This window comes from Pinus tabuliformis, chromosome 3_2 (assembly GCF_031772625.1).
Source record: "Pinus tabuliformis cultivar Carrire ecotype Pingquan chromosome 3_2, CPIR1, whole genome shotgun sequence".
Lineage (NCBI taxonomy): Eukaryota > Viridiplantae > Streptophyta > Pinopsida > Pinales > Pinaceae > Pinus > Pinus tabuliformis.
Genome location: NC_142302.1, coordinates 1,066,233,593 through 1,066,305,681, shown reverse-complemented (window position 1 = coordinate 1,066,305,681; position 72,089 = coordinate 1,066,233,593). Strand labels below are relative to the sequence as shown.

Here is a 72,089-nt window from a genome sequence, read left to right as displayed (position 1 = left end):
ATTTGTTTATCTTCATAGCTTCTAAAAAGGTAATATTGTCCCTTCATGGCATCTCAGAAAGAATCCCAAGTGGGTGCCGCTGAAAACAATGAGGGTTCACTATCATCCTTTTATTCATAGCAGGTTTCCCACTAATCCTTAACATGTGGGGCGGCTTTGAGAACTGAAAAAGTAATATTTTCCCGATTGGAAAAGTTATGAACTAAAAAATATCCTTCCAACAGATTTAAACATTTATCTATGACATCTCCATCTATCAGGCCCTCAAGTATGAGAATATTGAAGTTAACTTGTACCTTAAAAGGAGTGGCACATCTAGACTGGATGGTAGATGAAGATGCGTCGCATGTGGGTAGTCGTCGAAAGAGCTGGGAAAAGTTATCCATCATCATGTTCATCTGTCGCTTGAGAGCTTCCTCGAGAAACATTTTGAAAGGATATCATGTCCCTTGTCTTTCTTTTCTTCTTTCATGGGAGTTGTTCAGGGTTTGCGAGGCTGATCTTGCAACGATTCAACCAAATCGAGCCCTAACTCCTTATACCCTGACCTCATTAGGGACATGAAAAGAAAAATAGAGAATGAGCAGACTGCTCTGATACCACTGCTCCAAACTTAAACAAGAACACAACAAATTACAAATATAGTCATAAATATAGAGATATAGCAAAAAAACACTTCATTTCATTAATAGAAAAATATTGAACTATGCTTAAAAACAAAATGGAAATAATATAGCTCGGACAATGGTAGCTTATATCTGAGAAGAGATGTGGAGGCTACATGCCAACTGAATTGTGTTACAATGAGGTTCAAGGGCCTAATTATTATTGAAAAACATGATAAATTCCTAAACAACCAAAACCCTAAATATCAAAAACCCTAACCCCAGGAGATGTAACACCAAGATTTTGTGGGATTCGTTGAGGTTAGTTAGGTAGCCAACTTCCCGAGACATAACTTGGTCATATTATCTCTATTTGGCATGTATGATACCTTGTTGGGAAGATCTCTTTGAGTACTACAAGTTTTTTAGCAGACCCCCACCTATAGCTACAGGCCTGCAACGGACCTCAAAAAAATGTCATTTAAGGGGTCAAAACTTCTTCTGAAGTTTAGGACCCAAAAAACTGCTAAAAATAATAAATGCTGAAATAAACAAGGAAACAAATGAAACTGATTGGAGCATCTAGGTGGAATAGGTGGGTGGCTACCAATATCCAGCTGGATCTTCCATCATTTTTTCTAGCATGTATAAGAATAGACATGTGAAAATGGTAGTCCACAATGAAGAGAAAAAAAACAAAACATACTCAAGAATTTTTCAGTGGCTAGACATGTCATGGAATTTTAGGATTTTCATTAGAGTTTAATACTTTATATCTTTGGCAACAAACTTTGAATATGGTAGTAATAACAAAATATGGAATGTTATTTTTCGTATTTCCCTTCAATTGCATATAGTTTTTTGGGTCAACGTTATCACATTTAATTTTTGACGAGCCACATGTTGGACACAAATTTAATGAAGCACACATAATTCATTGTGGTAGTCATTTTTACACCCACATGGATCTCCAACCAATTTCTCTTTCATTATCTTGAACGTCATAACTTTTCCATCCACGTCATCCACCACACCCCCACTATCTAAACCGACCAAAGTGAAGGTGTGCATTGTTAAAATTCAGTTTGAAGGTTCATATATTACTTGTCATGTCTATATGGACATCACTAATGACCGCACTTCATCCCTGAACAGGGCCATTATACGGTTCAAGTGGCCCTCTATCACTGGTATGCTAGTTACAAACCTTTTGTTTTCAATTAAAAAACAATCGACCAAAGGCCACATTTTTAACATTTTTTGATAAGAAAATAATCATACACACTTGAAATTAGCCCAAAGCACTATTTCATTATTCCAATTTGCTATGAATTCTATTCACTTACTTTCTTGCATATTTAAAATGAAGATTTTGTGAGCACTCAAATAACATGATGCCAGGATAGAGAGATGAACAGATATTTATTTTTTATTACTAAAATAAATACAACGTCTCCATAGACTTGAGTAAAAATCTATGACAATTTAAACCGTCCTTTGTCCCCACCCTGGAATTCTTGACAAGACCTTACAAATATATGAAACCAGTGGTGCAACAGAAAGAAACGCTCGACGAGAGGAAATTGGTACACAAAAACCTACCTATGCAACAAGAAATCTAAAAAATATAAAATGATGGAATACCTCTTTCCTATCATAACATAGGAAAATACATGACAAATATAACTGTATGAGGTTGGTAACTTCATAGCAACATTACTTTGACAGATCATCATGATCACTTATATTTTTCATCATATTCCCCGTCTTTTCCATTCATCGGCCAAGAACTCAGGGAGACCACCTTGTGATCATCTCCCTGAGGGAGATTTGTATGTTCCCATCGGCATAATAGATCAATATTTTGGTAGAATGCGCAAATGATTAAGTGAGAGGAAATATTCGTCACTTAAATTTCAATTTTCACATCCCACCTATACATTTCTTCTTTTGAAATAGGAATTGCAAATGTCAGAAGACCATTTATAAGTGTGTGACGTTAGTTGAACCTATTCTCTGAAATAGATTCGCTTGCTACCAGTAAAACCTAATTCATTTTACCTTTCCTACCACTATTCTCGAATATATTAATGAAGCCTAGCCGGGCTCTAATCCATTCATGCCCTCCTACCCATATGATCGAGTCGTTGTAAGATTATGGGTAGACTTTCTAAACAAGAAAGTAAACATAACCTCATGCGGTTGCTTTCAGTTTTTCCAGGATGCATTTTATTCGTGAAGGTCTTGAATCTTACCTCACATTATGCAAAAATGATCTGATAAAGTTGAAGTGGCGAGTTGGGTTGTTGTTCGCACATTCCAATCCCTTCAATCCACCACGCAGGAGCACGAGAGTCGTCCAGAACTCAGAATTAGCCAAAACAAACCCACCAAATTATCAAGGCATACATTCCATCTCATTCAACAACCTTCAACGCGAATATGGATAATGGAATGGAATAGGTAAGATTCAAGAATGCAAATTGCATCAACATCTCTCGTTAGATTTAGTTTAGCGTAGAATCTGGAGTGAAAGAAAACTTCAAAACTGCGGTCCACATTTATTTACACTGAGCTAGAGAGTAGAAGGACGGTATATATGCATTAAATTTGCATATTAGTCGTATTACCATTTGGATTAGTTTTACATATCGTTCGCATGGGTTGATCTGGGCATCAAGAGTTACTCCCATTAATGTTAAGTAGTAAGTACTACAGTGGTAGGCAGTGAGACGCCAGAGAATTTAAATCGCCTCGAGTTCAAATGTCTTGTGTACCAATTTTGAGTATGAATGCCATGAAATATAGGTATTATAATTTTTTAAGATTTAATTGTGAAGTGGACATCATTTTGACAAGTTGAAGATGTAGAAAGAACGTCAAATTTGACGTTGAAAACTTTTTAACTGTCGTCAAATAAATTTGGAAACCAAAATTACGCCCTGTGGGACGTCAAATTCCAAGCTTGGCCAGGCCAATCTGTTAAAAAAGTGCAGGCCACGATGCCCGTGGTACATTCAATGCATCAGCCGTACAGTTAAAAAAGTGCAGGCCACGATGCCCGTGGTACATTCAATGCATCAGCCGTACACGGTACCCTTCAGAAATCAACTAATTGTATCTTGAACTCCAATTGCATCTCGACCTCCAAGGTTTATGAGTTCAATGTATTTTCAAGTTAAAGAAAAAACCTATCACTTTAGGCTCGAGCAAGTTTTTCAGCACACTCATTTTGGAGCAACACATTATCTATATGTTCTCGACACACAACTACATATACAAAACATATTCCATTTGATAAATAGAATATCTTAGCTTGAGCTGAATGTTAAAATCACACTTTCCAAAAATTCTCTCCGACAACCCATGATATATGTGTGCTCGACACATACACAACGACACATTTAAAAATATAATTGCACCATTTGAGTGATGTAATATCTCCACCAAATTATCATTATGTTTTTTTTTTCATTTTAATTTAATTTAATTTTCAAAATTTATATATATGTGTTCCAGACATTAAAAAAAATTGCACTATTTGAGTGATAGAATATCTTCGTCAAATTGTCGCTACGTTATTTATTTATTTATTTATTTAATTAATAATAAATTTTGTTTTTTTCTTAAATTTGATCAAAATGAATCAAATCAAGGAGTTGTTTATCAAATTATGGTGCAATTAAAATAATTTAATTACAAAATTTTAAATAATTTTGAAATCTAACAAAATGTAAGCAAAATCGGACAATTAATTTTTGTTCTATCCATTAAATTTTCAAATATTTCAAAATCTATAATTAATTGAAATAAAAATGACTCTACAACTCACCATGTAAGGTAAGAAACCTAACCAAAATAGGTGTTGTCCACAAAGACCACAATTTTTCTTTGTGAAATTTTTGGTCGGAATTTAGTGAAAAAATTCAAGAAATCCATTCCTAGTAGTTTTTGAATTGTTTTTTGATGGTGGAATTGGATTAAGCAGCATCAAAAGCCCCTGGAGCACCCAAGAGCTTGAAACTTGATAGCTCTAACCTATATTTCCAAAAAAAATTACCAGATCTTTTCAAATACGACCATAATTTCCATTGTTTTCAGGCCTCCTTGCACAAAATATACCAAACATGCCCCATTTAAACAATATAATATGCTAACTTCAGTTGGCCACAAAAAAAAATCTTTATATTCCTAGCCTCTCGGTAAATTTGTACCGTAAAATTGTCAACAATGTCAATGTACTCATAGCTTCTCTCAAATTTTGTGCTCCGACAATGTCAATATATGCATAGCTTCTCTATGTAAAAATTTCCCCATATACACAGGGTTTCTAGAAATTGTCGTTTAATAGTTACTGTCTTTGGACACTAATTAATAAATTTTAACTTCTAATTACAATTACAATTAAATGAAAATATTGTGTCCAACTTCATAGATGAGGTGTTTTTTGCTTGGACATAGGCACTTGTGTTATGGCTTGCTTCAAAGATGGATCTCCTCTTAGGGACAGGTTACAATGTACAAATACTGAACAAGGAAGTTTTAATTAGTGCAGATACTTATCACTCTAACATAAAAGTCCAAGACCATACAATGCAAGCATATATTCATTTCTAAATATATTTTATTAATATTGTGCATGGTGGTGTAATTTATTTTATTTGTATAATACATCTACACACATTTTTGAAGTCAAATAAGGTTTTAAGTATTAGGGGGTTTACGAAGTGCATTATATTAGATATCATCTTGGGATTCAACTACGTTAAGTATGTCATTCATGTATGACCATTTCCATGAGAGGTAGTTGTAACTGACTAATTTCTCATGATTTTTGAATAGTTCACTTAGCACTCATTACATCGGGTGATGCTCACAGGGGTGAAGAAGTGGAATTGAAACTACTGAAATGAATCACATACCGTCAATCACCACTTCTAGGGCTTGCACCTGGTAACCAGGACTTCCCGGGAGGTCATGCATCCCAGATCGCCTTCGGCTCAAGCGTGCTTAACTGTGGAGTTTTCCCCTGCAATCAAGCACTTATCTTGCTACCCCATTTGCAAAACCTTAGCAAGGATTGTGCCTCATGAACCATTCATGTAGAGATCGCTTCACTCTTTTTTAATTTAAGTATTAGTGGGTTTACACAGTGCATTGTATTAGATATCATTTTGGGATTCAACTGCGCTAAGTAAGTCATTCACGTATGACCATTTCTATGAGAGGTAGTCGTAACTGACTAATTTCTCATGTTTTTTGAATAGTTCACTTAGCACTCATTGCATTGGGTGATGCTCACAGTAGGAAAAGAAGAAGAAGATCAAGCAGATCTATGGTGTTTTTTGCTTGGACATAGGCACTTGTGTTATGGCTTGCTTCAAAAATGGATCTCCTCTTAGGGATGGGTTACAATGTACAAATAGTGAACAAGGAAGTTTTAATTAGTGCAAATACTTATCACTCTAACATAAAAGTCCAAGACCATATGATGCAGGTATATATTCATTTCTAAATATCTTTTATTAATATTGTGCATGGTGGTGTAATTTATTTTATTTGTATAATACATCTATACATATTTTTGAAGTCAGATAAGGTTTAAGTATTAGGGGGTTTACGCAGTGCATTATATTAGATATGATTTTGGGATTCAACTGCGTTAAGTAAGTCATTCATGTATGACCATTTCCACGAGAGGTCGTCGTAACTGACTAATTTCTCATGATTTTTGAATAGTTCACTTAGCACTCATTGCATCGGGTGATGCTCACAGGGGTGAAGAAGTGGAATTGAAACTAGTGAAATGAATCACATAGCATCAATCATCACTTCTGGGACTTGCACCCAGTAACCAAGACTTCCCGGGAGGTCACCTATCCCAGATCGCCTTCGGCTCAAGTGCCCTTAATTGTGGAGTTTTCCCCACAGTCAAGCCCACTTAGCTTGCTACCCCATTTGCAAAACCTTAGCAAGTATTGTGCCTCATGAACCATTCATGTAGAGATCGCTTCACTCTTTTTGAATTTAAGTATTAGGGGGTTTACACAGTGCATTATATTAGATATCATTTTGGGATTCAATTGCGCTAAGTAAGTCATTCACGTATGACCATTTCCATGAGAGGTAGTTGTAACTGACTAATTTCTCATGTTTTTTGAATAGGTCACTTAGCACTCATTGCATTGGGTGATGCTGACAGTAGGAAAAGAAGAAGAAGATCGAGCAGATCTAAAAGGCGAAGGGTCAATCTAGTCATTGCAAAGGTGGTAGTCATTAGAGAGCCACATGTTGGAGGCTCCATCCATAGCAACATACAAGGACAAGAGCATCTAAGCATGAACTAGGTGAAACAGTTTTTCAACTAGTGAACATGCCATAGGGAAGATGATCCATTCACTTTGATCAGTGAGATATGGTTCTTCTAGGTGTGGTAGAATGTCATGGCCTTATTTTTTCATATGTTTCATTTTAAATTGTAAAAGTGATCATGTGTTTTCCATCACTTGTTGCAACAAAAATGATGGTTGGCCTTATTTTGTGTTTCTTTTTGAACTCTGAAAGTGATGTTGTGTTTCCATCACTTGTTGAAGCAACAATAGTGTTTGGCCTTGTTTGTGTAAATCATGTGTTGCAATGATGATGTGTTTTCCATCACTTGTTGAAGCAACAATGATGTTTGGCCTTGTCTTGATAGCTGGAGTATTGTTTCCTTTTTAATGTAAACTTGACCACAGAGTATATGTTATAAACTCATGGAAAGTATGGGATGCTTGGCCCATTTTGTTCATAGAGCTAAACATGTAGTTTGCAGATATTGTACTATAGGTTTGTAGGGGATTCAGTTGTTAGTGCATCGCTTATGGCTCTGAAGGACAAAGGTGAAGGATAAGGAAGGGTGACTTATTAGGACACTTGTGGTGCTGATAGAGTATAGAGTAATTGCAGATTAATTAATGCTTTTGGAGGAACAAAATATTTTCCTAGTGGGGAGGATTGATCCAGGAGGATTGATCTAGGTGGATCTCTCTAAAGTACCAGTGGCATGGTAAAAGGATAAAAACTCAAAGTGGTAAAATATGGGTAGGTTTAGCACCAGATCGAAGTGATCATCATCCTGAATCCAATGGTATGAACAACACTCAAATCCGAGTCTAGATGAAAAAGTTAGAGCAAGTCAAAGTTTCAGTTTGACTTTTCCAGGTGGAAAGAAGAAGATGACATGGCAAAGCTTCAGCGAATGAGGGTGCACCATGTGGTAGTTCCACTAGGCCCCACATATCACTTATCAGCGAAAAGGATGAGCGCTTAAGGAAGAATCAACCCCTCGCGTTCCTGGCTACGATTGTGATATCACATATCACAGGCCAAAGGAAGAACATAAAGGTCAAACAATCGCGACAAGACTTTTTTAAGATGTGATATCACATATCGCGATCGCAGATCAGAGGAGGTTCTGAATTGGCCCTGAAAGAACTTTGTTGCAATGCAATATCGCATATCGCGATCGCATATTGGGAGAGGTTTTGGATTGACCCTAACAGGACTTCGTTACGATGTGATACATATCGCAATCACATAAAAGGGTTTGTGTTTACGAAGTGTTCCGTCTATAATCGTTGATTGCGATTTGCGACAGGACTGCCCAAATGTGATATTTATAAATTGTATTAAATAAACCTGATCGGTCCATGTTATGAAGACTTGCGTCTATCCACTGATGGAAGCCTCCAATTGCGAGTTGCAATGGACTCCCAGATGTGGGATTTTTATGAACTGCATTTGATAAAGTCGTCGGGACTATGTATCGCTAATTGTGCAGAGTTTTGTTTTTTAGACTTGCCTTGTCTATCGATTGAATGAACACCGATTCTTTGTTAAAGCCGTCAGTTTAAGACCTAAAACAAAAACAAGCTATTGGACTGCTCTCCGATGGGTTTTTCTATGTTGAGGATGTAAAACACCGAGAGTTGTTCACCGATAAGTATTGCCACCGAGTTATATGCATGGTTAAAATGGGTTTTCACCATTTTTGCAAGTTTGGTTGCCTTGTATCATACATGTCTGAGATCCTTGGTCTCATGACAATCCCGCTTGATAAACTTGCCATTTGTTTTAAAAACTACCCAGTTATGAAGGATTCAGCCACACCAGCATATAAGTATGACTATTTAGGTCTGAGGAAAGGGGGGAGAGCAGAGAGCAGCGCAAGTTTGCATAGTAGAGCAGTGGCACCTACTCCTCGCAGGTGGCCGGGACCTTATCTCAGAGATCAGAAGGTTCTGAGAAGGCTACAAAAGGCATGATTATCTGAATGGGGTGTTCGAATAGGCATTTTTGCACTATTTTTCGCTAGGAAGGTAGTGGTGTTGTATGTTTCTAGAGATGGGCTCTCTATTTTCTAGCTATCTTCCAGATTGGATGTATAAGGATGGTTATGTAGAAATCTTGTTGTACTTCTCCCTTTTCATGCCACTTAATAAAAGAAGGCATCCCCACTATTGAGCAGGGCTCAAAGATGTAGTCCAAATTGGACAACTTCGTAATCAAATCTCTATGTCATGATCTTTTTTGATCATGTCTCTTTGTCTTCATTTTTCATGCTTATGTTTTTATGGTTTTTAAGCATTGTAACTCATGTTAACTCCGATGCATCCATAAGCATAAAAATCATGGATCATTGGTGGTATCCAGCACCATCAACAAGGCCTTTTTTGGTGAGGGGCACCAAAAACAAGGTTACCAGCTTAATGAGAACTAAAACCTAAAAACGAGAACTCTAGCCAAAAAAACCCAAAAAACATGAAAAAAGAGCCCGAAAACGAAAAGTGTTGATGTTGGAACAAAATTTTTGTTTCCTTTTTTCGGGGTAAATTTTCAATTTTCTTAAAAATGGAAGTAAAAACCATTTTGTTTTGCACAAAAAACATGAAAAAAGCCCCCTGAAATGAAAAGTGTTGACGCAACTTGATGTTAAAATTTCATTTCTCTTGGGTTGCAACTTATTGCATCAACACTTTTCTTTTGGGTTAAAATTTCATTTTGTTAACAATAACATTAAAAACTAAAATCTTTGTGCAATAAACACAAAAAAACACACCAAGATATGGCATCAAATTTTTTTGGCTAAAGTTCCAACATGTTTTAGAATTGGCATTAAAAATAAAATATCATGAATCCAAAATTCATTAAAATTCCAATAGTTTCAACAATACGGTGAAGACAAAATATCACGACTCCAAAAAAGCTAAAAATTCCAACAATTTTCAACCATGGAATTAAAGATAAATATCATGACTCCAAAAAAGCTAAAAATTCCAACAATTTTCAACCATGGCATTAAAGATAAAATATCACGACTCTGAAAAACTTAAAATTTCAACATTTTTCAGCCATGGAATTAAAATAAATATCATGGCTATAACAAACCTTAGGTTTTCAACATATTTCAAGATCAAATATCATGACTAAATTAAACCTTAATAATAAATACCAAAATCAAAAGGTATTTCTACCAAATGCTAAAAATATAGTTCTTTTAAAATATTAGCCTAAGAAAACTTGGCACATTGCAACAAAAAATTAAAAGTCAACCATCAAACTGACACATAGTGGGGCCATGCTTGATCCATTGTAATGAAAACTTAAAAATCAACCATCAAATCAAGACATAGTGGAGGTGAATTTGATTCCTTGTAACGAAAACTAAAAAATCAGCTATCAAATTGACACATATTGGAGTCAGGTTGCTAGTCGAACATCAACACAACTTCTATAGCAAGACATAAATTAATAAAAAAAAACCAAAAAGAAAAAATGTCATAACCCAAAAATAATAATAAGTCAAAAATAGTCCACGAGGTCTTGGAAAGTAGGTGATCGGGTGCTCTGTTAATTAACTCCTTGATGTGAAGTTATCAATTCAATTCCCCGCCCTCATTAGGGTGATATATTGCACATGATGAAGATGTAGTTCCACAAAGGTTATAAAATAAAAACATTGAAAAAGAAAAGTTAAAAATGAAAAATGACACATATAGATAACCAAAATAAAAAATGAATAAATAAATAACATAATTTAATAACAAAGATGCATTAGATGGTAGATGTGGATAAAGGATCAATCAAGGAGGGTGATGAGGAGGGGTTGGAGGAGTTGAGGGTGTGGGAGGGGTGGCTACAGTTCTAGCTACCGCCTCCCTGGTTTGTGCCTTTGTTGGTTCTTCTTTGTCTTTCCGAGTTGTCGTGGCTCTTCCACTTGTTCTTGCTGCTGACCATCTATGTGTCGGCTTGGCTTTTTCTGGGTAGTTTTTTTATTGATTCATGTAGTTTTTTAGCTAGAGTCATCTCTCCTTCTTGCAACTACTTTCCTCATCGCTTTGACGAGTTGTCTGTTGGCTTATGTCTGCCTTGACGCTCGCTTGGGATTAGGGCATTGCCACATTTTTCTTTGGATTCCTGTTGTCAGTTTCTCCTGCCTCTGTGAATGGCCTATTCCATCCACTTTCTTGGGGCTTATGTTTTTGCTAAAGTGGTTGTTGGCTCTCATTTGGGCTCATGGCCCTACTCTGTCATCATGATTTCCATGATGGTCTCCATGTGTGGGCTTATGCACTCCGCAGTACTGTTTTTTAGTGGCTTCTCCTAGCGTTGATGTTGTTAAGGGTCTCCATCATTAGCTAATGCTGGGTGCATTAGGGTCACCTTTGGTGTGGCTCTCTTGTTGTCTTTGTCTTAGACTTGGTAGTTGAGGGAGCAAGGTTGAAGTGGCTCTCCTACTGCTTTTGACTTTAGCCCCGTGCCTCTTTTATCTTTTTTTGTGGTTCATCCCATTGTTGAGGTGTTTTTGTCACAACTTCTTTAGGTTTATCTTCGCTATTTGGGCAGCCTGTGCCTAGGATTTGTTTAAAGTTTGAGCCAAGTTTTTTGTTGGCTTCTTGGTTTTCTATTTTGCCCTGTGGCCTTTTTTGGAGTGGGCCTTCTAGCTAATGTATGTAATGTCCTTAAGCATCTGCACAATGTAATTTTGTCCTTGAATAAAATATCATTTTTTTTCTTGGAAAAAAAATAAGCATAATTAAAAAAATAGCTCATTAACAATGAAAATTTAAACATAAAAAAATAAGAAAAAAATCATTGAAAAAAGACCAAATAAATAAAAAGATATATATATATATATAGATAAAATAGTAATTAAAATAAATTTATATTAAAATATAAATTTAAAAAGTACATACATATAAAAGAATAAAAAAAAATCATTAATATATATATATATATATATATATATATATTAGGGTAGCGAGAATGACGTGCTAATTCTACCACATTGTCGGCGTGACTAGGGTGTTGGGTCGATTATGAGAATTGACTTGTCGCCCAAACATGGTGCCAAAGGGTTGTCGCTAGGGTAGCTGGAGCGGCCCATGTTGTAGGGGGGCTCGATTCTAGGAATCAACCCCTTGGCCTGACATGGTGCCAAAGGGCCACCACTAGGGTAGTTGGAGTGACACACCATTCCTTTGGCCCTGTCAACAACCCTTTAGGGGGCAACCAAGGCAGGGACCCATGTATCTATTTTTTTATATTTCCTTTTAAATTTTTAAATATTTTTTTAATTCTTTTGATGTATATTTTCACGTTTTTCAAAATACTTATTTATTTATTTTCATTTCATTTTTAAATTAATAATTTTTTTTTATTAAATTTTTTTTTCTAAATTTATATTTTGATTAAAGAAATTGTTATTTTGTATTCAGGCTTCTGTGATCCATAATGAATTAGACAAAGTATTTCGGTAGAAATCACATAAGAGAAATTTTTGGTCGACTCGTTTCAAACCAACAAGTGTGGTTCATCATCAAGACTAGATGAAGAGGCAAACCATGGCAAAGGCTTAAATAGAGAGCAATGTAGAGACATAATTTCAAGTAACGACTATATTTGAATAATAATATTTAAATTATGATATGAATTTTATTAATATATTAAAAACAAATATTATTAAGTAATGACTATATTTTTTTTTGTAAAGTTAGGCATTCCTCATTCCATATTACAAAAACAGATTTACAGTAGACTAAAGTTTAGGTAGCAAGTCTGCCCAGAGGAAACCAGACCGCCACCTATCGGCCTTGTAACCATACCAAAATTTGAAAATGTTTTTCTCTTTCATCCTATCATAACCTTGCTTTTGACTAATTTTTACTAATCTAGCTACAGGAGCAGTTCTTAACATCCAGTCGGAGTCTTGTTTTAACAACATTCTTAAACAAAATTTAAAGACTCATCTTAGTTAATCCTCGTCTGACAAGTTGACCGGGGCGGGCGTTGAGGCACTGGTCCTGGTTTCACCGTCTTCTGCTCAATGGTCCATTTTTAGTTCCAGCAGTATTTGCTCCATGTTCTTCAACATCAGGTGGTTTCTCGCTACCTGGACTTGGACGACAGCGAGCTCTTTCAAGAGGGAATTCTTTAGATTCTCTGATCCCTCTATTATCTGGATTTTGAACTGTTCCTCTGCCTGCTTGCATTCCTATTCCTCTTCTTCGCGGACTGCCTGATTCATCTCCATAGCCTGAGCAACCACATGTTTCATTATCCAGTACTGCTGAAGCTTTTTATTGAATAGAGAGTTTCTACTTCTAGTGTTTCCTGGGTCCGGGATCAGATCGAGATTTACTTGTTCTCACTAATGGCCCTCAGCTCCCTCTCCCATCCATGGATTTGAGTGCGGGTCTCCAGGTAATTTCCTGCCATATACGCGTTGATCATGTACATGCTCTTGTCTGAGTCCAGCTTCTTGCCCATTTTCCTTGGTTTGCTACTGGGGCCTTCTTCCCAAGCCTTGGCTGGTTTTTCTTTTTTCGGCACCATCTTGCTGTAGTCTTGGGATATTGATTTTATGGGGGTTTTACTACCTATCATAACAAAAAACCACAAGTCAGTTCCTTTTAAATGTAATTCAGCTGAAATCCACACACTTACTGCCCAAGCTTTAGCAAGTCGGTCCTGGGGGAGGTTCCGGCTTGCAGTCCGGGGCCATAACACAACTTTTCCTGCTAGGTGGCTCATGTCACTCCACCCTCTCTCTACAGTCCTGAAGATCCCATGCAGACCAGCATGGCTGGGCACTGCTGATCTATCCATCTGGTAGGGGGGGCAACCGGGTATAGCACCACGGGAGATATCCAGGAAACTGACATGGGTAGGGCGTCAGTGCCAGTCTTGAAGCACGACAAGGCTAAAAAAGGTAACTCTCCCTTCCCACCTCTCTACTCGGGGCATGGGCTGAGCCTCCCGATAGGAGCCCAAATTTTCTCCAGCCAAGTCCCCCCCAGCTCTGGAGGGAGAGAGGTGAATTAATTTATTGCCGGGGTGGCCTCTGTCTATCCTACTACTGATATACTGCTGACTGAGACGGGGCATTTTAGGACAGGAATTGATAATTCGAATGCTATCAGGAGGACAGGGACGAGAGAGAACATACCACCTTTCCTTGCTTGAGCCGGGGACGAAGTCTGGAGGCTGAGTCGCGCTGTCACCTTTCCTCCTTCTTTCATGTTTCTTGCCAAACTGCATGAGCGTTCCATCTGCCACCTTTCGCTGTTGTTTGTTATCCTTCTGTTGTCCTTGCAACTAGATCTCCAGTTGGCCATTTAATTCACCGGCTATCATCCCTATGTCCCTACCTCGGGATGTGGAAAAACTTGTCCGTCCTTCTTTATGCTTCATTATTCCAATTTTCTCCCGGCTGCTCATGTCATATCCTTTCTGTACCCCTTATTCAACTTGTCGTCCTTTCTCTGCCATTTATCTCGACTTCCCATACGAGCTCCAGATCTTTCCTTGATGACGTCTCGGTTCTTGCTTCTTCCCCATCACCTCGGCCAGTCCTATCGTGTCCCGTCATTTGTCTAGCGTCATCATTCCTATTACTCCTGTCCTTTCCCACAAATGTGCTGTCCATCGCCACCCTCTGCAATCTTTCCCCACATTTGCTTCATGCTACCTGATCCTGACAGTTCACCTTGGGCATGCCATTATCACCCTTATCGACGTCAAGCAGCTGTTGAAGACAATCACGCTCCTCTGGGAGTAGTTGAACCAGGCCTTCGCTATTGATCCCCTTACCTCTATTTCGACTGCCCCAGTTCGCGAGCCAGTCAGCCGGTTTATTTCTCGATCGCCTGACATGTGACGGGATTAGATATTCGATTATGGGTAGTAGTTTCCCTATTTCTCTAACGAGCCACGCCATTCTCCAGATCTTACTGATTTTGTCTACTTGTTTTTGCTATTGTAGTTTCATTACCATTTCGACCACTAGCTTCGAGTCTCCCTCGATTTGGAGACACTTGAATTTTGCCTGTATCGCAATTTCTAGGCCTCGTTTTAGAGCATGCTGCTCCGGTTCGTTGTTGGTGGCCTCCCCGCAGTCCATCGCAAAGGTTCTCAGGGTTTTACCACTGTCATCTCTGAAGATTCCCCCAATACTTGCCTCACCCGGGTTATGTTTAGTGGCACCATCGAAATTAAGTTTTATGAACCCCTGCAGGGGGTGGCGATATCGGTTGCTTGCTGCCACCTCTCTGTCCTAGGCTTTACTTTTGACACCACCACTTACCATATTGTGGTTTACCCCTAGTCTTTTTGGAATTTCCTCCTCTGTTTGCGACTCCTACCAGTTTTCATCCTTATAGCTTTCCATTAAGATTGTTTCTCTCAGCTTCTTGGTGGTTTGTTGCCATATGTCTGCTGGAGTTCTGTTTTCTGTCTTGAATATTACTCCATTCCGAGCCTTCCAGATGTTCCAGAGCAAGAAGCCAGTGGAAAGCAACCATGCACGATTAACCACCGGGTTTTGGTAAGGCTTCCTTGGCAAATTTTCTATGGTGTTTACGATGTTCTGATAATTTTTGTGGCAGCGCTCAAACAATTTGAAGTGGTTTTCCCACAAGGTATTGCTTAGTATGCATCGGTTCAGCAAATGTTCCATGGTCTCCTCCTGTGAATTCCAGAGCGCATAGTGGGAAGGACCGTGGCGCCCCTTTCTCTACATTTGGTCCCAGGTAAGCGCTCTGCCATGTAGCATAGTCCAAACAAAGAATGAAACTTTCGGCCAGTGTTTGATTTTCCATAGATTTCTCCATTTTTTTGTCTCCACCTGTTGATTCTGTTTAGCTTTTTGGTAATAGGCTTCTGCTATTGAGAAATTGCCCTGAATTCGGTTGCCCCATCTTAGAATGTCAGACCCTGTTTTCCTTGCCACTTTATGGGATGCCATCTCTTTGTAGTACTCCTGCCATTGGTCTGATTCGGGGGCCCTTTCCCAGTCTTCTTTCTGTTTCCATTTGCGCCAGTATCCTCCTTCACCTGGTTTCCAGAATTTGCCGACAGTTGCCTCCTCAGCCTGGGTCATGAAAGCGTGGATGGCTTGAAGGTTTTCTTTATGGATAAGCCTTTCACGTTGCTGCCATGATTCTTCCCAGAATCTGGCTTTATCTCCTTATCTTATCTCCCAAAAACCATATTCTTTTATCAGGCCTTTATTGCCTCTCGCCAGGTTCCAGATTGTGGAACCTCTAGCCTCCGTCTGGCTTCTCAGTCTTCCTGCAAGCTCCCCTGCCACCTCATATTTCCTTTCCCAGATCACCTTCCAGAAATCATGTCCTCCCTAAGTCCACCTCCACCAAAGCTTCGCACCAATTACTTGGTTAAGAACAAAGGGGTCGCGTAGTCATAAACCTCCATCTTTGGAGAGCCTGCTTAGCCATTCCCATGAAATTAAGGCCCACTTTCTGGTCTTGCTGGTTCCCTGCTAGAGAAATTTCTTAAATAGGGCAATTATCTTTTGGCTTGTAGACTTTGGGATAGCTTGGCACGAGATTTGGTAGATTGGGATAGCCTGTAGAACAGCTTTCAGTAGAATTAACCGACTTGGGGCATTCAGCGAGCGAAAGGTCCAGTTTTCCATCTTGTTCCTGATATTTTTAATTAAGGGTTCCCAATCAGCTGTCCTGAATTGGTGCTCATGCAGTATAATACCTAGGTATTTTGACGGGAAGGTTCCAATGCTAAAGCCTATAGTGCGCGCCAAGAACCTTTGGGCGGCCAGCGGGTGTTAAAGAAGAACACTTCAGATTTATCCTTATTAATCTCTGTCCTGGAAGCTTTGCTAAATTATGATAAAGTTTTAATGACTCTTTGGGCCTCCTTCAGTGTGACTTGACCATATAACATCACGTCATCTACGAATTGCTGGCACGTAATCAGGAGATCATTCCCACAGATTCATAATCCCTTTAACTGATCCCTGGAGACTTGGGCCTTGATCAACCTACCCAGACCTTCTGCAGCCCGGATGAAGAGGAAAGGGGACATGGGATCTCCCTGCCTTAGCCCTCGCAAGGGGTTGAAGGCTTCGGTGGGGGTGCCTACCATAGATAGGATCCATTTTATCCATCTTTTTTCAAAACCATGTGCTTTGAGAATGCCTTCCAAGTACCCCCAGCTAATTCGATCGAACGCCTTAGCCAAGTCTAATTTGATAAGCATACTTGGGTTGCGGGAATTTTTCAGGGAGTGTATCACTTCCTAGGCCACAATAATTCCATCTATAATCTTCAACCCTTTGACGAAACTTGTTTGCTCCGGTGCAATGAGATCTAGCAGGATTGGCTTGAGTTTGTTTACCATTACTGTTGCTAGAATTTTGTAAACTACATTACAAAGGGATATAGGCCTGAATCCCTGCGGTTTGTCTGAGCTGCCATTCTTCGGGATCAAGGCCAAGAAGGTGGCATTCAGTCCCTGGTGCATACGCTTAGAACACCTAGATTCCTCCACTGGGTCAAGTAAGTAATTTCCAATAAAACTCCAGGCAGCCTGGTAAAACTCAATTGGAAAGCCGTCGGGACCCGGGGCCTTATTTTTCGGCATTTTGTTGACCACTTCCTCAAGCTCTTCCTTGGTGATTACCTTGAGCAGAGCCAGATTTTGTTCTCTGGAGACTTTCTTAGGGATATGTTGGCAGACCTTGTCTATTTCTGTGGTTCTGTTGGCTTTTCGCTCTGTGAGGATGTCTTTGAAATGTTCCACCAAGAGTCGTTCCATTTCTTTCTGTTGTGTTACTCTGTTTCCCTGGCTGTCTTTCAAGGAGAAGATTCTGTTGTGATGGTAGTGGTTCAACATTGCTTTAGGGAAGAATTTGGAATTCTTTTCCCCCTCTTTTAACCTTTGGACATGAGATTTCTGTTTCCACAGAGTTTCTTCCTATTTTCGTCTTTCCTCCAGTTGATTGATTACCCTGCCTTCCTCCTCGGCCAGATCCTCGTTTTGTCCATCCATGATTATTTGTTGCTGGATTCGTTCCAATATGGACTGAAGTTTTCCTTGCTCCTGCTGGATATTACCGAATTCTTCCCTATTCCATTTCTTGATTTTTCTCTTTATTTCTTTGAGTCTGAGCTAGAACGAGTGTATTTTGCTGCGGCCTTCCGTTCCCCTCTTGCTTTCCTGCCACCAGCTCCTTAGTTTGTCTAGGAAGTCTGGAGCTCTAAGCCAAAAGGACTCAAATCGGAAGGGCCTCTTTTTATTTAGATCGTTCAAGGCTATTTCAAGCTTAATGGGCCAATGATCAGATCCTGTTGAGGGGAGGATAGAGGCTTCATAGAAGATATCCAACCCGATTATGTGCTCTGAGACCAGAAATCTATCCAATCTTGACGCAATTTGTTTGAACCCACCTCTTCTATTGTTCCAGGTGTATTTCCCGTTTATAGTTGGGATATCAACCACCCTTAATTCTGCTTGGAAGTCTCTGAATCTTTCCATCTCCGGGTCTTCTCTACTTATTCCACCTTTTTTCTCTTCTCTGGAGGTTATCAAGTTGAAGTCACTTGCCAAAATCCATTTCTGCTCCTAGTGCATACTTCTTAGCTTTTCCAGTTGGTTAAGGAACAAGCCTCTATCAGCATGGGTATGGGGTCCATAGACAGCCGAGACTGCCACCCATTTGCTTTGCCCAATGAGCCTGAATCTTCCTATCAGGGTTCTTGACGTTCCTATCCACCAATCTGTTAGGACCTCTGTTGGATTCCAAATAATTGTTATCCCTCCTGCACTTCCTTTGGCGTCTATGGTTACCTGTTCGTATCTTGGTTTTATTTTATTGAGAATTTCCTCCATCCTTTGTCCTGATATTTTAGTTTCTTGGATAAGCATGATTTGTGGTTTATCCTTCCTCAGTCTTGCTGCCAAATGTCTCTATTTACCTTTGCTGTTTAAGCCTCTAATATTCCAAGATGTTAAAATCATTGGTTAACTTGGGATAGATTGTGAAACACCGCTGACAGTGGGACCACTCTCCCTGTATTGACCAGCATTTCTCCCATGATTTGTATGGAGTCTTTGAGATTTTTCCTACCTCTTTTTTTCTTTCCCCCCTTTCCTTGTCCTTGCTGATCAGTTTTGTTTTCCTTCTGGCTCTCTTGGGGTTCTTCTGGTGTGGCTTTTCCTTTTTCTAGTTTGGCTTTATACTGCTGAAAGGTATCCGCATACAGCCTCTTTTGATCTTCCGGAATAAATCTCTCATCTAAGTGTCTCCATTCGTGCAATAGCTTTCTTAAGACTTCTTCCTCTTGACTTAGATCTTCCCTGCTTGTCTCCAAGTCTGTCTCCATCTGTTCGGCTTCTTCGTTCTGTTCCTTGCTTTTCTCCATTGGCTCACTCGGGGCTTTCCTTTTTGAGTGGGTTCTTTCACTGCTCTCACTATTGTCTGACCCCTTATCCTCTTGGTTTTCCATGGTTTGGTCCTCCTCTTCACCCTCTTCCTGTAGTAATGCAAAGTTGTTTGATTTCTCTGGGGATGATTGTTTTTCCTTCCTGTTTTCCTGTGGGGGTTCCTTATTTGTTTTTCGTTTGCTTTTCACCTCTTGGTACCCTTCCTGGTCTGTTGGCTCTTTCTTTTGTAGGGGGCCCCTCCTTTCTTCTTCTTCCCTTGTAATCGGGCATTCCTTAGCCAGATGGCCATGGACATGGCACCTACGGCATCGAAATGGGATGTGCTCGTAGTCTAAGTTTTGCTGCCAAACTTCTTCATGATATTCTAGTTCCACAGAGTCTGGGATGGGGTTTGCTAGATTCATGTAAACACATATCCTAGTGTACGAGGTGTACCTCCCTTTCTTCATGGTTTCTGCTATTTTCACAAAACTTCCTATTGAGTTTCCTATTCCCTCCAAAATTTCCGGGTCCCAGAAGTCTATAGATAACCCAAATAAACGAACCCAGATAGGCGCTACTAGAAATGTTTCTTTATCCGAGTTGTAGAATTCCTCCCAGAAACGCATAAACAGACCAGCATTATAATAAAAATATGAGCCATTTTCAAATACCTTTTCCTTATCTTGCAGGTTTGAGAAAATTAACGTGAAGAAGCCTTTCACTTCTAGCTTGAGCTCGATGTGGCCTTGGGGCTGCCATTTTTGCTGAATCCACTTGGTAAGATCTCTTTCTGACACCCAGACTCCTACGAACTTGCAGATAAGGGCATGATCCCTCATATAGCATCTGTACCTCTCCAGTTTATTCACTGGAATCACGAACCTGGGTCTCTCTGTTGCGCATGGCAAGCATCTTCCCCTACGGCCTCCTTGCCAGGTTGCTCCCAGCATCGGTCCTGCATTCTAATGTTCCTTTGTCGTCTGGTTGTTCTGGTCGTCTCCTGTCACCGTATCCCAATAGGAGGGGATCTCTCCCCTCCTGACATCTTTTGTCATGCCTTTTGTCTCTTAGCTCTCTGCTGATCCCTGCTGGTCCGTTCTGTTTTCTGCCCTTGGCTCTCTCTGCGTTCCTCCTGAGGGTTTTACCGCCTTGCCGCCATAAGGGTTTTAGTTGCAGAGCCACAACCTCAAGAACGCCATTGTCAAATTAAATAACATTATTCAAAAACTAACTTTCTCATTAAGTAACGACTATATTAAACAACTAGTTTTTGAAAAATAATATTTAAATAATGATATTAATTTATTAAAAATATTAATAAGTAAGTGTTATATTAAACGACTAGTTTTTGAAAAATAATGATATTATTTTATTAATTTATTAAAAATATCACTAATGGCTATATTAAACAGTTAGTGTTTGAAAAATAATATTAAAATTATGATATTAGTTTATTAGTTTATTAAAAACAAATATTAATAAGTAACCACTATATTAAACAACTAGTTTTTGAAAAATAATATTAAAAAAAAGTCAAACTCTAAACAAGGAGGGAAGTCAAAAATTATAAAAGGAGTCAAGACCCTACTCATCGTAAATTGAGGAAGGCCCTAGAGATTCTAAAGTGACCCAATAATTTGAATAGATATGATGGTTGGAATATTAGTAGAAGTTGGGTCCCTGTCCTATCCTCCTAGTTTCTTAGGCTTCTATTTGGGATTTATCTTCTTTGTTTGTTTATCTATGTAGGTATTAGCGTCCTTTTTATAGTATTTGTTGTTGATTTATTCTTCATTAGAGTTTATTTTCTTGATCCTCCATGGTTTTTTTATGTATTTTATCATCTTATTCATGCTTAACTCTTTTTTAGTATTTTTGTTATTTGTTTAATGAACCTCAGGCCCATATTTTATTGTTGACCATGTTTGATTTAATGATTACTTTTCTTATATATATATATATATATATTTCTTTTGACTTGTGTATATTTTTATTTTATTTTATTTATTTTTCCCTCAATTATTTTTAATTTGGTTTATTTTATTTCAATTAATTATTTTATTTATTAAATGATCTTGTCTTGATTAGGGTCTTGACTCCTTTTATAATTTTTGGCTTCCCTCCTTGTTTAGAGTTTGACTTTTTTCATTTTTATTTATTAATTATTATTTTTTAAAAACTAGTTGTTTAATATAGTGGTTACTTATTAATATTTGTTTTTAATAAACAAATAAACAAATATCATAATTTAAATATTAATTTTCAAAAACTAGTAATATTTGGTTTTAATTAATCAATTTAAATATTATTTTTCAAAAACTAGCCATTACTTATTAATATTTTTAATAAACTAATATCATTATTTAAATATTATTTTTCAAAAACTAGCCGTTTAATAATATTTGTTTTTAATATATTAATAAATTGATATCATAATTTAAATATTATTGTTCAAATATAGTCGTTACTTGAAATTATGTCTTTAGATTACTCTCTATTTAAGCCTTTGCCATCGTCCGTGTCTTCATCTGGTTCTGATGATGAACCACACTTGTTGGTTCAAAACACACTGGCCAAAACTTTCTCTCATGTGATTTATACAAAAAAACCTTTGCTTAAATTATTATTTTAATATTTCTAAACAATTATTATTTTATAATTATGATTGTTAATTTTTAATTTATATTATAATATTACTTTTTCAAAAAATATATATATATATTTAAATTCAAGTTTGTTTTTATTTTCCTTCTTGTATTCAATTAAATTATGTTTTGTTTGTTGTGTTTTTTTTCCCTAATTTATTTAATACTTTTTTCTAATTTGTTTTGTTTTTGAATTTTTAATTTCTCAACATTTTTTTTAATTGTTTGATGTTTTTCTACTTCTAATAAAGACAAAAAGTCTCTTTACTTTTTTATATATTGATTTTAACTAGATTCTATTGTTTTATTTATTATTTCTTGGTTAATTTAATGTTTTTTTCAATCTTTTTAAAATGCTTTTAACTATTTCTTTAAAAAAAATATTCAATTTACTTTTATTTTAAACAAAATATTTTCAATTTTTTTTTAAATTTTAATTTTTTTTTAACATTTAATTTTTTAATTTTGTTATTTTTACTTAAACTTTTATGCGAATCATTATTTTTGGAAAAAACATCAAATATTATCAATTTTGGACATAAACTTCATAAAATTTGCTATTGTTTCAATTTTTTATGTTCATTTTTTCCATAAAAATCATTTATTTGATGTGTTACTTTTAGCGAAAAATCCCAAGATATGTACTTTTCTAATTACATCTCTATGAAAAATGTGTAGTTTTTAATCAATAATTTCAACTTTACAAATTTTCTTGATACCCTAAGTAGCTGGATTCGTTATATAGGGGCCACGTGTCTGAATCCAGCTTGTCAGACAAGATTCTTCGAATCCCACATGTGTCCTGAAAATCGACAATGTGTCCCGATTTTTGACTACCTGTCCTATTTTCCAAGCCTCGTTTAGTGGAAAAGGGACCCCACGGTTAGAAAAGGCCGCATTTGCTCATTACAGTCACGTTGTTTATCATTTGGCAACCATTGTTTGAGTTTTTTGTGAGTGGAGAAAGGTTTGGAGCAAGGAGCTAAGGGAGTAAAGCGTTTGGCAAGGAGATTCAAGCACCACGTAAGTGCATTTCAACTCCATTTTTTTGCATTTCTTATTCTATTACAACAGTTTGTATATGATTTTTTGTTTACAAATTTGTGCATGTTTTATTCATTTCTTTTACAGTATTCATGGCTCAATCAAAGGCAGCAGTTAGGGGGCAAAGGAAGGGCAAGAATATCTCTATTAGATATGCCCCTCCTCCCCCAATATCATCAGAGTCTGCCGCAAGTAATGTTGAGGGAAGAGTACCACCTAAAGACAACACTAATAAATATCCATTGTGGAAATATGTCACAAGAGAGGATGGGACAAACACCAAGGGAAAGGGAGGAGGCAATGTGCAATGGAGATGCAACTTTTGTCACATTTCTTTCGAAAGCACATATTACCATGTGAAAACACATTTGTTGGCTTTACCAGGTTGCGGGATTGGAGCTTGTAAAGTTGTTTCTTTACAAAAGAGAAAAGAATTAGAAAAGGAGTCCATTGTTGGTATGGAAAATATGGCTTCAAAATCAAGAAAACCCAAGAATGAAGACCCCCTTCCATTTTTGAGGAAAGCCACCACCAAATTTCCATTTGAGAGTTCTACTTCTACTGGGGGACAAGCAGCAAAAAGAAGAGCACTTGGTCCAATGGACAAGATTTTCGAAAAAGAGAGACGGGAAGAGCTTGATCTCACCATTGCCTTCTTCTTCTATCAAAACTTCATATAATTTAATGTTGCATGCTCACCTCTACTTATTGAGATGTGCCGAGCTCTAACTCAAGGGGCTCCAGCAAGGTCTGTTCCTCTTGGGTCAGAGAAGCTGAGAACCACATTGTTGACGAAGGAAAAAAAAGAGGTGCAAAAATGCTTCAGCCTATTGTAGCATCATGGCCAACATCTGGGGTTAGCATTGTTTCTGATGGGTGGACAGATCCAGCACGACACCCAATCATCAAATTCATGGTGTCTTCCTTGAGTGGTCCATTTTTCATGAAAGCAGTGGATACACTTGGAGAATACAAGGATGCACAATTTATTGGTGAGTTATTTATTAAAGTTATTGAAGATGTAGGTGTTGATTCTTGTGTGCAAATCATTACAGATAATGCACCTGTTTGCAAGCCTACTGGCATGATTGTGGAAGCTAAATATCCACAAGTGTTTTGGACACCTTGCATTGTCCATTCATTGAACTTAGCACTAAAATCCATTGCTTCTGATGTGCTTTGGATTGGAAGCATTATTGAGGATGCAAGACATATCCGTAACTTTGTGCAAAATCATACAAATGCCCTCACTATCTACAAGGAGTACACCAATCTATCATTGTTGAAGATTGTTGATACATGGTTTGCCTCTTCATTCATGATGTTGAAGAGGTTGAGGGGGGTCAAGACCACTCTTGGGTCCATGGTTATTTCTCAGTTTTGGTCTTTTTGGAGAAAGACAGATCATGTAGCATCTAAAAGAGTGAAGGACACATTGCTAGATGATGCTTGGTGGGAGAGGGTAGATCTAATTATTTGGATGATGGACCCCATCATTTCTTTGCTTCGATTTGCAGATACATACAAACCCATCCTAGGAGAGGTTTATGAGGGATGGGATTCCATGATTGATTCTGTGAGGAGCATTGTTCTACAGAGTGAGTGCCCCGAGTATGAGACATCACTAGAGGCCTTCTGTGATACTATATGGAATATTCTTGTTAGTAGATGGGGCAAGAATTGTACACCTTTACATTGTTTGGCTCACTCATTGAACCACAAATACTACAACCATGAGTGGCTAAATGGTGTACCTTCCCACAGATTCCCCCCTCACATGGATTGTGAAATCTCACAGGGGAGGAAAGAGGCATTCAGGCGGATTTTTCAGGATACTGCATTGCTTGATGAGGTGGAGGATGCCTTTGTAGAGTTTTCCACTGGCAGTGGTCAGTTTGGAGGTTATGATGTGATTAGAGACAAGGGGGCTAAGAAGTGCTATTCTTGGTGGGTAAATCATGGGGCAACAAGCCCTCCTCTTCAGTAGTGAGCCATGAGGCTCCTCTCTCAGGTGACTTCATCCTCTTGTTGCGAGAGGAATTGGAGCACATATGGGAATTTGTATAGTGTGAAGAAGAGCAGGCTTGAGCAGTCCAGGGCAGAGACAATGGTGTATGTGCACACCAACCTTCTTCTTATTTACAGGCAGAGGGAAGAGTGGTTGAGAGGAAAGACAAAGACATGGGATGTCTTTCCTGATGATATGGGTCTGGACAATAGTGTTGAGTTGGCATTGGCCAACATGGATCTCAATGTCCAGTGCTAAAGCCTGTTAGATTTGATGACTTAGAGGGGTCATCTTCCACACCAGCAGATGTAAAGGCAACTATGGATATAGGGGAGGAGGAGGATGCAGAGGAGAGCAGTGGGGACCATGATGATGAGGACATTGATGCTGATTCTGATGCTGGTGATGAGGATTGATGCCTTGAGGCTTGTACACCTGTAGTTGTTTTATATTTTCTATTTCTATTTTCCTTTGGCATTGCACCAGGACTACCTATGTAAAATATTTTTATTTGATGACTTAATGACAAAACTACAGTTGTCAGTGTGTTTATATTACTATCTTGTAGTTGTAAGTTGTCTTTCAGTTATGAATTATGAATCACGATTTATTATTTATGTGACCACTGACATGTATTTGAATTGTATATGTACTATGCATGCTATAGATGAAGATCTATGTTTGAAATCAATAAATTTGTATCATTAATTAAAATTTGTGTAAGAAATATCTAATTTTTAATATATATATATATATATTAAAATAATATATAATGAATCCTACGTGTCTTGTTCCGGTGGGTCAACATGTCTGAATCCTGAATCCTACGAATCCTGAATCCATGTCAGGTGACTTAGTTGATACCACTTTTGAATCTAACAATTACTCCTATGACTATCATTTACCGTGTAGGTCTATAATGCTAATATACTTCTAGATTTATGCTCCATATGTACCCTTAATTGGTAATCCAAAGAAATGAGTATTTTGATCACTTCTCAAGAATACACTCCCTCCTCATCAAACCAAGAGTTGTCATAAAAAAGGCACTGCCCCTTTCCTTCTATTCAAAACACATCCATCATGCCATTCCATATTCCCATCAGAGCACTAAATCTTACCAATATGGAACCGATAAAGTGTTTGGCTTTGACCTCTTCGATATAGAAGGTGGAGAAATACACATTACTTGTTTCAACAATGTTGCCGATTATTTTTTTGACAAAATCCAAGTTTGAAATGTCTACATTGACTCAAAAAGAAATGTGAAAATAGATAAAGAAATACAACCACTTAAAAAATGATTGGGAAATTTTTTTAAATGCAACATCTACCATAGAGCATGTTTCCAATGAAAGAACACACAACCTAATTGTTCATTTCAATATAAAATCAATCAATGATTTTATAACAACAAATATCAAATCAATTGTTGATTCTCTTAGTATTGTTATTGAGAGTTCCATTCCATGCACTATACGTAGAAAGTACGGCTCTGAAGTTACTAAACAAACAATACACCTTCAAGACATGTCTAGATATAACATAGATGTGATCTTATGGGGAGGAAATTTTGATGTTGTATCACAAGAAATTTCCTCCTTATGTGCTGCAGGAAATAACCCTATCATTGCAATCAAGTTTCCTTGTGTCGGAGTATTTAATGGAAAAAAGTTCGCACTACAACAAGATCCATTATTCTTGTAGATCCTGACATTGAAGAGGCCCACAAGTTAAAGTAATGGTTTACAAAATAAGTTTCCACTACAACTTCTACATCCTGTTGGCAGGCACAAGGAAATCTTGCACAAACTAGACTGATTCAATATGCATGGAGTACATATATTGATTGCATGCAGGGACTCGAGATGTGGTACGAGTTGGTTCCTGCAATTGTGAGGACTTTGTCGCAACCGATATGGCTATGGGATCCAGAGATTTAGTTGGATGATTGGTCACTCTATTCTGTAACGAGCGAAATCACGTAAGAGAGTGACTCAACTCACTCTTGGTTTAAAATATGGGGGAGCACCAAGGCCTTTGTCACATGGCAAGATTGATTTTCCTTGTTACTGCTCTACACCGATATTGGCAGTAAATGGATAGACATTGATATCATGGAGATGCTAAAGTAGGATGAGCTTGGCCTTCACATATTTTTCACCATCAGGTTCCAGGAGAGGAGGATATTGTCTATGCATGATGAGAAGTATGTCATAGTTAGAGTGGCACAACCTCAACATGGTAGCACCCTTCTGAGGCTGGCATGGGATTTGGGCATCGTAGGATTTCATGGTTCAACTACTCTTAAGGATGATTTGGTTCCTACAGAGGGAGATCATTTATATCTTCCATTGGGTTTTAGTGGTTTGATGTTGGCATGGGGGACTTCACCAGCATGGAAGGATGGTCAACAGGAGGATATTAGGGGAAGTTCATGTGGGAGAGACTTCATACCCATTTGGATTGTGTTTTGTCTTCAAGAATTTACTCTTGGAGTGCATGAGGTGGGATACTCAGTAGGTTAGCTTCATGGGGAGTTGGACATAGTACTACATTATAATGATTCTCTACTTATTAATAGTATGTAGATGGATTTTGGTACCTATATCTGGTTGGATAGCGAGTGTATCAAGGTGTGATTCACATTGATTAGGATGGTTTGGGATCCTTGTATCGAGGGATTCCTTCATGTCAGGACAATGTTTAGATTGGGGATGACTCAACAGTACATTTGGGGCCCTAGTATTATTGATGGTTACAGTGGTGATCAGTAGTCAGAGAGGGCACTTGTTTAGACATTGCTTGAGGACAAGTATTTTTTGTCAGGGAGGACTGTAATGTCCCCAATTAATAATTTTTCTAAGGGAAATTCTCAATTTTGAAATTTTGGCGAATAATAAATATTTTTAAATAATAAATTTAGGAGAAATAAGTTGTGGAGGTATTAAATAAATTTTGGAGAAAAGGAAATGGTTGGAACTTAGGAAAAAAAATTAAAGTGAAGATAAGTTGTGGAGATTACCAAAAAGGGAAATCGAGTCATTGGAAAAATCAAAACATGGTATCAAAGCATATTTTGAGAGCAATCAAGCCATGGTATTAGGAAGGTAAAGGAACAATAAAAGGAAATCTAGAGCCTCATTTTGATGATTATACTTTGGCATTTCATTTCAAAATTGGAGAGATTTCTTGCACTTCTTAGCCAAGCCAACAAGTGTTGTTTAGCTCAAGGAATTTCCAAGTGGAATTCCACCCTCATTTCCAAGAACTTCGAGTGTCTGCCTGGTGAGTTAATTTGGGGAGTCCAATTCAGGATTTCCAAAAAGCTTTATTGTAGGTATTCACTCAATTTGCCACTCCTTGGGCATAGAGACAGTTCGAGTTGCTAATTGGAGGATCAACTACTGTGGGTTGTATTTCTAGCTATTTTGTAGGGATTGAGCAGTGGTTTGCTTCTTGGCATTAGAGCTGATTTTGGCTGGAAGTTTGAGGAATAAAATTTGGAGGGATTTGGAGGAGTTTCCCTTCAGGGAAAGTGTGCATTCTTACAACAATTTAATTTTTTTAGCTCACTGGTAGATTATGAAGGGCTACAGGTGGATTTTGAGATTTCAGTGACTAGTGGATTCAACCCAAGAATTTTGTGGGTTTTTATGGGTTTTGTGAGAGGAGTTTGTTGTTAAAATTTCAAAATTTGCGATATTCGGGTTTGGAATCCTCATTCTTATAGTAGAGTGAATTGTTGGTTTAACTCGTATTTTCAGACTATTTTGGGCATTTTGGATTGGCCGAAATTAACTTAAATTATTTATGGGGTTTATTGGTCGGGGTGTGAGGAGAGTCTCTCTAATTTTTCAGAATTGTTGGAGTAGATTTGAGGCCTCAATTATCAGTTTGCCTCTAGCAGCAGGAACACAAATTTATCGGCAGTGGGAGTTACCAGTTTGAAAAATTTCAAAATTCACATGTGCAACTTATTGATTTCTAGTTCTATTTTGGAGGCTTGATTTATTATTGCAGTGGATCTTATGTGGCCATCACTGTAGCTATTTTTATTGGGAGATTTATGTGTAATTGTTATATTAAGTAAATAAGTTGTTCAATCCTCTTCAGCATTGAACACTAACACACGAGAGTTTTTTACTGTCTCTTAATGCAATCATCATAAGCAAAAAGACCCAGGATGTTCATATGAGGTAGTTGCACATGACACAATGCATCAGGAGATAGGCTTTGTAGCCATGGCATATGGTGAGGGTGCGATTTGGTAGGTGAACGCATTGGCATGGTTTGATTAGCAGCAAAGGTAGCACGTACTCCACCCTTCATCCGACATTTAGTGGGATGCATGACACCTGTTGAGAGAGACATTGTAAGATGTCTCAAGAGAACATACAATGGTTGGTGGAACCATATTAGAGTTGGATGTTTAGACTCCAAGAAATTTTGGGTAGTACCTACAAGAGAGAGGATAACATATCTCATAGTGTGTAATGGCAGGCATAGGGTAATATTGCACACACTACACTGATTCCATATGTATGGAGTGCATATATTGATTGCATGCAGGAACGCGAGACGTGGTATGAGTTGGTTCCAACAGTTGTTAGGAATTCGATGTAGCCGATATGGCTATGGGATGTAAGGACTTAGTTGGATGATTGGTCACTCTATTTTGTGACGAGCAGGATCAGCGAAGAGAATGACTCAACTCACTCTTGGTTTGAAATGTGGGGAGAAATAAGGCCTTTTTCACATGGCAAGGCCAATTTTCCTTGTTACTTCTATGAGCCGATATTGGCAGTAGATGGATAGACATTGATATCATGGAGATGCCAAAGCATGATGATCTTGGCCTTCACATATTTTTCACCATCAAGTTCGAGGAGAAGAGGATCAAGTCTATGCATGATGACAAGTATGTCACACTTAGAGTGGTGCAACTCAGCATGGTGGCACCGTCTTGAGACTAGCATGAGATTTGGGCATCATAAGGTTTCATGGTTCATGTTGAAAATAGCAACAAGAAATACTAAAAATAGAAATATTAAAAAATAGAATTACTATAAATAGCATTTCAGGATATACTCCAACTCTGTTTGAAATAGCAAAAGATAGAAATGTTAAAAATAGCATTGCTATAAATAGCATTTCGTGATATATTCCAAATTTGATTTGTCCTTGAATCAAAATTGAGAATTAAAATTCGAATTTAGTATCACTAGCTGTTTGAAAAATAAGTAATTAATTCATCTTGAGTTAATTAGTTGGAGAAATTCAAACATGAAGTCTTTGTGCAGACATGCAACAATAATCCCTTTGATTGAGAAAGTTATCCCTTAATTAAGGAGATAAGGATGAGTTGTAATTAGTTAGCTTAGTTAACTGAGTTAAGTCTAGTTAGATTAGTTCCAAACAGTTTGTGGAACTGATTGTGAGTTCAATCAGTTAATGCATGTAAGCATGTAACTAGTTTTCTCCGGATAATTGAATATTCTCTCATAAATAACTCATGCATGTCAATTCAAATAGAGACCGAGTTGAGATTAAATACAGGGACGTACTATTAGTTGGAGGATTTTTCCTATAAAGGAAATTCATCCATGCAGAAGGAATTAATCTCCTTCAGGATTGCACAGTTATTTCAGAGGTGAGAGTAGTGTGTGAGGTGAGAATCACACAGGTGGCAACTAGAGGACCTAGGAGAATCCGCACAAGGAAATAGGAGGCTTGGAGGACTGAAGGAAGGCATATGTGTTGTCTATTCTGTCTATGAGCAGCAGTGAGGAACTGTACTGAGAGCTGGATAGCTTGTTAGCTAAAGCTTTGTGTAATCCTGAGATATTTTCACTTGTATGATAATAAAGATAGAAGGTTTTTTAGTTGAGGCTTTCCCCAGAGTATTCTTTTGTGTTTTATGTGTATGATTTATTCTTCTCTATTATATGTGTTCTAATTGATCTTACTCAAATTGATTAAGCTTCCGCAAAATTTGATAGTAGAAGTAGATCAAATATTTTCCTTTAGTACATTGCATTATCAGGCGATCTACAATGAGAATTTCTACATGGTATCAGAGCTAGCTAATCTATAGGGAAATTTCTACATGGTATCAGAGCAAATGTGATCAAAGCAGAGAACAGTATACAAAGAAGGGAGAAGTTCAAAGTTTGAAGTTCTTGATTATAAAAATCAAATTCTTATCACATATCAAAGTTCAACAATGGTGTTCAATGGTTGGAGACTAGAGTATGCCATGGATGGCAGCTCGAATTATATAGCCTTGAAGGATCGCATGGAAGTGGTATTAGAGAACAATGGTTTGAAGGAATTCATTGATCAAGAAGTCCCTAAGCAAGAAGCAGCTAATGCCCAAGAATTGGCAGAATGGAAGAAATGTGTGGCTAGAGGGAGGAGGATTCTTCTGGAGGGAGTTCGAGACCATATTGTCTCAAGTCTCCATGGGAAGAAGACACCATTTTCAATGTGGAAGACATTGAAGGATTTATATCAAAACAATAGCCATCAGAGGAAGTTGGCGCTGAAAGACAAGATTTGAAAAATCAAGTGTGAAAAGGGTGACACGATCTCTACATATCTAAAAAAGCTCACCACCTATAGTGATGAGCTTGTAAGTGTAGGAATCATGAAAGTCGATGATGACATGGTGAGTTTTTCTCTTCTCGGTCTTCCTAAGAACTGGCATAGCTATCAAGATTCAGTGAATGGAAGAGAGAAATTTCTAGATTGGGAACGACTATGGTCGGATCTAATGCAGGAGGAGATCAAGAGAAGCACTAGGGATGGTTCTTCATCAAAGCATGATGATGAAGAAAATCTAGCCTTTGCAAGTAAGGTGAGGAAAGAGATAGGGAAGGCTTCCCATTCCAAATCGAGTTCTTCCCATGGTGGGAAGAAGATTGACAAATCTAAAGTGCGATGCTTTAATTGTCATGAGGTGGGAAATTATGCAGCTAATTGTCCATTGAAGAAATCCAAGAAGGGATCCTTGGAAGGATCTGAAGGTGAGGCATTGGCCTTTCAGTTTGAATTGGATTTTACCCTCATCACATGCATGGTTTCATTGATAATGGATTGTGGTTAGTTTCTTGATAGTGGAGCCTCATTCTACATGACCGGTGATAAGAGTTTGTTTAGTACCTTGGAGGAGAAATATCTCCAGATGCGCATCGAGATGGGTAATGATGAAAGGTATAGTGTTTCAGGAATGGGCACGATTGCTTTTTAGAGAGAGCATGGTGCTCTCATTATCTTGACAGATGTGAAGTATGTGCTTGAACTGGAGAAGAACTTGGTATCGATCGTGATGATGGAGGACAAAGGCTACGATGTTGTCTTCAGTAAGGGAAAGGTATTCCTTAGAGACATCACCATGGGTCAGGTGAAACAGATCGGTTCACGGGTACAAAACCTGTATGTTCTTGAGGTTCAAGATGCATGCAAGGCCTTGAGGAGCAAGGCAACTGTTAGAGACTTGGTGGTTGAGACGGAGAGTACATTACCTCTCAACATGCAACACCAGAAGAAGTCTCAGACAATTGTGAACGAGCCATAATTGGTGAAGCAGTTTTAGGAGGTTGTGGAGCAGCCACAACTGGAGAAGTCGAGAGGAGATTGAGTGGAGGCATCCACTCATGCAGAGACCTCCAGTAGGGGGAAATTTCGAGCCAAGTGGGTAGAGGGATCACATGCAGCCATACCTCCAGGTGTGAGGTAGGGTGACATGAAGAGATAGTCCCAAGAAGGTTGAAATAGGGGCAGGATCGTTGAGGTACCCAGTCTCTTTGGTTATATCTTTCTACGGGAGCCACGATGAGGAGTAGTAGGATTGGCTGAGTGGGTAGAGACGGATGCGGATGGAGTGACAGAGGGAGCTTCAGCATCAGAGGGTGTTCCTAGCCCAACAGGGAGGTCAGTTGAGAGATTAGTTACTTACTTCTCAGTAACTGAGTTGTAATGCAGTAGTGGGCAGCACGATGCAACATGATGAGAGGAGGTGTAGTGCGAATGCATGCTGGGAGATAGGACTAGCAGTAGCACAGATGCAGCAGTAGGAATTAGTGTGATTGATGCAGTCAGAGATCAAAGTGATAGAGGCTAGAGCAGTCAGACACTAAAGAGCACAGTGGTGCATAGTTTTTCAGTCGACAGAGGCAATAACAGTCAGAGACTTTGATGACAGAGGCATCATTCTGATTCAGGTTGGATATTTTTTGTGTTTTTGAGTTGCTGGAGCAACAACACTTGAGAGAATTGTTGCATGCAGAACATTCCAAAGGTTTAGGATCGGGTTCGAGTTGAATGTATTTCTTGTTCAGAGGGAGTGTTGAAGATAGCAACAAGAAATGCTAAAAACATAAATGATAAAAATAGCATTGCTATAAATAGCATTTCATGATATGCTCCAACTCTGTTGGAAATAGAAAAAATAGAAATGCTAAAAATAAACCTGCTATAAATAGCATTTCGAGATATATTCCAATTTTGATTTGTCCTTGAATCAAAATTGAGAATTAAAATTCGAATTTAGTCTCACTAGCTGTTTGAAAATAAGTAATTAATTCATCTTGAGTTAATTAGTTTGAGAAATTCAAACATGAAGTCTTTGTGAAGACATGCAACAGTTATCCCTTTGATTGAGGAAGCTATCCTTTAATTAAGGAGATAAGGATAAGTTGTATTTGAGTTGTAATTAGTTACCTCAGTTAACTGAGTTAAGCCCAGTTATATTAGTTCCAAATAGTTTGTGGAACTCATTGTGAGTTCAGTCAGTTAATGCATGCATGCATGTAACTAGTGTTATCCAGATAACTGAATATTCTCTCACAAAGAACTCATGCATGTCAGTTCAGATAGTTGAGATTAAATACAGGGACATTGTACTATTAGTTGGAGGATTTTTGCTATAAAGGAAACTCATCCATGGAGAAAGAATTAATATATCGATGTATTAATGTTAGTAAATTAATATTATTTTTAAATAATATTAATATATTTTAGAAAATGGTCTTTCGGATTAATCACATTGTAAGGATTATGTTGACATTTCGAGCCAACTAATGTAGTTCATCCTCAAGACAAGGTGAGAAGTCAGACAATCTGAGAGAATAAATAACATGGATGCATCATTGTCCAGTGTTAGCCATTCAAAATTAATAGTTGGTGAGGTAAAATTATTTAGGAGTCGTTAACTAGTATTTAGTTGGAAATTAGTCGTTATGTAATAATTAATTATTTATTATCAAAATTGTCAAAATATATTAATTTAAATAATAACATAATCTAAGAAAAGTAATATTATAAGCTAGGATTGACATAGTCAATGTAAAATGAGAAGAAAGCTAGCCATTACCATAATAAAGTAAATAATAATATTAATAGTATTAGTAAATTTATATAACATTATTGATAAAAATTGACCTTTGGAGAAGAAAACTAACCATAATTAATTCATTAAATAGTAACTAAAACCTTTAACCAAATATTATTATATAAATCAATATAATGAAAGTGTTAAATCGTAAGTGTTGAATACATGAATTCTCCTTATGCCATGTTAATATGTTTTCAAAAATGTAGTGAAGTGATATATCGTCAAAAAAGAATATGATGTGGATGTATTACAGAAGGACGTCCAAATGCCTGGAATGCAAGGGTTGAATACACCAGCAACCGGTATGAATAATTTAATGCATAATATTTCTACTAAATAATATTTTCTTACACTCTAATCTTTGAATAGCCTGCATACGCAACCACTCACGTAATCGAGAGCACAAAACGCTTGCGAACGGTTGAGCAAACATTCGTTTAAAAATACGTTTAAGAGTGTCAACGGTCATGAGTTTCAAAAATTTTTTAAGAGTGTTGCGATGTATGTTTTACAATAATTTTTTTTTTTAAAATACGTTTAAGAGTGTTGCGATGTATGTTTTACAATAATTTTTTTTTTTTTTTTCACATCATAATTTTTTTAGCGGTTTGAATAACGATTGTATTTTATGCAGAAAAGGGAAAGAAAAATCGTTTGGTAATACTAATTTACCGGTGAGGATTGATTATCTCCGTTTGTTCCTTGGAGAAATATTTTGAGAAGATGTTCGTTGACTTATAAGAAATTTAATTAATTATTAAAGTTGAGCATAGATTTGAATAAGAAACTCAATTGTCCCGTTACCGTTAACGTGTGGGACACCCAATTGATCCCATCATCGATAACGAATGCGATGGGGATGCAGCCTCTGACCATTGACTGACTCATTATGAAAGTCTCTTACTAATCTCTATCATGTTTCTCTACAAATGTGTAAAAAGGAGAACCATGAGCACGCTTAATCCCGGTCAATGCGCAGAGTCTTTTTTTTCAGTCAATGCGCAGTTTTTTTTTTCAGTCAATGTGCAGAGTCTTTTTTTTTTCAGTCAATGCGCAGAGTCTGAACTGTTTGATATATAAGTTGAGTAAAAGAAGCAAAACAAACTCAATTGATCCAGTGACCGGTGACTTAAGTAACTATTATCTATATATATAAAATTAACTTAACTAAAAAAATAAAATAAAAACAATAGATTTAAATTAACCAATATTTAAATTCAATTAAAAAAAATAATAAATAGTATAACCATATTAATTAAATTTAATTTGCAAATATATAAAAAATTATTCAAATAAGCATCTCTTGGCCTGAGTTTGAATCGGTCGTAGTCAGTGCGGGCGGTCATGACTCTGGCCAGGTTTATAACCATGGCAAGGGCTAACCAGTCTGCCATAGGACCCAGGGATATGCATGCTTTATAACAAAATAACACACAGTGCTTGGTGGCTACATAAATTAAAAATAAAGACTGTGTGTTATTTTGTTATAGAGCATACATATACCTGGGCATTTAATGCCCTATGGCAGTTTGGTTAGCCCTTGCCTATAACCATCCCCCGAGGTCGTGGCTAGTCTGGACTATGTTTATAACCATCCGACCTGTGAACCCACTCCCTCTTTCTCCACTCCCCTCTCAGCACGTCCACTTCATTAAGCGTTGACCCCTCCAAACTCCTTTGCCGATTATGTTTCAATGTCTTCGGACCCCTGGGTTAATAGCTGTGGGCTTAACGCTATCGGTTTCCCCTCCATGTGTCTCCCTGCATTTAAGTCTTATTAACCGTAGTAACTTTGGTAATAAACCTAATCAATTTCATTATTTTGAATATAAAAATAAAAATAATAATAAGGTAGTCAACTCGTTTATTTTCTCCTTTCGTTTCCCCTCCAACTTGGTAATAAACATAATAAATTTCATTATTTTGAATATAAAAATAATAATAATAGTAGGGTAGTTAATTTGTTTATTTTGTTTTTCTCTTCTGGTTTATAGTCCTATGGAGAACGGGTTAAATTTTTCCTTTGCTCCTAAAAAAATATGGGTGGAAGAATTATGTGTGACATTGAGTTTGGGATTAGGGGTTTATCGGATAATACTAAGGAAATAATAAGACAACACTGCGTTGTCTTTAAGAAAGCAAAGCCCCCAAGAACAACATTAGCAAGGAAGAGTTTGATGCCCTCAAATCTTTGAACAGGAATCAGGCATCATTGTTCCGAATGTCGGTAAGGGTGGGGCTATAGCAATTCTCGATAAGGAGGATTACCGTAAGAAGATGTTGGATCACCTTTCTAACAACGAGAGCTACATAAAACTTAATAAGAATCCCTTCAAGAGGATCTCTAGAACAATTGTTTTGGCTATAAAATCTAGTAGCACTGTTGGCTCCTTTAGCCACAATCTCATCGAGAGTAGCCCTATCACAACTAGGATCTATAGACTTCCAAAGATCCATAAGGATGGGCCTCCCCTGAGACCTATTGTCAACACCATATGAGAGCCAACCTATCTTCTAGCTAAATATTTAGCCCTGAAGCTTAAACCCCTTGTTGGCCTTACAGAGTCATTTGTCAAAGACTCTTCATCATTTGTCAATGAGTTAAGGGACATGAAGTTTTATTTTTGGAGACAATGTTGTTAGTTTCGATGTGGTTTCCCTTCAAGGAGTTTGTTGTTAAAATTTCAAAATTTTTGTGCGATATTCGGGTTTGGAATCCTCGTTCTTATAGTAGAGTGAATTTTTGGTTTAACTCATATTTTCAGACTATTTTTGGCATTTCGGATTGGCCGAAATTAACTTAAATTATTTATGGGTTTTATTGGTCGGGGTGTGAGGAGGCTGTCTCTAATTTTTCAAGATTTTTGGAGTAGATTTGAGGCCTGGCAGTGGGAGTTACCAGTTTGAGCAATTTCAAAATTCACATGTGTAACTTATTAATTTCTAGTTCTATTTTGGAGGCCTGATTTATTATTGCAGTGGATCTTATGTGGCCATCATTATAGCTATTTTGTTGGGAGATTTATGTGTAATTGTTATATTAAGTAAATAAGCTGTTCAATCCTCTCCAAGATTGAACACTAACACACGAGAGTTGTTTATTGTCTCTTGATGCAATCATCATAAGCAACAAGACCCAGGATGTTCATATGAGGTAGTTGCACATGACACAATGCATCAGGAGATAGGCTTTGCAGCCATGGCATATGGTGAGGGTGCGATTTGGTAGGTGAACGCATTGGCATGGTCTGATCAGTAGAAAAGGTAGCATGTACTCCACCCTTGATCCGACATTTAGGGGGATGCATGACACCTGTTGGGAGAGACATTCTAAGATGTCTCAAGAGAACATACAATGGTTGGTGGAACCATATTAGAGGTGGATGTTTAGACTCCAAGAAATTTTGGGTAGCACCTACAAGAGAGAGGATAACATATCTCACAGTGTGTTATGGCAGGAATAGGGTAATATTACACACATTAGACTGATTCCATATGTATGGAGTGCATATATTGATTGCATGCAAGGACATGAGACATGGTACGAGTTGGTGCCAACAGTTGTTAGGAATTCGATGTAGCTGATATGGCTATGGGATGCAAGGATTTAGTTGGATGATTGGTCACTCTATTTTTTGACGAGAGGGATCAACGAAGAGAGTGACTCAACTCACTCTTGGTTTGAAATGTGGGGGAGAAATAAGGCCTTTGTCACATGGCAAGGACGATTTTCCTTGTTACTGTTATGAGCCGATATTGGCAGTAGATGGATAGACATTGATATCATGGAGATGCCAAAGCAGGATGATCTTGGCCTTCACATATTTTTCACCATCAAGTTTGAGGAGAAGAGGATCAAGTCTATGCATTATGACAAGTATATCACACTCAGAGTGGTGCAACGTCAGCATGTTGGCACCGTCCTGAGACTAGCATGAGATTTGGGCATCATAAGGTTTCATGGTTCATGTTGAAAATAACAACAAAAAATGCTAAAAATAGAATTACTATAAATAGCATTTCAAGATATACTCCCTCTGTTGGAAATAGAAAAAAATATAAATTCTAAAAATAGCATTGCTATAAATAGCATTTTGGGATAAATTCCAATTTTGATTTGTCTTTGAATCAAAATTGAGAATTAAAATTCAATTTAGTCTCACTAACTGTTTGAAAAATAAGTAATTAATTCATCTTGAGATAATTAGTTTGAGAAATTCAAACATGAAGTCTTTGTGAAGACATGCAACAGTAATCCCTTTGATTGAGGAAGATATCCCTTAATTAAGGAGATAAGAATGCGTTGTATTTGAGTTGTAATTAGTTAGCTCAGTTAACCGAGTTAAGTCCAATTAGATTAGTTCCAAACAGTTTGTGGAACTGATTGTGAGTTCAGTCAATTAATGCATGCATGCATGTAACTAGTGTTATCCAGATAACTAAATTTTCTCTCATAAATAACTCATGCATGTTAGTTCAGACAGAGACCCAGTTGAGATTAAAGACAGGGACATTGTACTATCAGTTGGAGGATTTTTCCTATAAGGGAAACTCATTGATGCAGAAGGAATTCATCTCCTTCAGGATTGCGTAGTTATTTCAGAGGTCAGAGCAGTGTGTGAGGTGAGAATCACACAGGTGGCAGCTGGAGGACCCAGGAGAAACTGCGCAAGGAAATAGGAGACTTGGAGGACTGAAGGAAGGCATATGTGTTGTTTATTCTGTCTATGAGCAACAGTGAAGGATTGTACTAAGAGTTGGATAGCTTGTGAGCTAAAGTTTTGTCTAATCCTAAGATATTTTCACTTGTATGATAGTATAGATAGCGGGGTTTTTAGATGAGGCTTTCCCCAGAGTATTCTTCTGTGTTTTATGTGTATGATTCCTTCTTCTCTATTATATGTGTTCTGATTGATCTTGCTCAAATTGATTAAGCTTCTGCAAAATTTGATAGTAGAAGTAGATCAAGTATTTTCCTTTAGTACATTGCATTATCAAGTGATCTACAGTGAGAATTTCTACATGGTATCAGAGCAAGCTAATCTACAGAGAAATTTCTACATGGTATCAGAGCGAAGGTAATCAAAGCAGAGAACAATATACAAAGAAGGGAGAAGTTCAAAGTTTGAAATTCTTGATTATAGAAATCGAATTCTTATCACATCTCAAAGTTCACCAATGGTGTTCAATGGTTTGAGACTAGAGTATGCCCTAGATGGCAGCTCGAATTATATAGCCTTGAAGGATCGCATGGAAGTGGTATTAGAGGACAATGGTTTGAAGGACTTCATTGATCAAGAAGTCCCCAAGAAAGTAGCAGCTAATGCCCACGAATTGGCAGAATGGAAGAAATGTGTGGCTAGAGCGAGGAGGATTCTTCTGGAGGGAGTTCGAGACCATATTGTCTCAAGTCTCCATGGGAAGGAGACACCATTTTCAATGTGGAAGACATTAAAGGATCTATATCAAAACAAAAGCGGTAAGAAGAACCTGGCACTGAAAGACAAGGTTCAGAAAATCAAATGTGAAAAGGGCGACACGATCTCTACATATCTGACAAGCTCACCACCTATAGGGATGAGCTTGTGAGTGTAGGAATCACGACAGTCGATGATGACATGGTGAGTTTTGCTCTCCTCGGTCTTCTTAAGAGCTGACATAGCTACCAAGATTCAGTGAATGGAAGAGAGAAACTGCCAGATTGGGAACGACTGTGGTCGGATCTGATGCAGGAGGAGATCAGGAGAAGCACCAGAGAGGGTTCTTCATCAAAGCATGGTGATGAAGAAAATCTAGCCTTATCAAGTAAGGCGAGGAAAAGGATAGGGACGGCTTCCCATTCCAAATCGAGTTCTTCCAATGGTGGGAAGAAGATTGACAAATCTAAAGTGCAATGCTTTAATTGCCATGAGGTGGGAAATTATGCAACTAATTGTCCTTTGAAGAAATCCAAGAAGGGGTTCTTGGAAGGATCTGAAGGTGAGGCATTGGCCTCTCAGTTCGAATTGGATTTTACCCTCATCGCATGCATGGTTTCATCGATGATGGGTTGTGGTTAGTTTCTTGATGATGGAGCCTCATTCTACATGACCGACGATAAGAGTTTGTTCAGTACCTTGGAGGAGAAAGACCTCTAGATGCACATCGAGATAGGTAATGATGAAAGGTATAGTGTTTCAGGAATGGGCATGGTTTCTTTTCAGAGGGAGCATGGTGCTCTCATTACCTTGACAGATGTGAAGTATGTGGCTGAATTGAAGAAGAACTTGGTATCGATCACGATGATGGAGGACAAAGGCTACGATGTTGTCTTCAGTAAGGGAAAGGTATTCCTTAGAGACATCACCAAACAGATCAGTTCACAGGTACAAAACCTGTATGTTCTTGAGGTTCAAGATGCATGCAAGGCCTTGAGGAGCAAGGCAACTGTTAGAGACTTGGTGGTTGAGACGGAGAGTACATTAGCTCTCAACATGCAGCACCAGAAGAAGTCTGAGACAATTGTGAAGGAGCCATAATTGGTGAAGCATTTTCAGGAGGTTGTGGAACAACCACAACTGGAGAAGTCGAGAGGAGATCGAGTGGAGGCATCCACTCATGCAAAGACCTCCAGTAGGGAGAAATTTTGAGCCAAGTGGACAGAGGGATCACATGCAGCCATACCTCCAGGTGTGAGGTGGGGCGATGTGAAGAGATAGACCCAAGAAGGCTGAAATAGGGGCAGGATCTTTGAGGTACCCATCTTCTTTGATTATATATTTCTACGGAATCCCCAACGAGGAGTAGTAGGATTGGCTGAGTGGGTAGAGACAGATGCAGATGGAGCGACAGAGGGAGCTGCAGCATCAAAGGGTGTTTCTAGCCCAACAGGGAGGTCCATTGGGAGATTAGTTACTTACTTCTCAGTAACTGAGTTGCAATGCAGCAGTGGGCAGCATGATGCAACATGATGAGAGGACGTGCCGTGCGGATGCACGCTAGGAGATAGGACCAGTGGCAACACGGATGCAGTAGTAGGAATTAGTGTGATTGATGCAGTCAGAGATCAAAGTGACAGAGGCTAGAGCAGTCAGACACTGAAGAGCACAGTGGTGCAGAGTATTTAGTCAGCAGAGGCAATAGTAGTCAGAGACTTTGATGACAGAGGCATCATTCTGATTCAGGTTGGATATTTTTTGTGTTTTTGAGTTGCTAGAGCAACAACACTTGAGAGAATTGTTGCATGCATAACATTCCAAAGGTTCAGGATCGGGTTCGAGTTGACTGTCTTTCTTGTTGAGAGGGAGTGTTGAAAATAGCAACAAGAAATGCTAAAAATAACATTTCAAGATATACTCCAACTTTGTTGGAAATAGCAAAAAATAGAAATGCTAAAAATAACATTGCTATAAATAGCATTTCGGGATATATTCCAATTTTGATTTGTCCTTTAATCAAAATTGAGAATTAAAATTCGAATTTAGTCTCACTAACTATTTGAAAAATAAGTAATCAATTCATCTTGAGATAATTAGTTGGAGAAATTCAAACATGAAGTCTTTGTGAAGACATGCAACACTTATCCCTTTGATTGAGGAAGTTATCCCTTAATTAAGGAGATAAGGATAAGTTATATTTGAGTTGTAATTAGTTACCTTAGTTAACTGAGTTAATTCCAGTTAGATTAGTTCCAAACAGTTTGTGGAACTGAGTCTGAGTTCAGTCAGTTAATGCATGCATGCATGTAACTAGTGTTATCCAGATCACTGAATATTCTCTCATAAAGAATTCATGCATGTTAGTTCAGATAGAGACCCAATTGATATTAAAGATAGGGACATTGTACTATTAGTTGGAGGATTTTTCCTATAAAGGAAACTCATCCATGCAGAAGGAATTAATATATCAATGTATTAATGTTAGTAAATTAACATTATTTTTAAATAATATTAATATATTTAAAAAAACAGTCTTTCAGATAAATCACATTATAAAGATTAGGTTGACGTTTCGAACCAACTAATGTAGTTCATTCTCAAGACAAGGTGAGGAGTCAGACAATTTGAGAGAGTAAATAGCATGGATGCATCATTGTTCAGTGTTAGCCGTTAAAAAATATTAGTTGGTGAGATAAAATTATTTAGGAGTGGTTAACTAGTATTTAGTTGGAAATTAGTCCTTATGTAACAATTAATTATTTATTATCAAAATTGTGAAAATATATTAATATAAATAATAATATAATCTAAGAAAAATACTTTTATAAGCTAAGATTGACATATTCAATGTAAAATGAAAAAAAAACCTAGAAATTACCATAATAAAATAAATAATAATATTAATAGTATTAATAAATTTATATAATATTATTGGTAAAGATTGACCTATGGAGAAGAAAACTAGCACTTATAATGAATAATTAGTTCATTAAATAGAAACTAAAACCTTTAACCCAATATTATTACATAAATCAATATAATGAAAATGTTAAATCCTAAGTGTTGAATACATCATTTCTCTTTATGCCATGTTAATAATAATTAATTCCTTACATAGTAAGGAAAACCTTTAACCAAATATTATTATATAAATCAATATAATGAAAGTGTTAAATCCTAAGTGTTGAATACATCAATTTTCTTTATGCCACGTTAATATGTTATAAAAAATGTAGTGAAGTGATATATCGTCAAAAAAAATTATGATGTGGATATATTACAGAAGGAAGTCCAAATGTCTGGAATGCAAGGGTTGAATACACCAGCAACCGGTATGAATAATTTAATGCATAATATTTCTACTAAATAATATTTCTTACGCTCTAACTTCCTCACAAGTGGGCATATCTTTGAATGGCCTGCATACGCAACCACTCAGGTAATCGAGAGCACAAAACGCTTGCGAACGGTTGAACAAACATTGAGGTTCAAAATCAATCCATGTTACGATGTATGTTTTACAATTTTTTTTTCACTAATTAGCATACGCGGTTATCAATCTTACACAGTAAATTTCGGTCACCTTTGCAAATTTAAGTTTTTTAATGAAAACTGCAGCTCTGTATCCCATTTTATTTTACTAATCGAAATATTTTATTAAATGCATAGTTGTAAACCTGTATAAATCCTACATATTTTATTAAACTCTAAATCAAATCCAGTTTACTCTTGTGAATTTGTATTGATCCCAGGAAAATAATTACCCAATTACTCCATTGTATGGGATAACAGAAGTTGCAACTACAACTCTTATAGAGGAGGTAATAAAATTAATAAAAATACAAAATTTTAAAAATTATTTTTATTAAAGAGAATAACTGTAATATAAAAATTAGTTTGTATCATTGAAATTTTGATAAATCTGAAATTACACTATATATATAATAAATTTAGACATATGTTATATAATTAAGATAGTTTTAAAAAAAATTGCATTTGTGTAAAAACAATTTTTTTTTATGCAGTGGAACTTATGGCAGGATAGTTGAGAATCATATGTTATATAATTAGAAAAGTTTAAAAAAAAAATTGCATTTTTGTAAAAACAATTTTTTTAATGCAGTGGAAGTTATGGCAAGATAGTTGAAAACCAAAAAGGTGTGGATGAATTTTAAGAAAGGCATCAAAAAGTGGGAAACTTTGACAGTTAAAATAGTACAACACAAGAAAATGCAAAAGGTTAACTGCAAAATGCAAAAGCATGGCTTTGGAACCATCTACACAAATAAAAATGAGAATATATGAGTTGAAATGGAAAATATAAAAGGAACAATTAAACGATCAAAATAAAATGCAACAATTTAATGCTAGACTTAAGAGAATACGAGTGTTGATAACATCCATGGGATTATAAGCCATGGAAACCACTAACCCCGCATTGAAGCTAGCTATGACTTAGGTAGTCCTCTAGGGTTCTCGTCTCTTTGATCTCCAATAGAATGATTGACTCTCTCTTTGATCTCCAATAGAATGATTGACTATGTTCGTGTGGGCTACAAGGAAAGGGAAAAGTGTTACGCTCTTCTAATACCCATCTCTCGCATGGCTTGAGGAAGGGCAGAACACACTCAATGAGCCAATCAAACACTTTGTCCATGATCAAATTAACAGAAAGCTTTGTGTACTCTAATGCCACAACCCCTCGCATTCCTTAAAACATGCTTTGATACCCATTTCCTGCAAAGCTCGAAGAAGGTTAGAACAAGCTCAAATAATTGTCTGATCACTTAGTCCATCGTTGGATTGACATACAATTTTTGTACACCCACGTCGTAATCACTCCCCGGGGCGCCCTCGGAACATTTTTTACTTGTTCGTAAAATGTGTAAGATCCACTGATCCTTCTAGGTTGACAATCGATGAGAATGTGCCTTCCTTGAGCACATATGACGTGAGGGTTCAACTAATGTTAAGTTTTGGATTTGGATTCATCTCAGCTAAAAAGGAAGAGGTTAAAATGTCTAAGTTCATGAATATTTACTTAAAAAATGAAATAAAAACATAGTGACACACCAAACACAAATATCATTATATATTTTTATTGATTTGACAATAGTTACATATATAGAAATATATCACCAACTGGATATGGTGTAGGTGGATCTCATTAACTAAAAATAACTAGTGAAACTCACAACAATTAACACCTTGTACCACACCTATAAGCATTAATTCTAAGTCTCTCCCTTAATGCTTACATTACAAATATCAAAAATCACAAATTACAATACTGAAATTAAACATTGATGTTTATCTAATCTGGTCATCATAACACTTTCACCCACTTTGGCATCTCACACACTACGCTCTTTCTCCACCACAACGTCAAGCTTACCACTTGACCCATTTAAGATAAAACCGCTTCTGACCATCATTGTCATACTTGTAAAATTAACAATATTGACACACTCAGCTCGTCGGGGTTTCTACAAGAAAAACATTCAAGTAACTGAATCAATCTATGAACATGCATCCATTTGTTGAATACATGGTCTTTCACCCTATTCACTAGTTATTTAGGAAGACCATCTAGATATTCAATGTATTCAAAAATTAATTGTACAATATAACCTCTTAAACACACACACAAAATAACTTGTAAATTGATGTTTCTTGCTTCAAACGATAGGATCAACGTATAACATATTGTAAACATATTCAAATCAACGATGTTCTTGTATCACTCTATGCAGCAAAACCCACCAATTTAAATTATGTTACTATGCTCTATAATTTTGGTTCTTCATAATTCATTACAAATAAAAAATACAAGAGTGAACTTTGCCCACCACTAAATAAATTCCAAACCTACACCACATAATTATTTGCAATTGAAAACCCACCAATTTAAATTATGTTACTATGCTCTATAATTTTGGTTCTTCATAATTCATTACAAATAAAAAATACAAGAGTGAACTTTGCCCACCACTAAATAAATTTCAAACCCACACCACATAATTATTTGCAATTGAAAGCTTCCAAAGCAAACAACAATATACAATGATCACGAAGCTACGAGCACGCGCGTGGGCTTTTGGTTTTTTCTTCTTTGACTTCCCCACGGCTTCTAAAGAAGAAAGACAACGCTTCCAACATGAGAAAATATCCTAGCCCTTTATTTAGCCAAAAAATATGGTTGATTCAATGACCCTAAATCCAAGTCTCTAGGGTTTCTTCCAGTCATAAGAACTGTGAGGCTCAAGGAAATTTTACCACTCAAAACCCCCTTGAAACGAGATTGGAGATTCACAATATAATAATGAAATACAAAAAAAGAAAAAAGTAATTACACCAACAAGGGTAAGCAATTAACCAAGTCATGATTGAGTCTTCTTGCCATTGAACAACAAGTTCACCTGTATCCCCTAGTAAACCGTCATGTGGATCATCTTGAAGGTCTCGAGTTCGAATCTTGATGAAACCCCTTTCCACAATTTCGCTACAAATACCACTAACAAATTTGAAATAGATACAAAACATATAATTTCGATGGGGTATTTCATATTTCAGAAGTTGGGAATTCATAAATCCACAAATTTTATGGAAATTCTTCAATAACAAGACGAATACATTCCTTTGACAATGACTATGCAAATTTTTTGAGCAGCACATGTACAATACTTTAGACGGTGATTTTGTACTCTGAATCCTTCTCACAATCACACACAACAAAACTATCAAATTCAATACTCCAACAATCACTCATACGGAAAATAAACACTCTCGCATTCTACCCTATGTAAAAGGATTTAAGCTTGCAGAATTGGCATCAATAATAGCCCTCTTGAGAGAATTGGGGCTAAACCTATTTTGATACTAACTCAAAAATGAGAGAGCAAGCATAGTTACACACGAAACACAATCTCACTATATTTGTTTTGATTTAACAATAGTGATTTAACAATAGTTACGTATATAGGAGTAGATTACAGACTAGATCCAATAGAAGTGGACTTGATAAACTAAAAATTGCTAACCTAGAAATTCACAAAACAATAACGCACCTATAATCATTAATTCTAATTGAACAAAATAGTGAAAAATTGAATCTATTATAATTTAAATTTTCAAAAAAAGAAAATCAAAGACATAAATATTTATAAATTCAATGTACACTTTTTTTCCATACATACCATAACGAATATATATATATATAATTTGGAGATCCAATTTCAAACACACTACGAACAATATATATATATATAATTTGGAGATCCAATTTCAAACACACTACCATTAATATTTTGTATAAAATGTATTATTTTAATCCATTTTTATTATTTTTATTAAAAAATTGTATAAATAAGTATTAGATTTTTCCTTAAAAGTATGTTTTTTTTTTTTTAAATTAATAAAAAAAACATTGCTAAAATAAAAACTAATTTTTATAAATTGATATTGGTTAATTAGAAAAATAGAGTAAAACCTCCAACGCTATATTCAGGTAACGATTATATTGACAACTGTTAGATTTGACCGATTAGTTAGGTAATGATAATAACTATTGTTTAATTAGATAGGTTACCCCGATTAGTTATAAAATGGACCCTTTTTATACACTCACCATTATAAAAATGTATTAAAAATAAAATTATACCCTAAATTAATTTAATTCGATAGTTAGTTAACAAAGTTATTATATCTAAAAATTAGAGTAACTAAAAGTTAGTTAAAAAAGTTATTAAATATATAAATAATAGAGCAATATATAAATAGCTAGATATATTCTTATTAAAAATATAAGTTAAAGGGCTGTTTCATACCCTTATTTATAAATGAATATTAAAATCAATCAATTATAAACTAGATTAATTTTAAAATAATACTTATTTATAAAAGTTAAATAAATATAAAGTAATATAAGGGTAGATTAAGTTTAAAATAATACTTATTTATAAAAGTTAAATAAATATAGAGTAATATAAGGGTATGATAAAGAGTAATTTAAATTGTAATAATGATATTATAAATCTATATTAAAATAAATAAATAAAAATAAAATAATTTAAATTAATGGTAAGTAAACCAAGTTGTTAAATCTAAAAATTAGAGTCGTTAGTTATAAAAATTATAAATAGGAATATTTACTTATATTTATTGAAAAGGGACTGTTTTAAACACTTATAAATAAATTAATTCCAATTTAATATTTAATATATAAATATTAAAGTAATTTTAAGGGAAGAAAGAATATTCTAATATTTAATTTTTCTTTTTTCTTTTTTTAAATTAATGGTTTAAAAATTATCATACATTAATTTCCATATTATTTTGGTTGCCAACTAAATCAAATCATAAAGAATAAAGGCTACAACAAACAGAAAACCAGGGGAAATTTTAAAAAGCAATAAGAAAAAACTAAACAAAGGGAGGGGAAGACTGGAAGACAACCACTAGGAGGAGAGGGATGGGACAGCCATCCTCCCTCTTAAGATTGTTCGAAAAGCGTCGACAAATGAAATATCATATGATTTACGCTCAACAATCTTTATTAAAATATGTATATTATTAGAATAATTATTAAGATTTTACGTCACATATTTTAAATGGATTCAGATCATTAAAAGAGAAAATATCATCACGGCATTATGGATTCATTTTTTTGTGGTTTGCCTGACCACCATCTATCATATCTTGCTCGACTAACAATTCATTTCAAAGATTAAAATTTCTCAATCCAACTTGTTTGGGAGGTCGTGTTTAATACGTCTACGTAAATTGTTTTCAAAACCTGTTATAAATATGTATATTAGAAATCCAAAGTGTGGCCCCTCAATAAACAAGATAGGTAACACTGTGACGGCTTCGGCACTTTAAGAAGGAAGGAGGATGTTTATTTATGCAGCATCCTCTATAGATTTATATCATTGCATTTTGCATACAAATAATTAAGGAGAATTGAGTTGCGGTCAATTTGGAGAAAAGTTGACAGAGTATGCAGGACTTTGATCAGGGTTGAAGAGCCCAAAGTGACGCTCTATCTCGTCCCCAGTTTTCTGGTCTTCGTTGAAAAGAGCGAAGATATAGGTCTCGATGTTCGTACCCGGCCTCTTGGGTGTCCCTGCATTCGATAAAACATGTTGGATGAGATTGTTGTTATAAGCCTGAGCATTCTCAGTTGTGGCCGCATCCGCGCCAGCAGAAGGCCATCCGCTTTCAGTAACAATAAGCGGGATGTTGGAATATCCCAAGGCTTCCATTGCGGAGAAAATAGAATCCACCATCGCATCGAACAAATTGCTGTAGCTGTGATCTCCGTCTGTCACCGCCGTAGCCGTGGGCTGAAAGAGAGCGTAGTCCAGATGAATGTTGTTGCTGTCGCCGACGTAGCTGAAATATGGATACACATTGGCCATGAACGGAGCCCCGTTATCTGACAGAAATTTGAGTATAGAGCTCATGGTATCTTTCACATCGTCACTGAATGCTCCCTGTGAAGGCGGGTAACTGTTGCCTATAACATTGAAGGCATGGGGGGTAGAGACCTTGATGTTCTGCAGATTGGCGTTCTGGATCGCGGTTTGAATGTTGTTCATGGCAGGAACAAGATACGATACGTACTGCGAGCTAGGCAAAACCTCGTTGCCCACCGCAATATATTTGATACTGGTGCTGGAATAGGGGACAATATTGTCATTAACCCAAGCATTTGCTGAGTCCTGGCTGGAGGAGATGGCCTGCAAATCGTTGTTACTGACTCCTACAATTACATCGATCCCAGAATTTGCAAAAGCATTCAATGCACCACTGTCTGGACCGAAAAGCTTCATTTTCCCGATGTTGTGGCCGTTCAGCAAAGTTACCACCTGGTCTGCAGGTGGCAGATTGTCTCCGAGCATTCCGTAGTTCACTCCTATTTTATCACCATCTGCACAACCAATTGAAGAAAAATAATCAGTTTAATACAACTCAATCGATGTTAAGTCTTGAATAACAATTGCATTTCAAAAATTGAAGAATAGTTGGGTAATGCTAATTTACCAGTGACGATTGCACAAAAGAAGACGGCAATCAACCCAATCAAGATTCTCTTCATCTGTTCATTAGACGCTGCCATATTTCTCAGAGGAAATGTGAGACTTGAGAAACTCTCCCGCGAGGACGTCCATTTATAGGAAGCTCGACTGCTGTCCACAGCCATTGTACACAAAGTTGGATACCGTGCCGTGTGGGATGGGTTGCAGCCTACGACCATTGACTGTTTCATCGTGGTAGTCTCCTAGGTGGTAGGGTTGCAGCCTACCACCATTGAATGTTTCACTAATTATGTGAAAGAACGAGAGCCGCCGGCACCCTTAGTCTTCGCCAGTGCAAAGAATTCCAATCTACGACTTTCAAGGTTTAGCAAGAACCAGCGTAGTCTGCAAGAATCGCATAGTTTATTCGCAAGAGTTGTTATTGGCCTGCAGCGCGATCATAGTTAATATTTATATGCGCGCGTCAATCGATTCGAGGAAAGTCAATGGTTTAATGAGCATGGGCATATTTTTAAGAGTTAGGCGGTAGAAGAGTTTTTTTTAAAAGAGAGATTAAAGATTTTTATATTCATGCCTCGCAATTATAATGGGCTTAAAGTATTCTAAAGGTTTTGTTCAAGTTCTGTAGCCAAGGCCTAGTATATTGTAATCCGTTTATCAAACTAATTTTTGAGTTTAATTTAGTTGCTATTAATATTTTTTTTTTTCTCATAATATTTTTTAATTATAAAAATCAGTTTTAATTTTTATAAAAAATATATTCTAATTTTATCATCGTTTAAAATTTTTGATATGTTATTAGTCCCTGCTTGTGACTATTGGCCGAGTAGTTTGACCGTTATATTTTTGATATATTGGTATTTTAACCTAAGTTTATGCAAAGTTTTGATGCGGAAAATAATTGAGGTCTTATTATCGACTTTGAGTTGTTCGATGCAAATGACGGTTGATATGCCGCGCAAATTGGGTTTCGTAAGTCGCCATCGCCACAAATCCAAACCCTCGTTATATCCAGTGATGTGGTGTGGCAATACACTTTGATTTTTGTATTGTACAAGTTTATCAATTGACGCGATTTTCATTTGATTTCCTGCTGTACTCTTTGCTACGGAAGCAAACGTGGTAGATGATGTCTTGGATACAAGCGTCGTTATTTTTGAAATCAAGTCTAATACGACATATTTCGTTGAAGGAGATGTTAGTCAAAACATCCAAGACTACTGGTCTGTCATGGTGGCCAACAATGATATAAATACCTTTCTCCACATATTGAACTTTAGACAACAGGATAACAATGTTCACACAATATGTTCTATTTAATGAAGTAAAAAATTACGATAAAATTTTTACTAATTTTTTTTTTTTTTTTTTTAAATCTTAGAAACTAAGTTGTAAAACATCCTCAATCCAACTCTTTTAGAGGGAATTGCCAAAAAACCAGCAGTTCACAGCACAGGGCTCAACCAACATATTCTTGAGCATAGATGCCATTTTGGATTTGCAGTTTTTCAACCTCTCTAATTTCTTGCAATGGTAACATGAATATGCTTTGTGCATAGGGCTCAATCAACATGCACATGATTGAAAAGAGATGCTTTGTGGGATTTGCACTTTTTCGAGCTCTATTTTCAATTTTTTGGTACTATGATAATGTGTAATCTGTTTGTGCATATATGCCTTGTGCCTAATTTTCATATTTGAAGGAAAAGACAACAAACAAGAAGCTCGCATCACAGGGATGAAGTAACTTTAATCCAGTGGAAACCAATGGACACAGATATTGGATTACTATTCTCTGGCCGGAGGAAGAACACATAATCCAAAGTCTTCATGGTCATGGATTGTTGTCATGAAGCACCTAGAGTCGATACGCTCTTCTTTAATTTAGATGTTCTATCTCGACATAGTATAGTAGTTTTGCACAAAACTGTCGAGTGGACTCATTATTGGAATTCATTGTTCAATTTTGGTAAGTTGTTGGCTTGTTCTATCCATTATTCATGATTAGAATTAAATTTATTTTTTTAATTGCACTGCAGAATATATTGTAGATAATGTTTGAGTGGAGGTGTTTCATTATCGGGATTAATTGTCTCCATTTTTAGTATGTAGTCGGCCTGTTCTATTCATGTTTATATAATATATTGTTAAATTTATTTATTTATTTAATAACAATATCTTTTTATTTTCTAAGAGATTTATATTGGTACAGGCATATGGATTACTCTTTTGGGATTTTAATCTTAAAAGAGAGAACTTAAATCTAGTTTTTAGTTCTGAATCCAAAGAAGAGCTCTTTGCCTCTGACTAAATCTTTAGATCCAGTTCAAGTGCAGATCAAGCAAATGTCAGAGACTACATGCAGCAAAGTCAAAAGTAAATGGTCCTCATGTTGAATAGGACATCTAAGCAAGCAGCCAAGTCAACGGTAAATGGTCCTTCCCCTTCTCGGCAGGGACTTCCGCCACTGTTGTGGCTCTTGTTTTATAGAGTTTTTAAAATATTTATTTTAATTTTATTTTTATGGTGATTTGGTCTCTCATATATATATAATATTGATTTACTTAAAATTATTATAAAATATAGTTATTAGTGGTTGACATCACAACAAAAAAATATTGATTTATTTAAAAGTATTATAAAATATAGTTATTAGTGATTGACATCACAACAAAAAAATATAATAAAAATATTTCATTCTTATTTTTATTAATAAAATATTTCCATATTCATATGAAATAAGATAATTTTATTTAAACTTTTAAAATTATTTTAGAGTAATTAAAACAAAAGTATTAATATTATTTATATTTTCATATTTGAATGGAAAACATAACTAAACCATTTAAATATCCATGATAAATATTTTATTTTATTATTAATTTCAGAATATATATATTTGAAAATACTTTCATATCACTTATCTGGAAATAAAAACCACTTTAAGCCTTTTTCACGTCCACTAGACAAACATGTTTATGAGGAAATTATAAAAAGACCATTAACATAAAAATTCAAGAAGCTCAAATATTTTCAATTGATATTAAAATAATTCAAATATTTTAAATCATGAAGTGTATAATTAATTTAGCTTAATTTTATAAATCTCTTAGGTTTAGGAATGTATGCAAAGTTTCTGTTCTTTGTTTTTCAATTTGAAAAAGTATTGATAAGTATTTTATTTTATTATTAATTTTAGAGTATATATATATAGAATTAAGTTTGGGTACGCCTTAAAATTGTACAACTAATTATAGGTGACGTGGTTTTTTTTGAATAATAGTGATGGGTAAGCTTGCATTTGAGATTAACAGTTAATGATGGTTGTCCCCACTATGATTTGTTTTCCCTCTTGCAAAAAATATGTGTATGTGAGTGTACATGCTAATAACAATAAATATTTTGTTGTGCAAAGTCAAGAAGTAATTGAAAATAAAAAGATTAAACTCCTTTGTAATAATATTAATAAGAGGGAGATGTGTAATTCATTCTATTTTTACTATATAATTAACATGTAACATTTAAAAAATATTAGTAGTAATTGAAAATTTCAATGTGCACCATAAATAAACTAATGCAAAATTAAGTAATATTGAGATGCATTTAAAAATATATTATACTAATAAAAAAAATTCTTTACAATGTAATTCATAAATAAAATATCCCATGTTAATTAAGTTATTTCAATGTCAACAATTTACATATAATATGTGGTTTGAAATAATAATAGTAATAATATAAAGCAGTGAAAAACATAAATTCTTATTGTTATAGTATTTCAAGTATCATTATTTTGGAAAGGAGGAGCGCTCTGCAACCAAAAACCTAATGGCGGCAAGACAGTAAAACCCTCGGGGAGGAGCGAAGGAAGGGCCAAGGGGCAAATAACAGAACGGACCAGCAGAAGTCAGCAGAGACTAAGAGACAAAAGGCATGACAGAAGATGTCAGGAGGGGAGAGATCCCCTCCTATCGGGATACGGTGACAGGAGACAGCCAGAACAGTCAGGCGACAAAGGAGAACCAGAGCGCAGGGCCGGTGCTGGGAGCAACCTGGCAAGCAGGTCGCAGGGGAAGATGCCTGCCATGTGCAGAGGAGAGACCCAGGTTCGTGATTCCAGCGAATAAACTGGAAAGGTATAGAAGCTACATGAGGGATCATGCCCTTATCTGCAAGTTCGTAGGAGTCTGGCCGTCGGAAAGAGATCTCACCAAGTGGATTCAGCAAAAATGGCAGCCCCAAGGCCACATCGAGCTCAAGTTGGGAGCGAAAGGTTTCTTCATGGTAATTTTCTCAAACCTACAAGACAAGGAAAAGGTATTTGAAAATGGCCCTTATTTCTATTATAATGCTGGTCTGTTTATGCGTTTTTGGGAGGAATGCTACAACCTTGATAAAGAAACATTTCTAGCAGCACCTGTCTGGGTTCGTTTATTTGGGCTACCTATAGATTTCTGGGACCCGAAAATCTTGGAGGGGATAGGAAACTCAATAGGAAGTTTTGTGAAAATAGCAGAAACCACGAAGAAAGGAAGGTACACCTCGTACGCTAGGATATGTGTCTATATGAACCTCGCAAACCCCATCCCAGACTCTGTGGAACTTGAATATCATGAAGAAGTTTGGCAGCAAAACATAGACTATGAGCACATCCCGTTTAGATGCCGTAGGTGCCATGTCCATGGCCATCTGGCTAAGGAATGCCCGATTACAAGGGAAGAAGAAGAAAGGAGGGCCCCCCTGCAAAAGAAAGGACCAATAGACCAGGAAGGATACCAAGAGGTGAAAAGCAAAAGGAAAATAAATAAAGAAACCCCCCATGAAGACAGGAAGGAAAAACAACCAACCCTAGAGAAATCAAACAGTGTTGCAATATTACAGGAAGAGGGCGAAGAGGATGACCAAACCATGGAAAATCAAGAGGATAAGGAGTCAGAAAATAGCGAGAGCAGTGAAAGAAACCACTCAAAAAGGAAAGCCCCGAGTGAGCCCATGGAGAAAGGCAAGGAAAAGGACGAACAAGCTGAACAGATGGAAACAGACCTGGAGACAAACAGGGAAGATCTAAGTGAGGAGGAAGAAGTCTTAAGGAAACTACTGAACGAATGGAGGAATTTAGATGAGAGGTTTATCCCGGAAGACCAAAAGAGGCTGTATGCGGAAACCTTCTAGCAGTATAAAGCTAAACTAGAGAAATGTAAAGCCACACCAGAAGAATTCCAAGAGAGCCAGAAGGACAACAGAACAGATCAGCAAGGACAAGGAAAGGCGGGGAAAAAAAGATGAACGAAAAATCTTAAGGACTCCATCCAACTAATGGGAGAAATGCTAGTCAATACAGGGAGAGTGGTTCCACTGTCAGCGGTGTTTCAAAACCTATCCCAAGTTAACCAATGATCTTGACATCTTGGAATATTAGAGGCTTAAACAACAAAGGGAAACAGAGACATTTGGCGGCAAGACTCAGGAAGGACAAACCCCAAATTATGCTTATCCAAGAAACTAAAATATCAGGCCAGAAGATGGAGGAAATCCTCAATAAAATAAACCCAAGATATGAACAAGTAACCATAGACACCAAAGGAAGCGCAGGAGGGATAGCAATTATTTGGAATCCAGCAGAAGTCCTATCAGATTGGTGGATAGGAATGCCAAGAATCCTGACAGGAAGATTCAGACTCATTGGACAAAGTGAATGGGTGGCGGTCTCGGCTATCTACGGGCCCCATACCCATGCTGATAGAGGCTTGTTCCTTTACCAATTGGAAAAGCTTAGAAACATGCACCAGGAGCAGAGATGGATTCTGGCAGGAGACTTCAACTTGATAACTTCCAGAGAAGAAAAAAAAGGTGGAATTAGCAGAGAAGACCCGGAGATGGAAAGATTCAGGGATGTCCAAGCAGAATTAAGGGTGGTTGATATCCCAACTATAAACGGGAAATTCACCTGGAACAATAGAAGAGGAGGGGCCAAACAAATTGCGTCAAGATTGGATAGATTTCTAATCTCGGAGCACATAATAGAATTGGATATCTTCTACGAAGCCTCTATCCTACCCCCAATAGGGTTCGATCACTGGCCAATTAAGCTCGAAATAGCCTTGAATGACCTGAATAAAAAGAGGCCCTTCCGTTTTGAATCCTTTTGGCTTAGAGCTCCTGACTTCTTAGACAAAGTAAAAAGCTGGTGGCAGGAAAGAAAGAGGGGAACGGAAGGCCGCAACAAAATGCACTCGTTCCAACTCAGACTCAAAGAAATAAATAGCAAAATCAAGAAATGGAATAGGGAAGAATTCGGCAATATCCAGCAGGAGCACGGAAAACTCCAGTCAAGATTGGAAGGAATACAACAACAAATCATCAAGGATGGACGCAACGAGGAGATGGCTGAAGAGGAAGGCAGGGTAATCAAGCAACTGGAGGAAAGACAAAAATAGGAAGAAATTCTGCGGGAACAGAAATCTCGTGTCTAATGGCAAAAAGAGGGGGAAAATAATTCCAAATTCTTCCATAAAGCAATGCTGAACCATCGGCACCACAACATGATCTTCTCCTTGAAAGACAGTCAAGGAAATAGAGTGATGCAGCAGAAAGAAATGGAACGGCTCTTGGTCGAACATTTCAAAGACATCCTTACAGAACCAAATGCCAACAGAATAGAGGAAATAGACAAGGTTTGCCAACATATTCCTAAGAAAGTTACCAGAGAACAAAATTTGGCTCTGCTCAGGGTAATCACCAAAATTTGGCTCTGCTCAAGGTAATCACCATACTAATTACCACATTGTTTTTCAATATCATAGCACTCAGTATGGAAAGGACCTCAACTTTCCCACACATACTCGACCCTCTGCACGAGGAAACATAATAATATTATTTCGACATTTGTTCGGCCCACCTGCCCCGCTTCCCCCCTTCCCCCCTTAGAGGCCTATGAAAACAACCTGTAACCTCATCGTTGAGCAGAGTGTTAACATAACAGTGACAGTGTCAAGGCACACACCAACTCAATGGCCACTCACAAAATTACTTTTGTTGAGAGTTGTTTCGGTAAAAATCACATTAGAAACAATTTATCGACACATTTCAAATGATCTAGTGTGGTTCATCTTGTATAAGATGAAGATGAACCACCCTAGATGGTTTTAAATGTGACGCCAAATTGTTTCCAATGTGATTTTTACCGAAAAAACTCTCAACAAAATTACTTTTATTTTAATTTTAAAATGAATTTCAAGCATTGGAAAAAATGAAAAATAAAACGTCATACATTAGTGGAATTATGTACCATCAGAGCTTCCTCAACCAATCAAAAATTAGAAATAACATTTACTGAAAATTTGAAAATTATTTTTAAATTAATACAAAAATGGAAATATTAAGCATTTTCCCAAAACTTTAATTAAAACTGCAAAACCACGACTAAATAATACATAATCAACGCAACTTGACCATTAAAAAAATGCTATAGGACAAAATAAAAACTATTAAAATGTTAAGTTACTCTTTTAAAATATATGTAACAACTTTTGATTAAATAAAATTCTCTTGTTTTTTCTCGTGAAAAAAACTAATTACTAATTATTCTAGAAACAAAAAAAAATGTTAATAATTAGATTTGCTTTTTTGAAGAATTAATAATTTTAAAACTCTATGTATTAAAAAAAAGATATACGGATGTCAAAGTCCTAATATATTTAAATAAATTTCTATGGCAATTAAGGAGAAATTGCAAATAAGAAGAAAAGGGTCGGATAATGAAAGGCTTGATTTCAACGGCAGAAGGTGACAATACACCTGATCAAGATGATCTCGCTTGGCGTTTAGAGGACCCCATTTCTATCACATGAAGAACCGATAGGCCGGGTAGGACGCCTTGCCGTATGGGGCGAGGAGCAGCCGTTAGGCATAAACTGATTGATTGGCGCACTGGAGATATGTGATATGTCAGATACATGTGAGGTGCAATCTTTTACCCTTTTTCTCGGGAATCTTTTTAATTTTTTTTGTTATTTTTTATTTAATTAAAAAAATTTATTCAAATCACAAATTTGACAATAAATTTTTTATATCAAAATATTTTAAATTTTTGAATATATTAAATTATATATACAATTAAAAAACTAATTTAAATAAAACAAATCAAAATTTAATTATAATTTTTTTACCAAATTCCAAAAAATATTTATCAAATATTATCAAAATAAATTACTTAAAAATATTATTTTTATTCATGAAAACAACAACATTAGCGGGTCTCTATTGAACACCAATTTCTACACTAATAAATGCACATGTCTACAATAGACTTAGAAACCCGAAGGCACACAATTTATTAGTCATCAATAATGCTTTGAATGCGAAAAAACTACCCAACTGTACAGACGAGCGCATGCATCCAACGTGTCCATTCATTTTAAATATAGAACTCTGTAAATTCAAAGAACTTGCAGAGGCATATGGTTTGGACACCTACATAGGCGTAGAATGGATACTAATAAACGCAGTTAGTCTAAATTTCGAAACCATGTTTTGTTTTGCATTAATTGAAATTATAAGTTTTTTGTTTTGCATTAATTGAAATTATAAGTTTGATGAGTAAATTTTTGATAATCTAAATGTTTAAAATTTTTTAGAATGTTAAATTTATATATTAAAAAAACAAATTTAAACCATACCCATCAAAATTTTATCACAATTTTATTTTACCACAAATTTTTTTTCCCTTACTGCAAAAATTCTCATGAACTCTTCTTTTACATGATTTTGTGATTTTGTGATTTTTAGGTTGCCACGGTAGCTTCAATGAAAATTCGATATAGCTATTTGTTTTGGTTAAAACTCAGGGAAGTCTGCCTGCATGGTTATAATTGGCGAACTACACGGGTTGTTTCTCAACGCTCAACGTCACTTTTGAAAACAAATGTAAAGACTTTCAGTTTCCAAAACGATATTAAACTCAACTTCTTTGACATTTTATTGTTCACAAATTATTTTAGAAATAACCATACACTTGCAGATTACATATAGCACTGCATGAAGATAAGGGCTTGTCTGCATCGACTCGGGTCACATGTGATGTGGATTCCAACACAACTCATGGTGAGAAGTTGACAGAGTATACAGGCTGTTTAGTAGTAGGGTTGAATAGTCCAAAGTGTTTCTCTGTCTCGTCGCCTTGCTTCAAATCCTCGTTGAAAAGCGCGAAAACATATGTGTCGATGCTCATTCCTGGCCTCTTTGGTGTTCCTGCATTCGATAATACATGTTTAATAAGATTATTGTTATAGGTCTGAGCATTCTCAATGGTGGCCGCATCCGCGCCAGCAGAAGGCCATCCACTTTCGGTAATGACGATCGGGATGTTGGGATACCCCGAGGCTTCCATGGCCGACAAAAGAGTATCAACCATGGCATCGAACAGGTTGGTGTAGCTATGATCTCCGTCTTGCACCACCGTAGACGTAGACTTAAACAGAGCATAATCCAGAGAAATGTCTTTTGTGTCGCCGATGTAGCTGAAGTATGGATAGACATCCGCCATGAAGGGACCGCCGTTCTGTGACAGAAAATTGAGTATTTGGCTCATCGTGTCCTTCACAGCATCTACGAAGGTTCCGTTAGACGGCGGGTAGCCGCTGCTAACATCCGGCCTGTGGGTGGTAGAGACCTTGATGCTATTCTGCAGATTAGCGTTCTGGATCGCAGTTTGAATGTTGTTCATGGCCGGAACAAGATAGGGTACGTACTGAACGTCCCCTATCAAAACCTCGTTTCCCACTGCAATGTATTTGACATTGGTGGCGGGATAGAAGGGCACAATGTTCTCGTTAACCCAACCGTTTGCCGACTCTTGGCTGGAAGATATGTTCTCCAGTTCGTCGTTAGCGACACCCACTATTACATCGATACCAGAATTCGCGAAAGCTTGCAGTACAACATTGTTTTCCTGGTAAATTCTCGTTTTCCCAATGTTGTTGGACTTCATCAAAGTTACCACCTCGTCTGCAGATGGAAGATTGTCTGCGTCCATGCCATAGTCCACTCCTATTTTATCACCATCTGCACACCGAATTCAATTAAATCAGTTTAATAGAGCGACAAGGTTGAACTTAAATCTTTGAATAACAATCATATTGTATGAAGCATGTATCAAAGTAGAGAGGAAAATAATGCAATATAATGGTCATTTACCTGCGAGAACTGAACAACAGAAGATGGCCACACATCCAATCAGGAAGATCCTAGATTGGTCTTTAAAGGCCGCCATTTTTATCACAGGAAATCAGAGGATTGATAAATAGCATGCGAGGGCGTTGTATTTATAAGGAGCTCGATTGGTCTGCGCATGGATTGAATCGATAGGCCAAGAATGATGCCGTGCCGTATCGGACTAGCTCTGTCTCGTTTGCAGTGATAATTTTGTTTCCGGTACGTCACGTTATATCTACAGTTGTACAATAGGGCGAGCTGGGGGCACATTTATTCGTCGTGAAATGAAATGTCATCGGTCGTTTCTGCTCATTTTTCTTCATCAATTTGTCGCTGCCCAAGAGTTGAAAAACCGCCATCGATTTTAACAGGCAAAATCTTGAAGTACTCTTGACGTTGACGTCTAAAGTCCGCCAACTAGGGCATGACTTTTACCACAGCCGCCACCAATAAATCATGGTGGGACGGGTTGCAGCCTACGACCGTTGAATGGTTAAGTGTGGTAGTCTCCTAGGTGGCAGGGTTGGAGCCTACCACCATTGAATGAACGAGAGCCGCCGGCACCCTTAGTCATCGCCAGTGCAAAGAGTTCCAATCTACAACTTTCAAGGTTTAGCAAGAACCAGCGTAGTCTGTAAGAATCGCATTGTTTATTCGCAAGCAGTCGTTATTGGCCTGCAGCGCGATCATAGCGAGAAAAGACCGTGTTAATATTTATAAGCGCGCGTCAATGAATTCGAGGAAAGTCAATGGTTTAATGAGCATGGGCATATTTTTAAGAGTTAGGCGGTAGAAGAGTTTTTTTTAAGAGAGAGATTAAAGATTTTTATATTCATGCCCCGCAATTATGATGGGGTTAAAATATTCTAAAGGTTTCGTTCAAGTTTCTTTAGCCAAGGCCTAGTATATTGTAATCCGTTTATCAAACTAATTTTTGAGTTTAATTTAGTTGCTATTAATAAATTTTTTTTCTCATAATTATCAAATATTAAACTAAATATTTGTTAATTATAAAAATAAGTTTTAATTTTTATAAAAAATATATTCTAATTTTATCATTGCTTAAAATTTTTGATAGGTTATTTTATAGAATTTAAAATTTATTTGTCAGAAATAAAAGATTAATTTGAAAATTAAAATTAAAAAAAAAAAAAACTTATTTCAAAAAAACTCACAATAATCTCTGTTCAAAATTCGCTCTGGAGTATGCCGTAAAACTGTCTCTGCTTGGCTAAGAGCTTGTCTTCCTCGGACGTAAGGAAACAGGTTAACTGCCCAAGGTCCAGAGGCATTTGGTAGAAGTGGAAGCCTGCTCCCTTACGGACCGCCAGCGAGTTATTACAGGGGGCGTGGTTTTCCTATTTAACAGTGATGAGTCAAACCCGCAATAGCGGATAGCAGCGAGAGATGGCTGTCCTCATTGTTGGTTCGACCCTTGAGTTGATAGGTTTTGACACCTTTGAAAAAAAAAAAAAAAAAAAAAAAAAAAATAAAATAAAATAAAATAAAATAAAATAAAATCTGTCCAAAATATTAATGATCAAAACATGCACGCATTTCAGGATCTAGTACTTCTGTACTTTACCACTATTCAATTTGTTTCATTTCAAACCTGGAATTTCAAATCCTCGCAACTTCTCAAATTGAATGAAAATTTGATAATATTTTTGAATTTTTCATACTTTTCATTTGAAATTCTAATCAAATTTGTAAGCGTCATACTTCCACTTATTTGAAAACTTTCTTTCAAAAACTTACAAATTTATTCTAGAACACAAAATAAATCATCCAATGAAAACTAAATCAAATATACAGCGCGTGCTAAAAATCAAATATACAGCAAGTGCAAAAAAAATTAGAGATCACATAGTAAAATTACTAATCAACTGGTGCAATAGCTCTTATAATACAACTTCATCAAAGATGGGCTGCACATTTGAGTGAAATTCATAAAGAACTCACTCGAAAGATTGTTGTAGTAAATGCAAATTTGAAGAAATTTCTACTAAGGGAAGAATTATGTTTCATAAATAGACCCCACAAAACTTTTACCGCACTACGTACTTGCTATACATAGATCTACTGCACTACTTAGATTATAAATTGGTTCGATATGCTATCTAAAAGTGAAATTGCAGAAAAAAAACATGGTTGTATGTATTTGTATAGGGTGACAAATTGGGTCTAAAAGTGAAATTGCAGAAAAAAAATATATGGTTATATATATATTTGTATTGGGTGAGAAATGGTTGGGAATGTAAATTAGGAAAAAATTAATCTAACTAAAAAATATCACTAGAAACGCGTTTTTTTTTAAAAGTGCTTGTGAAAAAATGGTAATTACTAAATCTAAATGTCTTAATTCTTTTTGGGGAGATTATGGGCACTTGCTCTACATAGATCTACTACACTGCTTCGATTATAAATTGGTTCAATATGCTATCTAGAAGTGAAATTGCAGAAACAAACATGGTTGTATAGATTTGTATGGGGGTGAGAAATGGTTCGGAATGTAAATTAGGAAAAATTTAATCCAACCAAAAAATATAACTGGAAAAACGTTTTTGATTTAAAAGTGTTTTTGAAAAAGTGGTAATTACCAAATCTAAATGTCTCAATTTTTTTTTTTTTTTTTGAGATTTTAAGCCAACTAACGATAAATTTAACAAGTGATAATCAATTTAACTGATGGTCCATCTTAACTCATTTCCAGAATTATGAAAATAAGTCATCAAATTGAAAGTTTATAATGACTCTTATTTATAAACATTAATTTTAAATGTTCATCATTCATAAATATTTAATAATAAATTTTAAAATGAGTGTTTTTTTTAATATAGTCTTTAATGGCTAACCATATGTGGCCCACGATACATGTCCCTGTATATTACAGGATGATTTAACAACAATCTAGATAGTTTAATAAAGAAATTTAGTTAGTGATTAGTATATTTATACTTTTATTAATCTTGTTACTAATTTGTGAAGTAAGCATGCGTAGATTGCTGAGTAGAAGTATTTATTTATGAGAGAATACATGACTTTGATCATTGAAGGGTTTTTGGTTAATATTTTGATGTGTGAATGAAGTATTTATTTTTGAGAGAATACATGACTTTGATCATTGAAGGGTTTTGTCAATATTTTAATGTGTCAATAATGTTCACAGTTGAATATTGGTTTATTTGTTTATTGAAAATAGAGGACGATTCTATAATGCTTACACTAGCTTTGAGTCATGTTATATATTATGTCAATTTATAACTGATGTACTATAATTAAAGTATATAGTGAGATTTTTCCAAAGTATAATATATTTCATTGAAAGTCAAACATTCTAGAGAAAATACAAAAAAATATATGTAATAATAGATCATAATTATACTTCATTTACAGTCAGTTTCTCGAGAAACTAAAAAAAACTTATCATTAGGAATATCTCAGTACATATATCTTTTATTAAACATAACCAAGAAGAACATTCAAAGCACAAGAATTCTTCTTGACTTTGTATATGTCCATACCTCATAAACTGCATGCCAATCAACATTAGAAGACTCAAGCCCATTCAAAGATACTTTCATTAGAGCCTCGATTTTCTAATGTCCTTGATGACGTTTTTCTTAGAAACTCCCCTTTCATAATCCACTGTACTTGTAGGAATAGTGAGTACAACTTGCCATAATTTCATCATATTAGGATAATTTGTGTCATTGTTTTGTGTTACGAAAGACTTTCCATGCTCCTTTCATAGAAAAACCCTCACAATCCAAATTTAATGAATCAACAAAAAGGTGAAACTCTCATTTACAATATTTAACATCAAATAAATCTACAAATCCAATATAACTTGATATGGTATGTTGCAAATGTTGGAAAAGCTTTAAAATCCAATGCTCTTAATTTTTCTCATGATTATGACGCTCTTCTGGATAATAACAAGGGTTGAAAAATTTGGCTGCATTAAAAAGATGAAGGCCTAGAAATATTTCATTCAAAGAATCTATGAGACTCTCTATATAACCTTCTATGGGTTGCTCGCAATTCTCTTGTGTACCTTCAATACAAGGTTTCATAGATTCTTTCCTTGCTTCACTAGATTCAATATCCATGACTGAGATAAAAATATATCGTAAATAATGTCTATCTACAATTGTCCCTTCATATTTAATATCAATTTATCCATTTTGAGAATCACTCAAAAATTTTGAACGATAAGTTGTGCCTTCTGCAAATGTCTCTTTTCTCAAGAACCATCTAGATAATGTGCTTATAAGTACTTCAAGTGCTAACCCAATAGTTGTAATGTCTACATTTTCTTCTTGAAAAGGCACATTCAACTTGTTCAATTCCCTTAGTACATCAACAAACATATGTAAACAAAACTGGATAGAATATATTCATGTCTTGTCATACCATGATGAAGTTTTTTTTTTCATTTTTCCACAAAGTTAAAATTGTTGGGATAAGATTCACAAGACTTATAATAACACCCCCTTTAGATAACCATCTCACTGAATGTATTTGTAGAAAATCAAGAATATCAATTTGCATGACTCTAAGAAAATCATTAAGTATATTATTTCTCTGTGGGGATTTCTGAACCCATGAATACACTTTGTTTGCATTTTTTTCAAAAAACAGTAACTCAGGTAATTTCTTAGAAGCATCTGATGCTGCTAAAGACTCACGATGAGCCACAAAATGAATTGTAATAAGGTTCGGATTGTTCTTTTTCCAAAATGAAACAAGACCATTTTCATGTTCAATCATTGCTGAAGCCCCATCTATAGAAACAACTATCAAATGTTTATATTGAAGGCCTTTAACATTTATTAATTGATTGACATTATCATATATTTTTTTTCCTTTTCCATCCACTACATCCTTGAGCTTCATAAACTGGGAGAAAGGTGGCCTGAGACCCTTTGAATATAGATATGTTGCATAAGAAACAAGGTGTTGCTTTAAGGTTCAACCAGTGCTTTCATCAACCATCAATGAAAAGAATGGACTTTCGAACATATTCTTTATCCGATTTTGTTAAAGATGTTTTGATATGCAATATATAAAATCATTTGTAGACTTACTAGTTGTGTATGAAGAATACTCTAGAGACTTTGGTATATTTGGAGTTTTTGCATCCATTGGAAATTTGCAAAGCTTCTCATACTTTGATAGAGATAAATCTCCTTCACAAATTAAATATGATACTTTCATTGCAGAAATCACTTTCCTTATTGGAATCTCCGACCTATCTAATATGATCTGGAATTGGTTTCATCTTTCCCTCTAATGGATTAATCTATCTTGCATTAGCATCTTTATGCACCTGTGATTTTTCATGAGTAACAAGAGCATCATGTTGTAATGTTGTGCAACCATTCCCTAAACCCCATGGTCCATTCATCCTATACTTCTCACAATAGATACACTTCATAGTTATTTTGTCATCAAACCTCACATAATTCAACCAAACAAACTTATCTAACCATTCCATGTGAAATTGTCTTTTTGTTTGCACTTTCATTATTAAATTATTAGCAACCTCTTTTTCAACTTCATTTGTTTCTTCGTCTACATCATGATCAGAAGAACTTCCAAAAAATTCATGTAATTGTTGTTCCACATGAGCGTTATGAGTTTCTTCACATGCTTCTAAATTGCTTTGAGTCTTAGAAGTTTTCTCTTTTGTCCATCCATACATTTCCCCAATTGGAAATTGTATTTATCTCTTTTGAGACATTTGTAAATTTGCAACCACCTGTATAAAAAAATATACTTTTTAATAATGCACATTTTTAATTACTTAATTAATACTTTTTAATAATGCACATTTTTAATTACTTAAAAAAGCATTAAAGTTGTATAACACCATTACCAAAACAATTATTTGTTAAAAAAAATTTAAATGTAATGAGAATAATAATAAGTATACTATATTTCATTTCTTAACATTAGTTAAAGAATAAAAAAGTTAATGTGAAAAATATAAGAAATATAAACCGAAATTAATCGAATTTAGACATTGACATGAGTTGATACAATAATGAATAAGGGCATTATGATTTATGGAATTCAAATAAAATATTTCCACTCTCTGTCTTTATTGATGTCACATAGAGGCACTGGAAAAAGAAATCATATACTGAAAATCGTGAAGTTAAAAGAGAAAAAGGAAAATCCACTCGTAGCTTATAAAGATCCTCTAGTGAGAAATCTGTGGTGTAAAAAGGTGGAAGGAAAACACACTCTGAAAACTGAAAGTTCCTTAAGTGAGAAGAAGGTAAAATGAATTTTCTGCAGTGGGCCATAGGAATTTTTCTAAAGTAGGCCACATTGTTGCAACATACCATTTTTTAGGAATTATAATAAAATATGGCTTGTTTTTTCAGGCATTTTTCTACATCAATCCATGCTATGTTTTGGCGGAATTTTACTAAAGAAACCAATGTTTTTTAAGGAATGTTCCTAAAGAGGTCTGTATTTAGAGTTCACTACTTTATATCTTTGACTGACAACTCTTAAATATATCAGTAATCTCAATTTTTAAAGATGATGAAAGCCTGAATTATAACCAAAATCATTTTTTATTTATTTTAACCATAATTCTAAAATAAAACTCGAAAAGTATAATAATTAGACAATGCCTTTGAAAAATTATGCAGGACAATGAAAATTCAGCTCTGTATTATGGATGTGTTGCAATATTCCATTGACTAACATCAAGTCTTTTCTTTTGGGAGACAAGACAAAGGAACTATCAATTGTCACGTAAGCTAAGATGCCACAACAGTAGGATTCGTTCAGATTCGATTGTGGCAATCCTAGAGGAGACACTAGTTTCATAAGTAACATATAGAAACATTTGTCCAGCTCCACTTTTTTCTTGCCTGTCTCATCAAGATGGAGGGGTTGCTTATTGGGATGTTTCAACATCGAGTGATCTGACAATTGCGGTGTAATGATGCGGGCAAATAATTGAATGTGTGGGCATGGCAACGTTTGTTCCATGATCCAATCTTATACAAGAACGCTACAAATTATAGATATAGTCATAAATACATAGATGTAGCAGAAAAACACTTCATTTCATTAATAGAAAAATAATGAATTATGCTTACAAACAGAATGGAAATAAGATAGCTTGGACGAAGATAACTTATCTTTGAGAAGAGATGTGGTGGCTACATGCCAACTGAACTGTGTTACAATTAGACTCAAGTTCCTATTTATTATTGAAAAACATGAGGAAACCCTAAACAACCAAAACCATAACCCCAGGGGATGTAACACCAATATTTTATGGGCCCCGCTGAGATTAGTTGGGCAGCCAACTTCTTGGGGTCATAACGTGGTCATATTATCTCCATTTGGTGCGTATGATACCTTGTAGGAAAGGTCTCTCTGAGTACTATAAGTTTTTCTACAGGACCTTGCCTAAGGCTATGGGCCTATAGTGTACCTCAAAAAAATGTCATTTAGGGGGTCAAAATTGCTTCAGAATTTCAGGACCCGAAAAAATGTGAAAAATAGTAAATGCTGAAATAAACAAGTAAACAAATGAAACTGACTCGAGGGTCTAGGTGGAATAGGCAGGTAGCCACCAATATCCACCTAGATCATTCCTCCCCCCTTAGGAAGTAATGGTCCCCAATGCATGCAAAGCATCCAAGAGGTGAGGAAATTTCTATTGAACCTGGTCCCTAGTGAACCACTTAACCTGATGAATGAGTTGGCTTGCTTTGACAACTTGATATAACTGTATCCTATGTTGGCGAGGGTTCTTGATCTGTGTCCATGATCTGATCAGTTGTGGCCTATTGCATGCAGTCCAGGTTGAGCTTTATTGGTGTGAGTTGTTCTGCAATGTTGGATGTGTCCAACAATGGTGGGAAGTATGGATGAAGGTGGTCTACATTGAACACTGGGTGCAGACCAAGGAACGGTGGGATGGTGATCTTAAAGGAATTATCAATGATAGCCTTGGAGATGGTGTATGGTCCTGAGCGAGTGAAGCTTGAGGTGGGGTCCAGTGAGGCGCTCCTTCTGCAAATGTAGCCAAATTTTTTTGCCCACATAGAACTTGTGTGACATTTGATGTTGATCATGACACTGCTTGTAGTTAGCATTGACTTTGTCCAATATATCATGGACCTACTGGCGGATGTGTTGAATGCGCTCATTGAAGTTGTTAGCCCTTTTTCCTTCATACTGGATGTGAGCCGAATCTCCCTGTGTGGCTGCAAATGGTATGGCCACATCAATAAGACATAATGGCTAAAATCCCAGCCCTACCCAAAAATGGTTGTGGCCTGTTGAGATGTGGACAGCTCTATTGTAGCTCTGTTGGACATAAGGGAGAATTTCATTCCACTTGCTTGGATGCTTCAAGTTGTACATTCACAGAATGTGTACGATCATCATGTTGACAACCTCTGTTTGGCCATCAGTTTGGGGATGGAAATCTGTGGACTTAGTAAGTTTCGTATCCAACATCGACCAGAGACTGGACTAGAATGTACTCAAGAATCTGCTTTCCTGATTTGAGACAATGGACTATGGGATCCCAAACTGTACCCAAACTCTCTCAAAGAAGAGCTTAGCAGTGGCCTTTGTTGTGAAACTGTTCTTGCAGGCCACCGTGATGACCATATTAGAGAATCTGTTGATGACCACAAAAACACAATCGTTTCTATGCTTAGTAGAAGGAAGGCCCAACATGTAATCCATGGAGATAGATTCCCAAGGCCGACTAAGAGTAGGTAGATGAGTATACATGCCTTGCTTCTTGATGGTTGGCTTGGAAATCACACAGACGATGTAGGATATAATGTACTTCCCAACATCCTAATGAAGTTTCAGCTAATAAAAATACTTCTGCAATATCGCCAGTATTTTCTCTACTTTGAAATGTCCAACAACCTGACTATAGTGTGCCTCCCAAATCATCTTGGCACACTCGCTTGAAGGAACACACATGTGTCCAAAGTGGCAAAACAGTGCATCCTTAAGGTGAAAATTTTGAACTTGCTTCCCTTCCAGGAGTGTCTAGCATGTGCTTCCAAATTTTGGATCGCTCTTGTAAACATGTGGTCACCTTGAGGTCGCGATTACCCGACAGATTTTTCTTGAGACTCTGCCTCAGAATCAGATTTGGAATTTTCTTTGGAGTCACCTTCTATAGTCACACTGGGAGTAGGCTCCCTTATTGGTTCAGTTAATAATTGGTCGAATGGGACCATTGCCAGCTTTCTTTCTCTGTAACTGTAAAATTTTTGAGATCTTCTTGGTGAAAAATTAGTTGTACCATATGCTTCACCTCTACAAAGGTGTTTTTCTACAAAAATATATCATCAAAAACATCCTCCTCATTAGTGAATACTTTTATTTTCACCAAAGCGGTGAAATTCTTGACAATGCCAAACGAGTCATACTGTCCTCCATGGAATTAGGGTAATTGCAAAGATAGCATGTTCTCTTCCTCTTTGAACGTGTGTCCCAGGTCATGTAGTGCAAATGCTCCGCACTGTACATGGAATGCAGGCCAAATGACTTTATTTGATTCTTTCAATGTATGGCTCATTCCTCCCTCACTAGTTGTCTGGTAGGCTATCTCTATAGCCATCAATTTATCTGGAACATAGTATGGGAGGATGTGGGGGGAAGTGATGCTGCCAAAAACTATGATATATGTAAAAGTTTCCTCCTGAACCATTTGGCCACTAGGAGGATGTCAACTTCAACTTCTTTGGAAAACCTGGGGGTTTCTCAATTATAAAGCCGCTTGTGAATAGGGAGCATAACACCATGGCAAATATTGAAAAAATGTGGTTGAAAATTGGATTCCCACATGACCTTGTGGTACACATGAATGGGAAGTGGATTTCGAACAGTCCATTTCCATCCCATAATGGGGAGCTTTGAACTAAAACAAATAACATCCATAACATAGGCACTCATAAAAAATGGAGGGTAAACCCTCGAAGCAATACTTCTTCTCCTTTTATACTCGATAATTGTTTTTGCTAAATTGTCTGACAAGATTTGGGCCCAATTCATTATAGTTGCGTTAACGACTACGTCTATTAATGACAACCACTCTGGGGAGAACTTAGTACTATCAGGTCTGCCAAACAGTCTACATAACATAGCCACAACAAAACTATAAGGGGGAAAAATAGATGCAGTAGTGTACATACCATTTTTGTCTTTCTTGATTTTCTCTTCATTATTTGACTAGGTGCGGGTGCAATCCGCTGGGTCATTGTTCTCTTTAGCAAACTTCTCTATGAATTGCCTGTTGTAGATGACCTGTGGCTCTGGTAGGTGGTACATAAGTCGTAGGTTGTCCAGGGTAAAAGATTCGATGACCCCTTGGCTTCTCGTATTGAATTCTCTGTCTGAGATGTCTGCTTCATTAATAACCCATTTTACCATGTTGGTATAACGGATTATCTTTAGCCGACAGGCTATGCGGTGCAAAAATGAGCAAGTCGTCTCTAACATGGAAGCGTTTGAGGAATCTCGTCTGTCAACTGTAACATTAATTTCCATAATCCTCGATTGTTCCTCCTCCAGTATGTTGTACATAGTCTCCCATGTAGAAGTTCCTCCCTCTCTGCTGCATGTGGTATCTGTGAATAGGGGAGTCATCTCAGTCTTCTCAGAGGCAACAGCCTTGCCTTTTTTCCCCATTTTTCTCAATTCTCTGCGCTATGGTTTTTTCCTTAAATGAAGAACAAAAAATATCACACACTCAAAGATGAACGTAAATATGAAATGATGCAGATGGCTTGTAAAGGTGGTAAAAGAAGCATTATTTAAATGCACGTAACAAGATATCGTATCAAGATGAATGGCTTTTCACACATAAATACAATTATTTCCCACTAATTCCCACTAATGATTCATTATTCCTTAGCTTTATTGCTCATAAATGTTTGCATCGTAAAATGGTATGAAAGCTTCTAGGGTGGCGAGCCATTGTACTGTGATGATAGCGATTGTGTGATTTGTGAAGCAATATCGCAGATCGCAATATCGCAAGATGTGCCTTTTAGCATTCTTACCTCCTGTTATGTGTCTGCAAGATGTGAGATGTGAGTCATCGATTAGTTGTTTCACGTATAGTTAATCGCTAGGTTTATCCTATGCAATAGAGTTGATGGACTCGAAATATTTACTTTTAATATTCTAAGGTGTGGGTCTGGGCACGAATCGTATTTCGCAATATTAGTTGATGGTTAGTGCGAAGTGTTTGAATACCCGAAATGCGATGCGATAAAAGTCAAAGCACCTTCGCGGTTACGCAACTCGCAAATCTTGCTATATCATTTTTAAGAGAGAGTTCTTCATGAGTCGCGATATGCGTTGCGAGACGTAAGCCTAAAAAAGCTTAAGGACTTCTATTTTCGTCAGATTTTATGATAATTTATATCATGGAGCCCTTATTTAATCACTTTGCTTGATTTTGGAGGTTTTTTAGAAAGGTCCTTTGGTGGGTTTTAGACATGCTATATATGAAAAGGTAAGTCTTTAGTAGTTCCCAAAAAGGTTTTGATTGTTATCTTTGCTTTATTCAAAAAATAAAAGAAATGACTAAATGCTAAGTTTTGTTTTTTGGATGAAACTTTTTAAAGGGTCCCCATTTAGTTAAAGTAACATTAACTACTATCATTAACAAATGGGGGGTTGTTGAATACCACAACACTTTGGTGTGTGAGGTAAGTCGTGTTGGTTCTTCAACGTTCACCAAATTGCAAACTCAAATAAAAATCTAGACTATAATCCTCTTTTTTATCAGAGTCTAAACTTTAACCACTCTAGTAGAAAGCCACTCGTTAAATATCTTTCAAAAGAAGTCCTTAGTTGGATTTTATAGTTTTCACTTGTTACTTAATTGCATTTCATTCCAATGAATTCTTTATGATCCAAATACTTTTCTTGTGAAGCATATAATCATTTATTTCTAGGACCGCAACTATAAAGGGAT

At 36.4% G+C, this 72,089-nt stretch overlaps 2 protein-coding genes and 1 pseudogene across 2 annotated transcripts; 1 reads left to right on the top strand and 2 right to left on the bottom strand.

Annotated features, from left to right (window-relative positions):
- Nucleotides 1-48,714: 48,714 nt before the first annotated feature.
- LOC149184328 (glucan endo-1,3-beta-glucosidase pseudogene) lies at nucleotides 48,715-49,762 on the bottom strand (annotated as a pseudogene).
- Nucleotides 49,763-55,404: 5,642 nt separating this feature from the next.
- On the top strand, nucleotides 55,405-56,319 carry LOC149184327 (uncharacterized). The gene has a single exon (XM_089415303.1). The coding sequence runs from the start codon at nucleotides 55,405-55,407 to the stop codon at nucleotides 56,317-56,319; it is 915 nt and encodes a 304-aa protein (XP_089271429.1).
- A 2,502-nt stretch (nucleotides 56,320-58,821) lies between these two features.
- On the bottom strand, nucleotides 58,822-60,202 carry LOC149184326 (glucan endo-1,3-beta-glucosidase-like). Its single transcript, XM_089418901.1, has 2 exons — nucleotides 60,077-60,202; nucleotides 58,822-59,944 (listed from the first exon to the last, which is right to left on the bottom strand). The coding sequence occupies exons 1-2, from the start codon at nucleotides 60,150-60,152 to the stop codon at nucleotides 58,980-58,982; spliced, it is 1,041 nt and encodes a 346-aa protein (XP_089275027.1). The 5' UTR covers nucleotides 60,153-60,202; the 3' UTR covers nucleotides 58,822-58,979.
- Nucleotides 60,203-72,089: the final 11,887 nt, after the last annotated feature.

What these genes read in the sequence shown, in the direction of transcription:
- LOC149184327 (XM_089415303.1), top strand. Translation starts at nt 55,405, where the DNA reads ATGGAGGAAATCCTCAATAAAATAAACCCAAGATATGAACAAGTAACC.
- LOC149184326 (XM_089418901.1), bottom strand. Translation starts at nt 60,152, where the DNA reads ATGGCGGCCTTTAAAGACCAATCTAGGATCTTCCTGATTGGATGTGTG. An exon ending in CTGTTGTTCAGTTCTCGCAG is followed by an intron (nt 59,945 to 60,076) that starts GTAAATGACCAT and finishes TTCGGTGTGCAG; the next exon opens with ATGGTGATAAAATAGGAGTG.